At 39.1% G+C, this 71293-nt stretch overlaps 1 protein-coding gene across 2 annotated transcripts; it reads left to right on the top strand.

The window, feature by feature from the left end:
* The first annotated feature begins 31161 nt into the window (after positions 1-31161).
* On the top strand, positions 31162-37979 carry LOC144673045 (tubulin alpha-1D chain-like). Of its 2 annotated transcripts, none has more exons than XM_078535042.1 (5): positions 31162-31179; positions 35381-35603; positions 35717-35865; positions 36501-37181; positions 37683-37979. In XM_078535042.1, exons 2-5 carry the CDS (start codon positions 35483-35485, stop codon positions 37977-37979), a joined length of 1248 nt encoding a protein of 415 aa, XP_078391168.1. In that variant the 5' UTR covers positions 31162-31179; positions 35381-35482. The 2 variants fall into 2 exon arrangements, with proteins under 2 accessions (XP_078391168.1, XP_078391169.1); XM_078535043.1 differs by lacking the exon at positions 31162-31179 and adding an exon at positions 31559-31573.
* The last annotated feature ends 33314 nt before the right edge of the window (positions 37980-71293 follow it).

The following is a 71293-nucleotide window of genomic DNA, read 5'->3' as shown; positions in this document are numbered from 1 at the left end:
ATCAGAAAGAAGCTGAAATACAAATTAAAGAGGAAAGAGACCTTTATGATAAAAGTGTCCGGTTAATAATGGGAAAATCCAGCTGTGAACATTAAGTGCAGAGGAGAACTAAAAATGGAGAGGTACAAAGAGCAAACTAACAGGAAATGTAAAGAGCATCATTAAAACCGTTCCTAAACATGTACAGAGTGCAAGGATAGTGGAAGGAAAGTTCGGCCCATTAAGGAGTTGAAATGAAATGTATTTGTGATGGCAAAAGGCATAAATACGGGCACTTAATGAGGACGTTGCACCTGTCTTCACTGAGGAAGATGATGCCGCCAATGTCAGAGGAAAAGGACCACTGATAATAGCTGGGAAATGAGGAATGGGTGAACAAGATCTAGCAGACGGAGAAAGAGTGGAATCCTAGCTGTGTAGTTCACGACTACGACATGAAACATGTGAGTAAGAGAGTTCGGCTTTGACAGATGTGTCTATGGCAGGTGGGGGACCTGTTCATTCAGGTCTGATAGATTCGCTTCTGGAAAGTTTCTGTCTAACAAATGGGGTTTGAATGATATGGGATGCCATATGTGGCTGACCAGATTGTGGCTGATTAATGGTGCCTGAGCGATTCGGGCCCAATGGATAGGATCCTGATAGAGAGTGTCTGACAGCTGACTGTATATTAGATATATATTGGCAGATGTCCTTATTCTAGATCGGTGTCTGATATGTTGGATATATGTGTCTGAAATATATCGTACAGATAGTTAGGGGTTAGACAAATGGGTTTCACAGATGAGGTTCTGAAAGATGTAACAATGAAAACTGTGGAAAACAAAAACAGAAATACCTGGGAAAACTCAGCAGGTCTGGCAGCATCGGCGGAGAAGAATAAAGTTGACGTTTCGAGTCCTCATGACCCTTCAGCAGAACTGAATGAAAACTGTGGTTCTGATGCCAAGAGATAAGAGATGGGTGAGTGACTGGTGTGGACCTGAGAGGTGGAATGTGATACTCACAGGGCTGCTGGACGTGGAGCTAATAGATAGAGTCCTGTTCAAAGGGGATATGTTAGACGATAATTATAAAAATAGAATTTGATGGAGATGGGTATTTGATCGGATCAGGTGGCTGCGGGTCTGAGATATGAAGCCTGACAGTTGTTTTTCTGATTTAAAGGGATCTGATGGATGATGTTTAACGTGATCGTTTCCTGATTGTTGACCATCAGAAAGATCTGTTTCTGTTTCATTGGGTCTGATAGATGTGGGTTTATGGGATGTGGGTCTGATAGGTGGAGGTCTGATTGATTGTCGGGTGATACATGGGAGACAGTTTGGGGTCCGATGGAAGCGGGTCTGATTGGTGGGGATCTGACAGAAACTGTGTGGTACTAACATGTCTCACAGATGTAGTTATGAGACACGAAATCTGATAGATGGAGTCTGATAGATTGTGACCGTCTTTCATTGATGAGATTCTGAGAAATGAGTGCCTAGTAGATGTGGATCTGATAAAAGAGGAGAGATGGATGTGTGTCTGGTAAATGAGGTTCTGATACATGGGTCCTGATGAATGTAGTTTTGATGTGGATTTACCTGAGAGATGTGGGTCTGAGAGATATGGATGTACCAGTTATGGGTTTGTTGGAATTGGATTAATTAGACACCTATATTGCGGATCGGGCTCACTAATGTGGCTCTGGTAGGCTGCTGCCTGATAGCTGAGGTCTGGTAGATGTGAGCAGATAGATGTTGGTCTAGTAGAGGGAGCAGGTCAGGCGGGTGTCTGATACATGGGGAATTGTATAGTTGGGGCCTGATGGAAATGGGCAGAATTGATGGGATCTATCAGAACATGTGTAAAGGTTGTGATCTGAGAGATTGTTATCAGACAAGTGGGGAGATGACATCTGGGGATCATTTATATCGTTTCTGAAATATGTGAATGGGGAGATGGGGTCAGGCAGATGTGTAACTGATGACAAATATCGTCTGGCTGGTGTATGTCTGGCTTTTAGGATTGTGACAGTTGTGGGTCTTAGGATGGGGATCTGATACGTGTTCTGACAATGTGAAGCTGATAAATGGGAATCCGGCGAATGGTTTTTTGCAGGCGACCTGATAGACCAAACTCGGATAGAAGAGAATTGGTTAGATGGGGAAAGGATAGATGACTGTACCATACATGGAGGACGGAGTGTGATTGATGAGGACTTGAATGATTCGGGTCAGATAGATGTGGGTCTGAAGGGTGGAACCTGACCCATATGGGACAGGTACATGGGTATCGGATACATGGTGCACTGTTAGAGAGATTTCTGTTGATGTGCCTTTGACAGATGGGAGCTGATAGAGCGGATCTGATAGATATGGGTCTAACGGAAATGTGTAATGGTGGAGTCTTGATTGTTTGGTACCTCATGGATAGTGAATCAATGATAAAGTTTTGATAGAAGGTGGCCTGATCGACGAAGCTCTGCTGGATGGAAACCTGATAGATGAGAGTCAGGCACATGTCAATTAGAAAGACAGAGCTCTCAGAATGTGGGATGGCGGAGATTTAGAGGCTGATGTATGCAGCTCTGGTAGATAGTGTTCCATTAATGATGCCTGATACATAGAGACAGGAAGGTGTGGAGTCCTGGTGGAATGGTATCTAACAGACCGACTCTGACAATGTGAGTTTGGTTAAATGAGTCTCTGATGGATTGCCGTTAATGGATAGAGTCTAACAGGGTATGAGCAATGGCAATCTGATCACTAGTGTCTGACAGGTGTGGGTACGAAGCATCGACAGTGAAGAGATGAAATATGATAGACAGGGAGAGGACGATTGGATGTGGAGAGTTGTGAATCTGATAGATGGTCTTCTGATACATGAGATCTGCATTATATTAAACGGGATCTGATTAATGCGGGCTGAGATAGGTGGATATGGTTCCGAGGAAATTAATTATGGGGTCTGACAAATTCTGATTGAATGGATTGTGCGTAATGGAAGGAATCTGATGGATTCAGACTCAATGGATTGTGTTCGAAGGGTGGGGACTAATAGATTCTGATTGAATGGATTGTGTCTGATGGATGGGATTAGTTAGATTCTGATTGAATGGATTGTGTCCGATGGATGGGGTTAGTTAGTTTCTGATTGAATTGATTGTGCCTGATGGATGGGGTTAGTTAGATTCTGATTGAAAGGATTGTGTCTGATGCATGGGGTTAGTTAAATTCTGATTGAATGGATTGTGTCTGATGGATGCGGTTAGTTAGATCTTAATTGAATGGATTGTGTCTGATGGATGGGGTTAGTTAGATTCTGATTGAATGGATCGTGTCTGATGGATGGGGTTAGTTAGATTCTGATTGAATGGATTGTGTCTGATGGATGGGGTTTGATAGATTCTGATTGAATAGATTGTGTCTGATGGATGGGGTTAGTTAGATTCTGATTGAATGGATTGTGTCAGACGGATGGGGTCTCATAGATGCTGATTGGATGGACTGTGTCTGATGGATGGGATTAGTTAGATTCTGATTGAATGGATTGTGTCTGATGGATGGGTTTAGTTAGATACTGATTGAGTGGATTGTGTCTGATGGATGGGGTTAGTTAGATTCTGATTGAATGGATTGTGTCTGATGGATGGGGTTAGTTAGATTCTGATTGAATGGATTGTATCTGATGGATGGGGTTTGATAGATTCTGATTGAATAGATTGTGTCTGAAGGATGGGGTTTGATAGATTCTGATTGAATGGATTCTGTCTGATGGATAGGGTTTGATAGATTCTGATTGAATGGATTGTGTTTGATGGATGGGGTTAGTTAGATTATGAATGAATGTATTGCCTCTAATGATTGGGGTCTGATAGATTCTGATTGAATAGAGTTTTAAAATTAATTCACGGGATGTAGGCTTCGCTGGCTGGGCCAGCATTTAATGCCCATCCATAGTTGCCCTTGGAAGGTGGTGGTGAGCTGCCTACTTGAACTGCTGCAGTCCATGTGGTGTAGGTACTATCACTGTACAGTTAGGGAGGGAGTTGCAGGATTTTGAAACCGTGACAGTTAAGGAACGGTGATATATTTCCAAATCAGGATGGTGAGTGGCTCGGAGGGCAAGTTCCAGATGGTGGTGTTCCCATCTATCTGCTGCCATTGTCCTTCTAGATGGTAGGAATCGTGGTTTTGGAAATGCCGTACAATGCGCCTTGGCGAATTCCTTGTGTCAAATGGATGTGGCCTAATAGATTCACATTTAATGCATTGCTTCTGATGGATGAGATTTGATAGATTCTGATTGAATGGATTGTGTCTAATGAATGGGATTTGAGAGATTCTGATTGAATGGATTGTTTCTGATAGATGGGATTAGTTAGTTTCTGATTGAATGGATTGGGTCTGATGGATGGGGTTAGTTAGATTCTGAGTGAATGGATTGGGTCTGATGGATGGGGTTAGTTAGATTCTGATTCAATGGATTGGGTCTGGTGGATGGTGTTAGTTAGATTCTGATTGAATGGATTGGGTCTGATGGATAGGGTTTGTTATATTCTGATTGAATGGATTTTTCAATGTTGAGGTTGTTGTTGAAATTGTTGGAGGTTTTCAATGTTGATGTTGTTGTTGAATTTGTTGGTGTTTTTCAATGTTGAGGTTGTTGTTCTATTTGTTGGTGATTTTCAATACTGAGGTTGTTGGTGAATTTGTTGGTGTTATCAATGTTTTTTATGGAACTTTTTTGCATTTTTCAAAGTTGAAGTTGTAGTTGTATTGTTGGTGGTTTTCAAAGTTGAGGTTGTTGTTGAATTTTTTAGAGTTTTTCATTGTTGAGGTTGTTGTTGAATTTGTTGGTTATTTTCAATCTAGAGGTTGTAGTTGAATTTGTTGGTCTTTTTCAATGTTGAGGTTGTTGAATTTGTTGCTGTATTTCAAAGTTGTGGTTGTTGTTGAATACTTTGGTGTTTTTTAATGTTGAGTTTGTTGAATGTTTTGGTGATTTTAAATGTTGGGGTTGTTGTTGAATTTTTTGCTGTTATTCATTGTTGAGGTTGTTGAATTTGTTGGTGTTTTTCAAAGTTGAGTTTGTTGTGGAATTTGTTGGTGTTTTCAATATTGAGTTTGTTGTGGAATTTGTTGGTGTTTTTCAATATTGAGTTTGTTGTGGAATTTGTTGGTGTTTTTCAATGTTGAGGTTGTTGTTACATTTGTTGGTGTTTTTCAATGTTGAGGTTGTTGTAGAATTTCTTGGTGATATTCAATATTGAGGTTGTTGTTGAATTTATTGGTCATTTTCAGTGAATAGTTTGTTGAATTTGTTGGTGATTTTCAATATTGAGGTTGTTGTTGAATTTATTGGTGTTATCAATGAGTTTTTAGAACTTTTTTTGTATTTTTCAAAGTTGAGGTTGTAGTTGAATTTGTTGGTGTTTTTAAATGCTGAGGTTGTTGAATTTGTTGGTGTTTTTGAACGTTGAGGTTGTTGTTGAATTTGTTGGTGTTTTTTAATGTTGGGTTGTTCTTGAATTTTTTGTGATTTTCAATATTGAGGTTGTAGTTGACGTTGTTGGTGTGTTTCAAAGTTGAGGTTGTTGTTGAATTTTTGGTGTTTTTCAATGTTGAGGTTGTTGTTGAATTTATTGGTCATTTTCAGTGAATAGTTTGTTGAATTAGTTGGTGATTTTCAATATTGAATTTGTTGTGGAATTTGTTGGCGTTATCAATGGTTTTTTTGTTGGAACATTTTTTGTATTTTTCAAAGTTGAGGTTGTAGTTAAATTTGCTGATGTTTTTCAAAGTTGACGTTGTAGTTGAATTTGTTGGTGATTTTCAATACTGAGGTTGTTGTTGAATTTGTTGGTGTTATCAATGTTTTTTTTTTAACTTTTTTCCATTTTTCAAAGTTGAGGTTGTTGTTGTATTTGTTGGTGCTTTTGAATGCTGAGGTTGTTGTTGAATTTGTTGGTTATTTTCAATTTAGAGGTTGTAGTTGAATTTGTTGGTCTTTTTCAATCTTGAGGTTGTTGAATTTGTTGCTGTTTTTCAAAGTTGAGGTTGTTGTTGAATACTTTGGTCTTTTTTAATGTTGAGTTTGTTGAATGTTTTGGTGATTTTCAATGTTGGGGTTGTTGTTGAATTTTTTGGTGTTATTCATTGTTGAGGTTGTTGAATTTTTGGTGTTTTTCAATGTTGAGGTTGTTGTGGAAATTGTTGGTGATATTCAATACTGAGGTTGTTGCTGAATTTGTTGGTGATTTTCAATATTGAGGTTGTTGTTGAATTTATTGGTGTTATCAATGTTTTTTTAGAACTTTTTTGTATTTTTCAAAGTTGAGGTTGTAGTTGACGTTGTTGGTGTGTTTCAAAGTTGAGGTTGTTGTTGAATTTATTGGTCATTTTCAGTGGATAGTTTGTTGAATTTGTTGGTGATTTTCAATATTGAGCTTGTTGTGGAATTTGTTGGCGTTATCAATGGTTTTTTTGGAACTTTTTTGTATTTTTCAAAGTTGAGGTTGTAGTTAAATTTGCTGATGTTTTTGAAAGTTGACGTTATAGTTGAATTTGCTGGTGATTTTCAATATTGAGTTTGTTGTGGAATTTGTTGGTGTTATCAATGTTTTTTTTGGAACTTTTTTGTATTTTTCAAAATTGAGGTTGTAGTTAAATTTGCAGATGTTTTTGAAAGTTGACGTTGTAGTTGAATTTGCTGGTGATTTTCAATATTGAGTTTGTTGTGGAATTTGTTGGTGTTATCAATGTTTTTTTTGGAACTTTTTTGTATTTTTCAAAATTGAGGTTGTAGCTGAATTTGCTGTTTTTCAATGTCGAGTTTGTTGAATTTTTTGGTGATTTTCAATGTTGGGGTTGTTGTTGAATTTGTTGGTGTTTTTCAATGTTGAGGTTGTTGTTGAATTTGTTGGTGTTTTTGATTGTTGATGTTGTTGTTGAATTTGTTGGTGTTATCAATGGTTATTTTGTTGAATTTTTTGTACTTTTAAAAGTTGAGGTTGTTGTTGAATTTGTTGGTGTTTTTCAATGTTGACGTTGTTGAATTTGTTGGCGTTTTTCCATGTTGAGGTTTTGTTGAATTTGTTGGTGATTTTCGGTGAATTGTTTGTTGAATTAGTTGGTGATTTTCAAAATTGAGTATGTTGTGGAATTTGTTGGCGTTATCAATGGTTTTTTTTGGAACTTTTTTGTATTTTTCAAAGTTGAGTTTGTAGTTAAATTTGTTGATGTTTTTCAAAGTTGAGGTTGTTGTTGAATTTGTTGGTGTTTTTCATTGTTGAGGTTGTTGTTGAATTTGTTGGTGTTTTTCAATGTTGGGTTGTTGTTGAATTTTTTGTGATTTTCAATATTGAGGTTGTAGTTGACGTTTTTCGTGAGTTTCAAAGTTGAGGTTGTTGTTGAATTTTGTTGGCGATTTTCAGTGATGAGTTTGTTGAATTTGTTGGTGATTTTCAATATTGAGTTTGTTGTGGAATTTGTTGGTGTTATCAATGGTTTTTTTTGGAACATTTTTTGTATTTTTCAAAGTTGAGGTTGTAGCTGAATTTATTAGTGTTTTTCAATGTCGATGTTGTTGAATTTTTTGGTGTTTTTCAATGTTGAGGTTGTTGTTGAATTTGTTGGTGATATTCAGTATTGAGGTTGTTGTTGAATTTGTTGGTGATTTTCAATATTGAGGTTGTTGTTGAATTTATTGGTATTATCAATGTTTTTTTTAAACTTTTTTGTATTTTTCAAAGTTGAGGTTGTAGTTGAATTTGTTGGTGTTTTTCAATGCTGAGGTTGTTGATGAATTTGTAGGTGCTTTTAAATGTTGAGGTGTTGTTGAATTTGTTGCTGTTTTTCAATGTTGGGTTGTTGTTGAATTTTTTGTGAAATTCAATATTGAGGTTGTAGTTGAATTTGTTGGTGTTTTTCAATGTTGAGGTTATTGTTGAATTTTTTGGTAATATTCAATATTGAGGTTGTTGTTGAATTTGTTGATTGTATCAATGTTTTTCTTTTGAACTTTTTTGCATTTTTCAATGTTGAGGTTGTAGTTGAATTTGTTGGTTTTTTTCAATGTTGAGGTTGTTGTTGCATTTGTTGGTGTTTTTCAATTTTGAGGTTGTTGAATTTGTTGGTGATTTTCAGTGATGAATTAGTTGAATTTGTTGGTGATTTTCAATATTGAGTTTGTAGTGGAATTCGTTGGTGTTTTTCAATGCTGAGATTGTTGTTGCATTTGTTGGTGTTTTTCAATGTTGAGGTTGTTGTAGAAATTGTTGGTGATATTCAATATTGAGGTTGTTATTGAATTTGTTGGTGATATTCAATATTGAGGTTGTAGTTGAATTTGTTGGTGTTTTTCAATGTTAAGGTTGTTGAATATGTTGGTGTTTTTGAATGTTGAGGTTGTTCATTTGTTGGTGATTTTCAATCTAGAGGTTGTTGTTGAATTTGTTGGTGATTTTCAATATTGGGGTTGTAGTTGAATTTGTTGGTGTTTTTCAATGTCGAGGTTGTTGAATTTGTTTATGTTTTTCAATATTGAGTTTGTTGTTGAATTTTTTGATGCTTTTCATTGTTGAGGTTGTTGTTGAATATTTGTTGGTTATATTCAATATTGAGTTTGTTGGTGGATTTGTTGGTGTTATCAATTTTTATTTTGTTGAACTTTTTTGTATTTTTAAAAATTGAGGTTGTTGTTGAATTTGTTGGTGTTTTTCAATGTTGATGTTGTTGTTGAATTTGTTGGTGATTTTCAATATTGAGGTTGTTGTTGAATTTGTTGGTGTTTTTCAATGTTGGGTTGTTGAATTTTTTGTGATTTTCATTATTGAGGTTGTAGTTGACGTTGTTGGTAAGTTTTAAAGTTGAGGTTGTTGTTGAACTTGTTGGTGATTTTCAGTGATGAATTTGTTGAATTTGTTGGTGATTTTCAATATTGAGCTTATTGTTGAATTTGTTGGTGTTTTTTTCAATGATGGGGTTGTTTTTGAATTTGCTGGTGTTTTTCAACGTTGAGGTTGTTGTTGAATTTGTTGGTGATTTTAAATATTGAGTTTGTTGAATTTGTTGGTGTTTTTAAATGTTGGGGTTGTGGTTGAATTTGTTGGTGTTTTTGAATGTTGAGGTTGTTGTTGAATTTGTTGGTGATTTTCAATATTGAGGTTGTTGTTGAATTTGTTGATGTTATCAATGTTTATTTTGTTGAACTTTCTTGTATTTTTAAAAGTTGAGGTTGTTTTTGAATTTGCTGGTATTTTTCAACGTTGAGGTTGTTGTTGAATTTGTTGGTGTGTTTCTCAATGTTGGGGTTGTTGAATTTGTTGGTGTATTTGAATGTTGAGGTTGTTGTTGAATTTTTTGATGTTATTCATTGTTGAGCTTGTTGTAGAATTTGTGGGTCTTTTTCAATGTTGAGGTTATTGAATTTATTGGTGTTTTTCATTGTTGAGGTTGTTGTTGAGTTTATTGGTGTTATCAATGTTTTTTTTTGAACTTTTTTGTATTTTTCAAAGTTGAGGTTGTAGCTGAATTTGTCGGTGTTTTTGAATGTTGAGGTTTTTGAATTTGTTGGTGATTTTCAGTGATGACTTTGTTGAATTTGTTGGTGATTTTCAATATTGAGGTTGTTGTTGAATTTGTTGATGTTATCAATGTGGGGTTGTTGTTCAATTTTTTTTCAATTTTCAGCTTGTAGTTGACGTTGTTGGTGTGTTTCAATGTTGAGGTTGTTGTTGGATTTTTTTTTGGTGTTTTTCAGTGTTGAGGTTGTTGAATTTTTTGGTCATATTCTATATTGGGGTTATTGTTGAATTTTTTGGTTTTTTTCATTGTTGAGGTTGTTGTTGAATTTGTCGGTGTTTTTGAATGTTCAGTTTGTTGACTTTGTTGGTGTTTTTCAATATTGGGCTTGTAGTTGAATTTGCTGGTGATTTTCAATGTCAAGGTTGTTGAATTTGTTTGTGTTTTTCAATGCTGAGATTGTTGTTGCATTTGTTGGTGTTTTTCAATGTTGGGGTTGTTGTTGAATTTGTTGGTGTTTTTCAATGTTGAGGTTGTTGAATATGTTGTTGTTTTTTAAAGTTGAGGTTGTTTATTTTTTTGGTATTTTTGATTGATGAGGTTGTTGTTGAATTTGTTGGTGTTTTTGAATGTTGAGGTTGTTGTTGAATTTTTTGGTGATTTTCAATCTAGAGGTTGGTGTTGAATTTGTTGGTGATTTTAAATATCGAGGTTGTTGTTGAATTTGTTAGTGTTTTCAATGTCTTTTTTTGAACTTTTTTGTATTTTTCAAAGTTGAGGTTTTTGTTGAATTTCTCGGTGTTTTTGAAACATTGTTGAATGTTTTGGTGATTTTCAATATTGAGGTTGTTGTTGAAATTGTCGGTGTTTTTCAATATTGGGGTTGTAGTTGAATTTGTTGGTGTTTTTCAATGTCGAGGTTGTTGTTGAATTTGTTGGTGATTTTCAATATTGAGGTTGTTGTTGTATTTGTTGGTATTTTTCAACGTTGAGGATGTTGAATTTTTTGGTGATATTCAATGTTGGGGTTATTGTTGAATTTTGTGGTGTTTTTCATTGTTGAGGTTGTTGTTGAATTTGTCGGTGTTTTTGAATGTTGGTGTTGTTGAATTTTTTGGTGTTTTTCATAGTTGAGATTGTTGTTGAATTTGTTGGTGATTTTCAAAGTAGAGGTTGTTGATTTTTTTGGTGTTTTTCAATGTTGAGGTTGTTGTTGAATTTGTTGATGTTATCAATGTTGGGTTGTTGTTGAATTTTTTTCAATTTTCAGCTTGTAGTTGACGTTGTTGTTGTGTTTCAATGTTGAGGTTGTTGTTGGATTTTTTGGTGTTTTTCAGTGTTGAGGATGTTGAATTTTTTGGTGATATTCTATGTTGGGGTTATTGTTGAATTTTTTGGTTTTTTTCATTGTTGAGGTTGTTGTTGAATTTGTCGGTTTTTTTGAATGTTGAGTTTGTTGAATTTGTTGGTGTTTTTCAATATTGGGCTTGGAGTTGAATTTGCTGGTGATTTTCAATGTCAAGGTTGTTGAATTTGTTTGTGTTTTTCAATGCTGAGATTGTTGTTTTATTTGTTGGTGTTTTTCAATATTGAGGTTGTTGTTGTATTTGTTGGTGTGTTTCAATGTTGAGGTTGTTGTTGAATTTTTTGGTGTGTTTCAATGTTGAGGTTGTTGTTGTATTTGTTGACATTTTTCAATGTTGAGGATGTTGAATTTTTTGGTGATATTCAATGTTGGGGTTATTGTTGAATTTTGTGGTGTTTTTCATTGTTGAGGTTGTTGTTGAATTTGTTGGTAATATTCAATATTGAGGTTGTTGTTGAATTTGTTGGTGTTATCAATGTATATTTTGTTGATCTTTTTTGTATTTTTGAAAGTTGAGGTTGTTGAATTTGTTGGTATTTTTGAATGTTGAGGTTGGTGTTGAATTTGTTGGTGATTTTCAATATTGAGGTTGTTGTTGAATTTGTTGGTGTTTTTTTCAATGTTGGGTTTGTTTTTGAATTTGCTGGTGTTTTTCAACGTTGAGGTTGTTGTTGAATTTGTTGGTCATTTTAAATATTGAGTTTGTTGTTGAATTTGTTGGTGTTTTTAAATGTTGGGGTTGTGCTTGAATTTGTTGGTGTTTTTGAATGTTGAGGTTGTAGTTGTATTTGTTGGTGTTTTTCAATGTTGAGGTTGTTGTTCATTTTGCTGGTGTTTTTGAATGTTGAGGTTGTTGTTGAATTTGTTGGTGATTTTCAATATTGAGGTTGTTGTTGAATTTGTTGATGTTATCAATGTTTATTTTGTTGTTTTTGGTGTTTTTCAAAGTTGAGATTGTTGTTGAATTTGTTGGTGATTTTCAAAGTTGAGGTTGTTGAATTTGTTGGTGATTTTCAATATTGGGGTTGTAGTTGAATTTGCTTGTGTTTTTCAATGTCGAGGTTGTTGAATTTGTTGGTGTTTTTAAATATTGAGGTTGTTGTTGAATTTGTCGGTGTTTTGAAATGTTGAGGTTGTTGTGGAATTTTTTGCTGTTATCAATGGTTTTTTTTGAACTTTTTTGTATTTTTCACAGTTGAGGTTGTAGCTGAATTTGTTGGTGTTTTTCAATGTTGAGGTTTTTGAATTTGTTGGTGATTTTCAGTGATGACTTTGCTGAATTTGTTGGTGATTTTCAATATTGAGGTTGTTGTTGAATTTGTTGGTGTTATCAATGTTTATTTTGTTGAACTTTCTTGTATTTTAAAAAGTTGAGGTTGTTGTTGAATTTGCTGGTGTTTTTCAACGTTGAGGTTGTTGTTGAATATGTTGGTGATTTTAAATATTGAGGTTGTTGTTGAATTTGTTGGTGATTTTCAATGTTGGGGTTGTGGTTGAATTTGTTGGTGTTTTTCATTGTTGAGGTTGTTGTTGAATTTGTTGGTGATTTTCAATGTTGGGGTTGTGGTTAAATTTGTTGGTGTTTTTCATTGTTGAGGTTGTTGTTGAATTTGTTGGTGATTTTCAATATTGAGGTTGTTGTTGAATTTGTTGGTGATTTTCAATGTTGAGGTTGTTGTTGAATTTGTTGCTGATTTTCAATATTGAGGTTGTTGTTGAATTTGTTGGTGATTTTCAATGTTGGGGTTGTGGTTGAATTTGTTGGTGTTTTTGAATGTTGAGGTTGTTGTTGAATTTGTTGGTGTTTTTCAATGTTGGGTTATTGTTGAATTTTTTGGTATTTTTCATTGTTGAGGTTTCCTTTGAATTTGTTGGTAATATTCAATATTGAGGTTGTTGTTGAATTTGTTGGTGTTTTTCAATGTTGGTTGTTCAATGTTTTGGTGATTTTCAATATTGAGGTTGCTGTGGAATTTGTTGGTTTTCAATGTTGAGATTGTTGTTGAATTTGTTGGTGTTTTTCAAAGTTGTTGTTGTTGAATTTTTTGGTGTTTTTCATTGTTGCGGTTGTTGTTGAATTTGTTGGTGTTTTTGAATGTTGGGGTTGTTAAATTTGTTGGTAATATTCAATATTGAGGTTGTTGTTGAATTTGTTGGTGTTATCAATGTTTATTTTGTTGAACTTTGTATTTTTAAAAGTTGAGGTTGTTGTTGAATTTGCTGGTGTTTTTCAATGTTGAGGATGTTGTTGAATTTGTTGGTGTTTTTGAATGTTGAGGTTGTTGTTGAATTTGTTGGCGATATTCAATATTGAGGTTGTTGTTGAATTTGTTGGTGATTTGCAATATTGAGGTTGTTGAGTTTATTGGTGTTATTAATGTTTTTTATTAGAACTTTTTCGTATTTTTCAAAGTTGAGGTTGTTGTTGAGTTTGTTGGTGTTTTTCAATGTTGGGTTATTGTTGAATCTTTGGTGTTTTTCATTGTTGAGGTTGTTGTTGAATTTGTTGGTGTTATCAATGTTTATTTTTTTGAACTTTTTTGTATTTTCAAAAGTTGAGGTGGTTGTTGAATTTGTTGGTATTTTTGAATATTGAGGTTGGTGTTGAATTTGTTGGTATTTTTGAAACTTGAGGTTGGTGTTGAATTTGTTGGTCTTTTACAATGTTGGTTGTTCAATTTTTTGTTGGTTTTCAATATTGAGGTTGTTGTGGAATTTGTTGGTTTTCAATGTTGATATTGTTGTTGAATTTGTTGGTGTTTTTCAAAGTTGTTGTTGTTGAATTTTTTGCTGTTTTTCATTCTTGCGGTTGTTGTTGAATTTGTTGATGTTATGAATTTTTATTTTGTTAAACTTTGTATTTTTCAAAGTTGAGGTTGTTGTTGAATTTGCTGGTGTTTTTCAAAGTTAAGGAGGTTGTTGAATTTGTTGGTGTTTTTCAATGTTGAGGTTGTAGTTGAATTTGTTGGTGTGTTTCAATGTTGAGGTTGTTGAATTTGTTGGTGCTTTTCAATTTTGAGGTTGTTGTTGAATTTGTTGATGTTATCAATGTTTATTTTGTTGAACTTTCTTGTATTTTTAAAAGTTGAGGTTGTTTTTGAATTTGCTGGTATTTTTCAACGTTGAGGTTGTTGTTGAATTTGTTGGTGTGTTTCTCAATGTTGGGGTTGTTGAATTTGTTGGTGTATTTGAATGTTGAGGTTGTTGTTGAATTTTTTGATGTTATTCATTGTTGAGCTTGTTGTAGAATTTGTGGGTCTTTTTCAATGTTGAGGTTATTGAATTTATTGGTGTTTTTCATTGTTGAGGTTGTTGTTGAATTTGTTGGTGTTATCAATGTTTATTTTTTTGAACTTTTTTGTATTTTCAAAAGTTGAGGTGGTTGTTGAATTTGTTGGTATTTTTGAATATTGAGGTTGGTGTTGAATTTGTTGGTATTTTTGAAACTTGAGGTTGGTGTTGAATTTGTTGGTCTTTTACAATGTTGGTTGTTCAATTTTTTGTTGGTTTTCAATATTGAGGTTGTTGTGGAATTTGTTGGTTTTCAATGTTGATATTGTTGTTGAATTTGTTGGTGTTTTTCAAAGTTGTTGTTGTTGAATTTTTTGCTGTTTTTCATTCTTGCGGTTGTTGTTGAATTTGTTGATGTTATGAATTTTTATTTTGTTAAACTTTGTATTTTTCAAAGTTGAGGTTGTTGTTGAATTTGCTGGTGTTTTTCAAAGTTAAGGAGGTTGTTGAATTTGTTGGTGTTTTTCAATGTTGAGGTTGTAGTTGAATTTGTTGGTGTGTTTCAATGTTGAGGTTGTTGAATTTGTTGGTGCTTTTCAATTTTGAGGTTGTTGTGGAATTTGTTGATGTTATCAATGTTTGTTTTAAACTTTTTTGTATTTTTCAAAGTTGAGGTTGTAGCTGAATTAGCTGTTTTTCAATGTTGAGTTTGTTGAATTTTTTGGTGATTTTCAATGCTGTGGTTGTTGTTGAATTTTTGGATGTTTTTCATTGTTGAGGTTGTTGTTGAATTTGTTGGTGTTTTTCAATGTTGAGGTTGTTGAATATGTTGGTGTTTTTCAAAGTTGAGGTTGTTGATTTTTTTGGTGTTTTTCAATTTTGAGGTTGTTGAATTTGTTGGTGTTTTTCAAAGTTGTGGTAGTTGTTGAATATTTTGGTGTTTTTCAATATTGAGGTTGTTGTTGAATTTATTGATATCATTGTATTTTTTTAATCTCTTTGTATATTTCAAAGTTGAGGTTGTAGTTGAATTTATTGGTGTTTTTCAAAGTTGAGTTTGTTGTTGAATTTTTTGGTGTTTTTCATTTTTGAGGTTGTTGTTGAATTTATTGGTGTTATCAATATTTATTTTGTTGAACTTTTTTGTATTTTTAAAAGTTGAGGTTGTTGTTGAATTTGTTGGTGATTTTCAATGTTGAGGTTGTTGAATTTGTTGGTGTTTTTGAATGTTGAGGTTGTTGTTGAATTTCTTGGTGATTTTCAATATTGAGGTTGTTGTTGAATTTGTTGGTGTGTTTCTCAATGTTGGGGTTGTTGAATTTGTTGGTGTTTTTGAATGTTGAGGTTGTTGTTGAATTTTTTGACGTTTTTCATTGTTGAGCTTGTTGTAGAATTTGTGGGTCTTTTTCAATGTTGAGGTTATTGAATTTATTGGTGTTTTTCATTGTTGAGGTTGTTGTTGAGTTTATTGGTGTTATCAATGTTTTTTTTTGAACTTTTTTGTATTTTTCAACGTTGAGGTTGTTGTTGAATTTTTTTGTGTTTTTCATTGCTGAGGTTTTTGTTGAATTTGTCGGTGTTTTTGAATGTTGGTGATGTTGAATTTTTTGGTGTTTTTCAAAGTTGAGATTGTTGTTGAATTTGTTGGTGATTTTCAATGTTGAGGTTGTTGAATTTGTTGGTGTTTTTCAATGTTGAGGTTGTTGTTGAATTTCTTGGGGTTTTTGAATGTTGAGGTTGTTGTTGGATTTGTTGGTGATTTTCAATATTGAGGTTGTTGAATTTGTTGGTTTTTTTCAATATTGAGTTTGTTGTGGAATTTGTTGGTGTTATCAATGTTTATTTAGTTGAACTTTTTTGTATTTTTAAAAGTTGAGGTTGTTGTTGAATTTGTTGGTGATTTTCAATATTGAGGTTGTTATTGAATTTGTTGGTGATTTTCAATATTGAGGTTGTTGTTGAATTTGTTGATGTTATCAATGTTTATTTTGTTGAACTTTTTTGTATTTTTACTAGTTGAGGTTGTGGAATTTGTTGGTGTTTTTGAATGTTGTTGTTTGTTGAATTTGTTGGTGATTTTAAATATTGAGGTTGTTGTTGAATTTGTTGGTGTGTTTCTCAATGTTGAGGTTGTTGAATTTGTTGGTTTTTTTCAATATTGAGTTTGTTGTGGAATTTGTTGGTGTTATCAATGTTTATTTTGTTGAACTTTTTTGTATTTTTAAAAGTTGAGGTTGTTGTTGAATTTGTTGGTGATTTTCAATATTGAGGTTGTTGTTGAATTTGTTGGTGTGTTTCTCAATGTTGGGGTTGTTGTTGAATTTGTTGATGTTATCAATGTTTATTTTGTTGAACTTTTTTGTATTTTTAAAAGTTGAGGTTGTTGAATTTGTTGGTGTTTTTGAATGTTGTTGTTGTTGAATTTGTTGGTGTGTTTTTCAATGTTGGTAGTTGTTGAATTTGTTGGTGTTTTGCAATGTTGAGTTTGTTGTTGAATTTTTTGATGCTTTTCATTGTTGAGGTTGTTGTTGAATATTTGTTGGTTATATTCAATATTGAGTTTGTTGGTGGATTTGTTGGTGTTATCAATTTTTATTTTGTTGAACTTTTTTGTATTTTTAAAAATTGAGGTTGTTGTTGAATTTGTTGGTGTTTTTCAATGTTGATGTTGTTGTTGAATTTGTTGGTGATTTTCAATATTGAGGTTGTTGTTGAATTTGTTGGTGTTTTTCAATGTTGGGTTGTTGAATTTTTTGTGATTTTCATTATTGAGGTTGTAGTTGACGTTGTTGGTAAGTTTTAAAGTTGAGGTTGTTGTTGAACTTGTTGGTGATTTTCAGTGATGAATTTGTTGAATTTGTTGGTGATTTTCAATATTGAGGTTGTTGTTGAATTTGTTGGTGTTTTTTTTCAATGTTGGGTTTGTTTTTGAATTTGCTGGTGTTTTTCAACGTTGAGGTTGTTGTTGAATTTGTTGGTCATTTTAAATATTGAGTTTGTTGTTGAATTTGTTGGTGTTTTTAAATGTTGGGGTTGTGCTTGAATTTGTTGGTGTTTTTGAATGTTGAGGTTGTAGTTGTATTTGTTGGTGTTTTTCAATGTTGAGGTTGTTGTTCATTTTGCTGGTGTTTTTGAATGTTGAGGTTGTTGTTGAATTTGTTGGTGATTTTCAATATTGAGGTTGTTGTTGAATTTGTTGATGTTATCAATGTTTATTTTGTTGTTTTTGGTGTTTTTCAAAGTTGAGATTGTTGTTGAATTTGTTGGTGATTTTCAAAGTTGAGGTTGTTGAATTTGTTGGTGATTTTCAATATTGGGGTTGTAGTTGAATTTGCTTGTGTTTTTCAATGTCGAGGTTGTTGAATTTGTTGGTGTTTTTAAATATTGAGGTTGTTGTTGAATTTGTCGGTGTTTTGAAATGTTGAGGTTGTTGTGGAATTTTTTGCTGTTATCAATGGTTTTTTTTGAACTTTTTTGTATTTTTCACAGTTGAGGTTGTAGCTGAATTTGTTGGTGTTTTTCAATGTTGAGGTTTTTGAATTTGTTGGTGATTTTCAGTGATGACTTTGCTGAATTTGTTGGTGATTTTCAATATTGAGGTTGTTGTTGAATTTGTTGGTGTTATCAATGTTTATTTTGTTGAACTTTCTTGTATTTTAAAAAGTTGAGGTTGTTGTTGAATTTGCTAGTGTTTTTCAACGTTGAGGTTGTTGTTGAATATGTTGGTGATTTTAAATATTGAGGTTGTTGTTGAATTTGTTGGTGATTTTCAAAGTTGAGGTTGTTGAATTTGTTGGTGATTTTCAATATTGGGGTTGTAGTTGAATTTGCTTGTGTTTTTCAATGTCGAGGTTGTTGAATTTGTTGGTGTTTTTAAATATTGAGGTTGTTGTTGAATTTGTCGGTGTTTTGAAATGTTGAGGTTGTTGTGGAATTTTTTGCTGTTATCAATGGTTTTTTTTGAACTTTTTTGTATTTTTCACAGTTGAGGTTGTAGCTGAATTTGTTGGTGTTTTTCAATGTTGAGGTTTTTGAATTTGTTGGTGATTTTCAGTGATGACTTTGCTGAATTTGTTGGTGATTTTCAATATTGAGGTTGTTGTTGAATTTGTTGGTGTTATCAATGTTTATTTTGTTGAACTTTCTTGTATTTTAAAAAGTTGAGGTTGTTGTTGAATTTGCTAGTGTTTTTCAACGTTGAGGTTGTTGTTGAATATGTTGGTGATTTTAAATATTGAGGTTGTTGTTGAATTTGTTGGTGATTTTCAATGTTGGGGTTGTGGTTGAATTTGTTGGTGTTTTTCATTGTTGAGGTTGTTGTTGAATTTGTTGGTGATTTTCAATGTTGGGGTTGTGGTTAAATTTGTTGGTGTTTTTCATTGTTGAGGTTGTTGTTGAATTTGTTGGTGATTTTCAATATTGAGGTTGTTGTTGAATTTGTTGGTGATTTTCAATGTTGAGGTTGTTGTTGAATTTGTTGCTGATTTTCAATATTGAGGTTGTTGTTGAATTTGTTGGTGATTTTCAATGTTGGGGTTGTGGTTGAATTTGTTGGTGTTTCTGAATGTTGAGGTTGTTGTTGGATTTGTTGGTGATTTTCAATATTGAGGTTGTTGAATTTGTTGGTTTTTTTCAATATTGAGTTTGTTGTGGAATTTGTTGGTGTTATCAATGTTTATTTAGTTGAACTTTTTTGTATTTTTAAAAGTTGAGGTTGTTGTTGAATTTGTTGGTGATTTTCAATATTGAGGTTGTTATTGAATTTGTTGGTGATTTTCAATATTGAGGTTGTTGTTGAATTTGTTGATGTTATCAATGTTTATTTTGTTGAACTTTTTTGTATTTTTACTAGTTGAGGTTGTGGAATTTGTTGGTGTTTTTGAATGTTGTTGTTTGTTGAATTTGTTGGTGATTTTAAATATTGAGGTTGTTGTTGAATTTGTTGGTGTGTTTCTCAATGTTGAGGTTGTTGAATTTGTTGGTTTTTTTCAATATTGAGTTTGTTGTGGAATTTGTTGGTGTTATCAATGTTTATTTTGTTGAACTTTTTTGTATTTTTAAAAGTTGAGGTTGTTGAATTTGTTGGTGTTTTTGAATGTTGTTGTTGTTGAATTTGTTGGTGATTTTAAATATTGAGGTTGTTGTTGAATTTGTTGGTGATTTTCAATATTGAGGTTGTTGTTGAATTTGTTGGTGTGTTTCTCAATGTTGGGGTTGTTGTTGAATTTGTTGATGTTATCAATGTTTATTTTGTTGAACTTTTTTGTATTTTTAAAAGTTGAGGTTGTTGAATTTGTTGGTGTTTTTGAATGTTGTTGTTGTTGAATTTGTTGGTGTGTTTTTCAATGTTGGTAGTTGTTGAATTTGTTGGTGTTTTGCAATGTTGAGTTTGTTGTTGAATTTTTTGATGCTTTTCATTGTTGAGGTTGTTGTTGAATATTTGTTGGTTATATTCAATATTGAGTTTGTTGGTGGATTTGTTGGTGTTATCAATTTTTATTTTGTTGAACTTTTTTGTATTTTTAAAAATTGAGGTTGTTGTTGAATTTGTTGGTGTTTTTCAATGTTGATGTTGTTGTTGAATTTGTTGGTGATTTTCAATATTGAGGTTGTTGTTGAATTTGTTGGTGTTTTTCAATGTTGGGTTGTTGAATTTTTTGTGATTTTCATTATTGAGGTTGTAGTTGACGTTGTTGGTAAGTTTTAAAGTTGAGGTTGTTGTTGAACTTGTTGGTGATTTTCAGTGATGAATTTGTTGAATTTGTTGGTGATTTTCAATATTGAGCTTATTGTTGAATTTGTTGGTGTTTTTTTCAATGATGGGGTTGTTTTTGAATTTGCTGGTGTTTTTCAACGTTGAGGTTGTTGTTGAATTTGTTGGTGATTTTAAATATTGAGTTTGTTGAATTTGTTGGTGTTTTTAAATGTTGGGGTTGTGGTTGAATTTGTTGGTGTTTTTGAATGTTGAGGTTGTTGTTGAATTTGTTGGTGATTTTCAATATTGAGGTTGTTGTTGAATTTGTTGATGTTATCAATGTTTATTTTGTTGAACTTTCTTGTATTTTTAAAAGTTGAGGTTGTTTTTGAATTTGCTGGTATTTTTCAACGTTGAGGTTGTTGTTGAATTTGTTGGTGTGTTTCTCAATGTTGGGGTTGTTGAATTTGTTGGTGTATTTGAATGTTGAGGTTGTTGTTGAATTTTTTGATGTTATTCATTGTTGAGCTTGTTGTAGAATTTGTGGGTCTTTTTCAATGTTGAGGTTATTGAATTTATTGGTGTTTTTCATTGTTGAGGTTGTTGTTGAGTTTATTGGTGTTATCAATGTTTTTTTTTGAACTTTTTTGTATTTTTCAAAGTTGAGGTTGTAGCTGAATTTGTCGGTGTTTTTGAATGTTGAGGTTTTTGAATTTGTTGGTGATTTTCAGTGATGACTTTGTTGAATTTGTTGGTGATTTTCAATATTGAGGTTGTTGTTGAATTTGTTGATGTTATCAATGTGGGGTTGTTGTTCAATTTTTTTTCAATTTTCAGCTTGTAGTTGACGTTGTTGGTGTGTTTCAATGTTGAGGTTGTTGTTGGATTTTTTTTTGGTGTTTTTCAGTGTTGAGGTTGTTGAATTTTTTGGTCATATTCTATATTGGGGTTATTGTTGAATTTTTTGGTTTTTTTCATTGTTGAGGTTGTTGTTGAATTTGTCGGTGTTTTTGAATGTTCAGTTTGTTGACTTTGTTGGTGTTTTTCAATATTGGGCTTGTAGTTGAATTTGCTGGTGATTTTCAATGTCAAGGTTGTTGAATTTGTTTGTGTTTTTCAATGCTGAGATTGTTGTTGCATTTGTTGGTGTTTTTCAATGTTGGGGTTGTTGTTGAATTTGTTGGTGTTTTTCAATGTTGAGGTTGTTGAATATGTTGTTGTTTTTTAAAGTTGAGGTTGTTTATTTTTTTGGTATTTTTGATTGATGAGGTTGTTGTTGAATTTGTTGGTGTTTTTGAATGTTGAGGTTGTTGTTGAATTTTTTGGTGATTTTCAATCTAGAGGTTGGTGTTGAATTTGTTGGTGATTTTAAATATCGAGGTTGTTGTTGAATTTGTTAGTGTTTTCAATGTCTTTTTTTGAACTTTTTTGTATTTTTCAAAGTTGAGGTTTTTGTTGAATTTCTCGGTGTTTTTGAAACATTGTTGAATGTTTTGGTGATTTTCAATATTGAGGTTGTTGTTGAAATTGTCGGTGTTTTTCAATATTGGGGTTGTAGTTGAATTTGTTGGTGTTTTTCAATGTCGAGGTTGTTGTTGAATTTGTTGGTGATTTTCAATATTGAGGTTGTTGTTGTATTTGTTGGTATTTTTCAACGTTGAGGATGTTGAATTTTTTGGTGATATTCAATGTTGGGGTTATTGTTGAATTTTGTGGTGTTTTTCATTGTTGAGGTTGTTGTTGAATTTGTCGGTGTTTTTGAATGTTGGTGTTGTTGAATTTTTTGGTGTTTTTCATAGTTGAGATTGTTGTTGAATTTGTTGGTGATTTTCAAAGTAGAGGTTGTTGATTTTTTTGGTGTTTTTCAATGTTGAGGTTGTTGTTGAATTTGTTGATGTTATCAATGTTGGGTTGTTGTTGAATTTTTTTCAATTTTCAGCTTGTAGTTGACGTTGTTGTTGTGTTTCAATGTTGAGGTTGTTGTTGGATTTTTTGGTGTTTTTCAGTGTTGAGGATGTTGAATTTTTTGGTGATATTCTATGTTGGGGTTATTGTTGAATTTTTTGGTTTTTTTCATTGTTGAGGTTGTTGTTGAATTTGTCGGTTTTTTTGAATGTTGAGTTTGTTGAATTTGTTGGTGTTTTTCAATATTGGGCTTGGAGTTGAATTTGCTGGTGATTTTCAATGTCAAGGTTGTTGAATTTGTTTGTGTTTTTCAATGCTGAGATTGTTGTTTTATTTGTTGGTGTTTTTCAATATTGAGGTTGTTGTTGTATTTGTTGGTGTGTTTCAATGTTGAGGTTGTTGTTGAATTTTTTGGTGTGTTTCAATGTTGAGGTTGTTGTTGTATTTGTTGACATTTTTCAATGTTGAGGATGTTGAATTTTTTGGTGATATTCAATGTTGGGGTTATTGTTGAATTTTTTGGTGTTTTCAAAGTTGAGATTGTTGTTGAATATGTTGGTGATTTTCAAAGTAGAGGTTGTTGATTTTTTTGGTGTTTTTCAATGTTGAGGTTGTTGTTGAATTTTTTTCAATTTTCAGCATGTAGTTGACGTTGTTGTTGTGTTTCAATGTTGAGGTTGTTGTTGGATTTTTTGGTGTTTTTCAGTGTTGAGGTTGTTGAATTTTTTGGTGATATTCTATGTTGGGGTTATTGTTGAATTTTGTGGTGTTTTTCATTGTTGAGGTTGTTGTTGAATTTGTTGGTAATATTCAACATTGAGGTTGTTGTTGAATTTTTGATGTATTTGATTGTGGAGGTTGTTGTTGTATTTGTTGGTGTGTTTCAATGTTGAGGTTGTTGTTGAATGTTTTGGTGATATTCAATGTCAGGGTTATTGTTGAATTTGTTGGTGTTTTTCATTGTTGAGGTTGTTGTTGAATTTGTTGGTAATATTCAATATTGAGGTTGTTGTTGAATTTGTTGGTGTTATCAATGTATATTTTGTTGAACTTCTTTGTATTTTTGAAAGTTGAGGTTGTTGTTGAATTTGTTGGTATTTTTGAATGTTGAGGTTGGTGTTGAATTTGTTGGTGATTTTCAATATTGAGGTTATTGTTGAATTTGTTGGTGTTTTTTTCAATGTTGTGTTTGTTTTTGAATTTGCTGGTGTTTTTCAACGTTGAGGTTGTTATTGAATTTGTTGGTCATTTTAACTATTGAGTTTGTTGTTGAATTTGTTGGTGTTTTTGAATGTTGAGGTTGTTGTTGAATTTGTTGATGTTATCAATGTTTATTTTGTTGTTTTTGGTGTTTTTCAAAGTTGAGGTTGTTGTTGAATTTGTTGGTGATTTTCAAAGTTGAGGTTGTTGAATTTGTTGGTGGTTTTCAATAGTGGGGTTGTAGTTGAATTTGCTTGTGTTTTTCAATGTCGAGGTTGTTGAATTTGTTGGTGTTTTTAAATATTGAGGTTGTTGTTGAATTTGTCGGTGTTTTTGAATGTTGAGTTTGTTGTTGAGTTTTTTGGTGTTTTTCATTGTTGAGGTTATTGTTGAATTTTTTGGTGTTTTTAATTGTTGAGGTTGTTGTTGAATTTGTTGGTGATTTTCAATGTTAAGGTTGTTGTGGAATTTTTTGCTGTTATCAATGGTTTTTTTTGAACTTTTTTGTATTTTTCAAAGTTGAGGTTGTAGCTGAATTTGTTGGTGTTTTTCAATGTTGAGGTTTTTGAATTTGTTGGTGATTTTCAGTGATGACTTTGTTGAATTTGTTGGTGATTTTCAATATTGAGGTTGTTGTTGAATTTGTTGGTGTTATCAATGTTTATTTTGTTGAACTTTTTGTATTTTAAAATGTTGAGGTTGTTTTTGAAGTTTTTGGTATTTTTCATTGTTGAGGTTGCAGTTGAATTTGTTGGTGTTTTTCAATGTTGAGGTTGTTGAATTTGTAGGTGTTTTTCAATGTCGAGGTTGTTGAATTAGTTGATGTTTTTGAATGTTGAGGTTGTTGTTGAATTTGTTGGTGTTTTTGAATGTTCAGTTTGTTGACTTTGTTGGTGTTTTTCAATATTGGGCTTGTAGTTGAATTTGCTGGTGATTTTCAATGTCAAGGTTGTTGAATTTGTTTGTGTTTTTCAATGCTGAGATTGTTGTTGCATTTGTTGGTGTTTTTCAATGTTGGGGTTGTTGTTGAATTTGTTGGTGTTTTTCAATGTTGAGGTTGTTGAATATGTTGTTGTTTTTTAAAGTTGAGGTTGTTTATTTTTTTGGTATTTTTGATTGATGAGGTTGTTGTTGAATTTGTTGGTGTTTTTGAATGTTGAGGTTGTTGTTGAATTTTTTGGTGATTTTCAATCTAGAGGTTGGTGTTGAATTTGTTGGTGATTTTAAATATCGAGGTTGTTGTTGAATTTGTTAGTGTTTTCAATGTCTTTTTTTGAACTTTTTTGTATTTTTCAAAGTTGAGGTTTTTGTTGAATTTCTCGGTGTTTTTGAAACATTGTTGAATGTTTTGGTGATTTTCAATATTGAGGTTGTTGTTGAAATTGTCGGTGTTTTTCAATATTGGGGTTGTAGTTGAATTTGTTGGTGTTTTTCAATGTCGAGGTTGTTGTTGAATTTGTTGGTGATTTTCAATATTGAGGTTGTTGTTGTATTTGTTGGTATTTTTCAACGTTGAGGATGTTGAATTTTTTGGTGATATTCAATGTTGGGGTTATTGTTGAATTTTGTGGTGTTTTTCATTGTTGAGGTTGTTGTTGAATTTGTCGGTGTTTTTGAATGTTGGTGTTGTTGAATTTTTTGGTGTTTTTCATAGTTGAGATTGTTGTTGAATTTGTTGGTGATTTTCAAAGTAGAGGTTGTTGATTTTTTTGGTGTTTTTCAATGTTGAGGTTGTTGTTGAATTTGTTGATGTTATCAATGTTGGGTTGTTGTTGAATTTTTTTCAATTTTCAGCTTGTAGTTGACGTTGTTGTTGTGTTTCAATGTTGAGGTTGTTGTTGGATTTTTTGGTGTTTTTCAGTGTTGAGGATGTTGAATTTTTTGGTGATATTCTATGTTGGGGTTATTGTTGAATTTTTTGGTTTTTTTCATTGTTGAGGTTGTTGTTGAATTTGTCGGTTTTTTTGAATGTTGAGTTTGTTGAATTTGTTGGTGTTTTTCAATATTGGGCTTGGAGTTGAATTTGCTGGTGATTTTCAATGTCAAGGTTGTTGAATTTGTTTGTGTTTTTCAATGCTGAGATTGTTGTTTTATTTGTTGGTGTTTTTCAATATTGAGGTTGTTGTTGTATTTGTTGGTGTGTTTCAATGTTGAGGTTGTTGTTGTATTTGTTGGTGTGTTTCAATGTTGAGGTTGTTGTTGAATTTTTTGGTGTGTTTCAATGTTGAGGATTCTGTTGAATTTGTTGGTGTATTTGAATGTTGAGGTTGTTGTTGAATTTTTTGATGTTATTCATTGTTGAGCTTGTTGTAGAATTTGTGGGTCTTTTTCAATGTTGAGGTTATTGAATTTATTGGTGTTTTTCATTGTTGAGGATTCTGTTGAATTTGTTGGTGTATTTGAATGTTGAGGTTGTTGTTGAATTTTTTGATGTTATTCATTGTTGAGCTTGTTGTAGAATTTGTGGGTCTTTTTCAATGTTGAGGTTATTGAATTTATTGGTGTTTTTCATTGTTGAGGTTGTTGTTGAGTTTATTGGTGTTATCAATGTTGTTGTTGAATTTTTTGGTGTGTTTCAATGTTGAGGTTGTTGTTGTATTTGTTGACATTTTTCAATGTTGAGGATGTTGAATTTTTTGGTGATATTCAATGTTGGGGTTATTGTTGAATTTTGTGGTGTTTTTCATTGTTGAGGTTGTTGTTGAATTTGTTGGTAATATTCAATATTGAGGTTGTTGTTGAATTTGTTGGTGTTATCAATGTATATTTTGTTGATCTTTTTTGTATTTTTGAAAGTTGAGGTTGTTGAATTTGTTGGTATTTTTGAATGTTGAGGTTGGTGTTGAATTTGTTGGTGATTTTCAATATTGAGGTTGTTGTTGAATTTGTTGGTGTTTTTTTCAATGTTGGGTTTGTTTTTGAATTTGCTGGTGTTTTTCAACGTTGAGGTTGTTGTTGAATTTGTTGGTCATTTTAAATATTGAGTTTGTTGTTGAATTTGTTGGTGTTTTTAAATGTTGGGGTTGTGCTTGAATTTGTTGGTGTTTTTGAATGTTGAGGTTGTAGTTGTATTTGTTGGTGTTTTTCAATGTTGAGGTTGTTGTTCATTTTGCTGGTGTTTTTGAATGTTGAGGTTGTTGTTGAATTTGTTGGTGATTTTCAATATTGAGGTTGTTGTTGAATTTGTTGATGTTATCAATGTTTATTTTGTTGTTTTTGGTGTTTTTCAAAGTTGAGATTGTTGTTGAATTTGTTGGTGATTTTCAAAGTTGAGGTTGTTGAATTTGTTGGTGTTTTTAAATATTGAGGTTGTTGTTGAATTTGTCGGTGTTTTGAAATGTTGAGGTTGTTGTGGAATTTTTTGCTGTTATCAATGGTTTTTTTTGAACTTTTTTGTATTTTTCACAGTTGAGGTTGTAGCTGAATTTGTTGGTGTTTTTCAATGTTGAGGTTTTTGAATTTGTTGGTGATTTTCAGTGATGACTTTGCTGAATTTGTTGGTGATTTTCAATATTGAGGTTGTTGTTGAATTTGTTGGTGTTATCAATGTTTATTTTGTTGAACTTTCTTGTATTTTAAAAAGTTGAGGTTGTTGTTGAATTTGCTGGTGTTTTTCAACGTTGAGGTTGTTGTTGAATATGTTGGTGATTTTAAATATTGAGGTTGTTGTTGAATTTGTTAGTGTTTTCAATGTCTTTTTTTGAACTTTTTTGTATTTTTCAAAGTTGAGGTTGTAGCTCAATTTCTTGGTGTTTTTCAATGTTGAGTTTGTTGAATTTTTTGGTGATTTTCAATATTGAGGTTCTTGTTGAATTTGTTGATGTTATCAATGTTTATTTTGTTGAACTTTCTTGTATTTTAAAAGGTTGAGGTTGTTGTTGAATTTGCTGGTGTTTTTCAACGTTGAGGTTGTTGTTGAATATGTTGGTGATTTTAAATATTGAGGTTGTTGTTGAATTTGTTAGTGTTTTCAATGTCTTTTTTTGAACTTTTTTGTATTTTTCAAAGTTGAGGTTTTTGTTGAATTTCTCGGTGTTTTTGAAACATTGTTGAATGTTTTGGTGATTTTCAATATTGAGGTTGTTGTTGAAATTGTTGGTGTTTTTCAATATTGGGGTTGTAGTTGAATTTGTTGGTGTTTTTCAATGTCGAGGTTGTTGTTGAATTTGTTGGTGATTTTCAATATTGAGGTTGTTGTTGTATTTGTTGGTATTTTTCAATGTTGAGGATGTTGAATTTTTTGGTGATATTCAATGTTGGGGTTATTGTTGAATTTTTTGGTGTTTTTCATTGAGGTTGTTGTTGAATTTGTCGGTGTTTTTGAATGTTGGTGTTGTTGAATTTTTTGGTGTTTTCAAAGTTGAGATTGTTGTTGAATATGTTGGTGATTTTCAAAGTAGAGGTTGTTGATTTTTTTGGTGTTTTTCAATGTTGAGGTTGTTGTTGAATTTGTTGATGTTATCAATGTTGGGTTGTTGTTGAATTTTTTTCAATTTTCAGCATGTAGTTGACGTTGTTGTTGTGTTTCAATGTTGAGGTTGTTGTTGGATTTTTTGGTGTTTTTCAGTGTTGAGGTTGTTGAATTTTTTGGTGATATTCTATGTTGGGGTTATTGTTGAATTTTGTGGTGTTTTTCATTGTTGAGGTTGTTGTTGAATTTGTTGGTAATATTCAACATTGAGGTTGTTGTTGAATTTTTGATGTATTTGATTGTGGAGGTTGTTGTTGTATTTGTTGGTGTGTTTCAATGTTGAGGTTGTTGTTGAATGTTTTGGTGATATTCAATGTCAGGGTTATTGTTGAATTTGTTGGTGTTTTTCATTGTTGAGGTTGTTGTTGAATTTGTTGGTAATATTCAATATTGAGGTTGTTGTTGAATTTGTTGGTGTTATCAATGTATATTTTGTTGAACTTCTTTGTATTTTTGAAAGTTGAGGTTGTTGTTGAATTTGTTGGTATTTTTGAATGTTGAGGTTGGTGTTGAATTTGTTGGTGATTTTCAATATTGAGGTTATTGTTGAATTTGTTGGTGTTTTTTTCAATGTTGTGTTTGTTTTTGAATTTGCTGGTGTTTTTCAACGTTGAGGTTGTTATTGAATTTGTTGGTCATTTTAACTATTGAGTTTGTTGTTGAATTTGTTGGTGTTTTTGAATGTTGAGGTTGTTGTTGAATTTGTTGATGTTATCAATGTTTATTTTGTTGTTTTTGGTGTTTTTCAAAGTTGAGGTTGTTGTTGAATTTGTTGGTGATTTTCAAAGTTGAGGTTGTTGAATTTGTTGGTGGTTTTCAATAGTGGGGTTGTAGTTGAATTTGCTTGTGTTTTTCAATGTCGAGGTTGTTGAATTTGTTGGTGTTTTTAAATATTGAGGTTGTTGTTGAATTTGTCGGTGTTTTTGAATGTTGAGTTTGTTGTTGAGTTTTTTGGTGTTTTTCATTGTTGAGGTTATTGTTGAATTTTTTGGTGTTTTTAATTGTTGAGGTTGTTGTTGAATTTGTTGGTGATTTTCAATGTTAAGGTTGTTGTGGAATTTTTTGCTGTTATCAATGGTTTTTTTTGAACTTTTTTGTATTTTTCAAAGTTGAGGTTGTAGCTGAATTTGTTGGTGTTTTTCAATGTTGAGGTTTTTGAATTTGTTGGTGATTTTCAGTGATGACTTTGTTGAATTTGTTGGTGATTTTCAATATTGAGGTTGTTGTTGAATTTGTTGGTGTTATCAATGTTTATTTTGTTGAACTTTTTGTATTTTAAAATGTTGAGGTTGTTTTTGAAGTTTTTGGTATTTTTCATTGTTGAGGTTGCAGTTGAATTTGTTGGTGTTTTTCAATGTTGAGGTTGTTGAATTTGTAGGTGTTTTTCAATGTCGAGGTTGTTGAATTAGTTGATGTTTTTGAATGTTGAGGTTGTTGTTGAATTTGTTGGTGGTTTTCAATCTAGAGGTTAGTGTTGAATTTGTTGGTGTTTTTGAATGTTGAGGTTGTTGTTGAATTTGTTAGTGTTTTCAACGTCTTTTTTTGAACTTTTTTGTATTTTTCAAAGTTGAGGTTTTTGTTGAATTTCTCGGTGTTTTTGAAACGTTGTTGAATGTTTTGGTGATTTTCAATATTGAGGTTGTTGTTGAAATTGTCGGTGTTTTTCAATACTGGGGTTGTAGTTGAATTTGTTGGTTTTTTTTATTGTTGAGGTTGTTGTTGAATTTGTTGGTGATTTTCAATATTGAGGTTGTTGTTGTATTTGTTGGTGTGTTTCAATGTTGAGGTTGTTGTTGAATTTTTTGGTGTGTTTCAATGTTGAGGTTGTTGTTGAATTTGTTGGTAATATTCAATATTGAGGTTGTTGTTGTATTTGTTGGTATTTTTCAATGTTGAGGATGTTGAATTTTTTGGTGATATTCAATGTTGGGGTTATTGTTGAATTTTGTGGTGTTTTTCATTGTTGAGGTTGTTGTTGAATTTGTTGGTAATATTCAATATTGAGGTTGTTGTTGAATTTTTGGTGTTTTTCAATGTGGAGGTTGTTGTTGTATTTGTTGGTGTTTTTCAATGTTGAGGTTGTTGAATTTGTTGGTGTTTTTCAATGTCGATGTTGTTGAATTTGTTGGTGTTTTTCAATATTGAGGTTGTTGTGGAATTTGTTGGTGTTACCAATGGTTTTTTTTTTAACTTTTTTGTATTTTTAAAAGTTGAGGTTGTAGCTCAATTTGTTGGTGTTTTTCAATGTTGAGTTTGTTGAATTTTTTGGTGATTTTCAATATTGAGGTTGTTGTTGAATTTGTTGATGTTATCAATGTTTATTTTGTTGAACTTTCTTGTATTTTAAAAAGTTGAGGTTGTTTTTGAATTTGCTGGTGTTTTTCAACGTTGAGGTTGTTGTTGAATATGTTGGTGATTTTAAATATTGAGTTTGTTGTTGAATTTGTTGGTGTTTTTCAATGTTGGGGTTGTTGTTGAATTTGATGGAGTTTTTGAATGTTGGTGTTGTTTTTGAATTTGCTCGTGTTTTTCAACGTTGAGGTTGTTGAATTTGTTGGTGATTTTAAATATTGTGTTTGTTGTTGAATTTGTTGGTGTTTTTAAATGTTGAGGTTGTGGTTGAATTTGATGGTGTTTTTGAATGTTAAGGTTGTAGTTGAATTTGTTGGTGTTTTTCAATGTTGAGGTTGTTGTTGAATTTGTTGGTGTTTATCAATGTTGAGGTTGTTGTTGAATTTGTTGATGTTATCAATGTTTATTTTGTTGAACTTTTTTGTATTTTTAAAATTTGAGGTTGTTGTTGAATTTGCTGGTGTTTTTGAATGTTGAGGTTGTTGTTGAATTTGTTGCTGATTTTCAACATTGAGGTTGTTGTTGAATTTGTTGGTGTGTTTTTCAACGTTGAGGTTGTAGTTGAATTTTTTGGTGATTATCAATATTGAGGTTGTTGTTGAATTTGTTGATGTTATCAATGTTTATTTTGTTGAACTTTCTTGTATTTTAAAAAGTTGAGGTTGTTTTTGAATTTGCTGGTGTTTTTCAACGTTGAGGTTGTTGTTGAATATGTTGGTGATTTTAAATATTGTATTTGTTGTTGAATTTGTTGGTGTTTTTAAATGTTGGGGTTGTTGTTGAATTTGTTGGTGTTTTTCAATGTTGAGGTTGTTGAATATGTTGTTGTTTTTTAAAGTTGAGGTTGTTTATTTTTTTGGTATTTTTGATTGATGAGGTTGTTGTTGAATTTGTTGATGTTATCAATGTTTATTTTGTTGAACTTTTTTGTATTTTTAAAAGTTGAGGTTGTTGTTGAATTTGCTGGTGTTTTTGAATGTTGAGGTTGTTGTTGAATTTGTTGCTGATTTTCAACATTGAGGTTGTTGTTGAATTTGTTGGTGTGTTTTTCAACATTGAGGTTGTAGTTGAATTTGTTGGTGATTTTAAATATTGAGGTTGTTGTTGAATTTGTTGGTGATTTTCAATATTGAGGTTGTTGTTGAATTTGTTGGTGTTATCAATGTTTATTTTGTTGAACTTTTTTGTATTTTTAAATGTTGAGGTTGTAGTTGATTTTGGTGTTTTTCAATGTTGGGTTGTTGTTGAATTTTTTTGGTGATTTTCAATATTGAGGTTGTCGTGGAATTTGTTGGTGATTTTCAATATTGAGGTTGTTGTTGGATTTATTGGTGTTATCAATTTTTTTGGGGAATTTTTTTGTATTTTTCAAAGTTGAGGTTGTACTTCAATTTGTTGGTGTTTTTCAATGTTGAGGTTGTTGAATTTGTTGGTGTTTTTCAGTGTTGAGGTTGTTGAATTTGTTGGTGATTTTCAATATTGAGTTTGTTGTGGATTTTGTTGGTGTTATCAATGGTTTTTTTTGAACATTTTTGTATTTTTCAAAGTTGAGGTTGTAGTTGACTTTGTTGGTGATATTCAAAATTGAGGTTGTTGTTGAATTTGTTGGTGATATTCAATATTGAGGTTGTTGTTGAATTCGTTGGTGTTATCAATGGTTATTTTGTTCAACTTTTTTGTATTTTTAAAAGCTGAGCTTGTTGTTGAATTTGTTCGTGATTTTCAATATTGAGGTTGTTGTTGAATTTGTTGGTGTTTTTCAATGTTGAGGTTGTTGTTGAATTTGTTGGTGTTTTTCAATGTTGAGGTTGTTGTTGAATTTTTTGGTGTTTTTCATTGTTGAGGTTGTTGTTGAATTTGTTGGTGATTTTCAATGTTGTGGTTGTTGAATTTGTTGGTGTTTTTCAATGTTGAGGTTGTTGTTGAATTTGTTGGTGATATTCAATATTGCGGTTGTTGTTGAATTTTTTGGTGATTTTCAATATTGAGGTTGTCGTGGAATTTGTGTTTTTTTGATGGATGGGGTCTAATAGATTCTGTTTGGATGGATTGTGTCTAATGGATGGAGTTTGATAGATTCTGTTTGGATGGATTTCCTCTATTGTTGGGATCTGATAGATTCTGATTGAATAGAGTTTTAAAGTTAATTCACGGGATGTGGGCTTCGCTGGCTGGGCCAGCATTTATTGCCCATCCTTAGTTTCCCTTGGAAGGTGATGGTGAGCTGCCTTCTTGAATCGCTGCAGTCCATGTGGTGTAGGTACTACCACTGTACTGTTAGGGAGGGAGTTCCAGGATTTTGAAACAATGACAGTGAAGGAACTGTGATATATTTCCAAATCAAAATGGTGAGTGGCTCGGAGTGCAACTTCCAGATGGTGATGTACCCATCTACCTTCTGCCCTTGTCCTTCTAGATGGTAGTAGTTGTGGGTTTGGAAAAGCTGTATAATGCGCCTTGGCGAATTCCTTGTGTCAAATCGATGGTGCCTAATAGATTCTGATTCAATGCATTGTTTCTGATGTATGAGCTTTGATAGATTCTAATTGAATGGATTGGGTCTGATGGATGGATCAGGTAGATTCTGATTGAATGGATTGTGTCTGATGGATGGGGTTATTTAGATTCTGATTGAAAAGATTGTATCTGATGGATGGGGTTAGTTAGAATCTGATTGAATGGATTGTGTCTGATGGATGGGGTTAGTTAGATTCTGATTGCATGGATTGGGTCTATTGGATGGGATTACTTAGATTCTGATTGAATGGATTGGGGCTGATGGATGGGATTATTTAAATTCTGATTGAATGGATTGGGACTGATGGATGGGATTAGTTAGATTCTGATTGAATGGATTGGGTCTGATGGATGGATCAGGTAGATTCTGATTGAATGGATTATGTCTGATGGATGGGGTTATTTAGATTCTGATTGAAAAGATTGTATCTGATGGATGGGGTTAGTTAGAATCTGATTGAATGGATTGTGTCTGTTGGATGGGGTGAGTTAGATTCTGATTGAATGGATTGTGTCTGGTGGATGAGATTTGATAGATTCTGATTGAATGGATTGTGTCTGATTGATGGGATTAGTTAGATTCTGATTGAATGCATTGTGTCTGATGGCCGGGAATTAGTTAGATTCTCATTGAATGGATTGTATCTGATCGATGGGGTTAGTTAGATTCTGGCTGAATGGATTGTATCTGATGGATGAGGATAGTTAGATTCTGATTGAATGGATTGTGTCTAATGGATGGGATTTGAGAGATTCTGATGGATGGGGTTAGTTAGATTCTGATTGAATGGATTGTGTCTGATGGATGGGATTAGTTAGATTCTGATTGAATGGACTGTGTCTGATGGATGGGATTTGAGAGATTCCGATTGAATGGATTGTGTCTAATGGATGGGATTTGAGAGATTCCGATTGAATGGATTGTGTCTGATGGATGGGATTAGTGAGTTTCTGATTGAATGGATTGGGTCTGATGGATGGGGTTAGTTAGATTCTGGTTGAATGGATTGGGTCTGATGGATGGTGTTAGTTAGATTCTGGTTGAATGGATTGTGTCTGATGGATGGGGTTAGTTAGATTCTGGTTGAATGGATTGGGTCTGATGGATGGTGTTAGTTAGATTCTGGTTGAATGGATTGGGTCTGATGGATGGGGTCTAATAGATTCTGTTTGGACGGATTGTGTCTGATGGATGGGATTAGTTAGATTCTGGTTGAATGGATTGGGTCTGATGGATGGTGTTAGTTAGATTCTGATTGAATGGATTGTGTCTGATGGATGGGGTTAGTTAGATTATGATTGAATGGATTGTGTCTGATGGATGGGATAAGTTAGATTCTGATAGAATGGATTGTGTCTGATGGATGGGGTTTGATTGATTCTGATTGAATGGATTGGGACTGATGGATGGGATTAGGTAGATTCTGGTTGAATGGATTGTGTCTGATGAATGGGGTCTAATAAATTATGATTGGATGGAATGTGCCTGATGGATGGACCCTGGTCGATTCCGAGTGACTGGATTGTGTCAGACGGATGGGGTCTAATAGATTCTGTTTGGACTGATTGTGTCTGATGGATGGGGTTAGTTAAGTTCTGATTGAATGGATTGTGTCTTATGGATGGGGTTAGTTAGATTCTGATTGAATGGATTGTTTCTGATGGATGGGGTTAGTTAGATTCTGATTGAATGGATTGTGTCTGATGGATGGGTTTAGTTAGATTCTGATTGAATGGATCGTGTCTGATCGATGGGTTTAATTAGATTCTGATTTAATGGATCATGTCTGATGAATGCGTTTAGTTAGATTCCGATTGAATGGATTGTGTCTGATGGATGGGGTTAGTTAGATTCTGATTGAATGGATGGTCTGATGGATGGGGTTAGTTAGATTCTGATTGAATGGATTGTGTCTGATGGATGGGGCTGGATAGATTCTGATGGATCGTGTTTGATAGATTCTGATTGAATGGATTGTCTCTGATGGATGGGGTCTGGTTGTTTCAGGTCTGACAGACAGGTTTCTGACGGAAGGCTGCCAAACTGAAAAGGGTTTGATGGACAGTGGACAGATATATCGGGGTTTGACAGACAGCGATCTGCTCCGTTAGAAGGTTAGAATGGGTTGTGTCTGATCGGGTCTGATTGACGGGGGTCGGGTAGATACTGTCTCATTAGGAGGTCTGAATGTAGGGCTCTGATTGATGGCACTTTGAGATGAGAGACTGATAGACGAAGCTCGTCTCTCTCTTTGTCTAAAGCTCCTCCCATCATCAATTGTGACCATCGCCTGGCCCCTCCTTTTCCACAAAGCAACCAATCAGCGCTGTGCACCGAAGTTCCATTTTATGTTGATGTTTCCCCAAGCAACCGGAGCCCTTTGTTCTCACTGACCAATCGGATCTCGAGTTGGCTTCATAGAATTTGGTATAAATAGCGCGAGCGGGAACGTACGCAACACATTGAGAAGAGCTGTGAGAATAAAAGGGCATCATGGTGAGTGAGCATTGAGTAATGGCGAATGGAGCGTGTAGCACAAACAGGGAGTGCTCACTCGGCAGAGGGGGATCTACAGGGAGAGAGCAGGATCTGTAACAGAGTGTGGAATCCAAGATCTAGAGCGAGCCAGAGACCCACAGGAAGAGACGCAATCCCCAAGTAGGGAAGAGGGATCCACAGTGGGACAAGTGAATTCCACATGGAGGGGCGGGATAGAAAGGAGACGAAAAGAAATCCAGAGAGAGGGTGAATATATAGGGAGAAGGAGGATCACACGGAGCACGAATCCCTCGGGAAATGGGGATCAACAGGGACAGGGGGATGTGCGGTGTGGTTACAGGATCCATGGTCATTGTGGGAGGGACGGTTGTGTTTGCTGCTTCCCGTGCTGCCGAAGGAATGGGAAATCACAGAGAGCGGTCACAAGGATCAGGATTGTCCAGGACATGGCCGGATCTCCATGGACAGTAGATCGAGGTAGAATAGAGTTATAGAGGGGATTGGATGGGATCCACAGGATCCAGGAGCGGAATGTTTGCTGCCCTTCAGACCCTTCTCCATCCATCACCAGACTGAATGTATAAAGTATCCCTCTCCATCCTGGGTCAATAATCACCTCTTGTACCCTCTTTAGCGCGAGTGTCTGTCAATCCACGTTGGCCAGGCCGGTGTACAGATCGGGAACGCTTGCTGGGAGCTGTATTGCCTGGAGCATGGGATCCAGCCGGATGGGCAGATGCCCAGTGACAAGACCATCGGAGGTGGTGACGATTCCTTCAACACCTTCTTCAGTGAGACGGGGGCGGGGAAACACGTTCCCCGAGCCGTGTTTATAGACCTGGAGCCCACTGTGATCGGTAAGAGGAGAGATTGTTGATGGGGTTGCTCAGTCAGTGTTCTCACTAAACTCAGTGAAGTGTGGCCTGAATTCTCGTGTCCCTGTTGTTAAATCTCTGTTCCCTGTCTCCAGATGAGGTCCGCACGGGCACCTACCGACAGCTCTTTCACCCCGAGCAGCTCATCACCGGCAAGGAGGATGCGGCTAATAACTACGCCCGGGGCCACTGCTCCGTGGGCAAGGAGATCGTGGATCTGGTCTTGGATCGCATTCGCAAGTTGGTAGGTTCTCTGGGTTTAGTGATCCGGCTTTGTCCGCCCTAGATTCGCCAGGATAGAGATTCTGGGTGGTTCCATCACTCTGCGGTCCCAGTGAGGGAGATGCACCCATGGGTGTCGCTGTTCGGTGACTCGGCGATGTGATGTTTCCTGTCCTTTCTATAACCCGCCTCATTTCAATCGGATGGGATCCATATCAGGAGGAAGATTGTCCTCAAGCAGTGCCCCACCCAGACCGAGAACAAGCTTCTAACTCTGTATTCCGCTCAATCTACTGGCGAGGAGAAACACAAGGGATTCAGGAAGGAATTTTTGGAAGGAATTCTAAATCCTTGCTGGCATCCTATGCACTCGGCAATTCCCGGTGTCTGACTGTCCCCCGCTCCCTCTTCCAAGCCCCACGCCTCTCACATCAATACTCTCCGAGCTGCTTCACCCTGGTTCCCCACTCCCTCCTCCACAATGTCCATGGCTGCATCTCCCAGGCTCCCACTGCTCCAACTCCCCAGCTCCCACTGCGCCATCTCAGCAAGGACCGTGAGGACGTTTGCTCGTGTATCGATTCCACTGTCCTTTTTGAGGATTGATTCCGTTGCCTGTTGCCTGTTTGATGTGTTGTGTGTGCTTTTCCCCCACAGGCTGATCTGTGCACAGGACTGCAGGGGTTCCTCATCTTCCACAGTTTTGGGGGTGGGACCGGCTCGGGTTTTACTTCCCTCCTGATGGAGAGACTCTCCGTTGACTACGGCAAGAAATCCAAGCTAGAGTTTTCCGTTTACCCTGCTCCCCAGATCTCCACCGCGGTGGTCGAGCCGTACAACTCGGTGTTGGTCACCCACTGCACCCTCGAGCACTCTGACTGCGCCTTCATGGTGGACAATGAGGCCATTTACGACGTCTGTCGGCGTAACCTGGACATTGAGAGACCAACATACACCAACCTCAACCGTCTCATTGGACAGGTAGTGTCGTCCATCACGGCCTCACTCCGGTTCGACGGTGCCCTCAATGTGGACCTGACTGAGTTCCAAACCAACCTGGTCCCCTATCCCCGCATCCACTTCCCTCTGGCAACCTTCGCGCCCCTTATTTCAGCCGAGAAGGCTTACCACGAGCAACTCTCGGTGCCGGAGATCACCAACGCCTGCTTTGAACCGGCCAACCAGTTGGTGAAGTGTGACCCTCGCCAGGGCAAGTACATGGCGTGCTGCATGCTGTACCGAGGAGATGTGGTGCCCAAGGATGTCAACGCCGCCATCGCCACCATCAAGAGCAAGCGCTCGATCGCGTTTGTTGACTGGTGCCCAACTGGGTTCAAGGTAAGTGTGGGTTTTGTACTCAATCCAAGAGTCCAGGGAATCATGGATTGTGTCAACCTGATAACAGATGTGAACAATATTGTATTCAATCCGGCTCAGTCATGGAACAGCCTCTTCCCATTCCTGGTGATAGAGGAACCCTCAAAGAGAGGCTTGAGGTGGAATTCTCTTGAGTTCACCCCATTGACTGCTGCCCAGAATGTTCCAGGAGAAATCCTGCCTTGAAACTAGGAAGAGGCTTCTTGACACTCGAGGCCTCTCCCCGGTCACTGTGATAAAGAATGAATTTGCTCTTGAATGCAGTCCCACCCCATCACAAACTGCAGCTTTGAAATGGGGGAAGAGCCGGGGAAATAAGCAGATCTCGGTGTCTGTACAGGGAAAGACACAAATACATTGAGAAACGTGTCTCCCTGAAAAGTAACGGGCGGCTCCGGGGCCTGATTTTTGAAGCTGCGTCGTACGTAACTGAAATTGAACAAATTTGCTTCTCCCCAACAGGTTGGCATCAACTACCAGCCGCCGACGGTGGTGCCAGGGGGTGACCTGGCCAAGGTGCAGCGGGCCCTCTGTATGCTGAGCAACACCACCGCCATTTCCTTGGCTTGGACCCGCCTGAACCTCAAATTCGATAAGATGTACGCCAAGCGGGCCTTTGTCCACTGGTACGTGGGGGAGGGTCTGGAGGAAGGGGAGTTCCAGGATGCCCGGGAGGACATGGCCTCACTCGAGAAGGATTATGAAGAGGTGGGGATCGATTCCTCATCACTGGACAGAAAGGGCGAAGAGGAAGAATAAGATTTATTAATTTAGAAAATTTAACGGTTTTAACTTTACTTCACATGGATATTATACAGTTTATTTAATAAAATAAGGTATTTACAATGATTTTGGAAGTGTGTCTGATTAAATGCCGCAGATGCAGACAAGAGATTGAGAAATTCGGTGTAAAAAGAAGTTTGACGATAGAAGTGGATGAATTGACCCAGAAAGTGGGCCCAAGAGTGAAAGTCCATCAAACCCCACAGCCCAGGATCCACACAGCATTTCACTCATGAAAACACTCGCCTCTGTTACAAGTGGATCGAATAAGTAACGGGTCTAATTGAGACAAACACAGCAAGTGCTGGAAAAGCTCAACAGGTCCGACAGCATCTGTGGAGTTAAAAACAAAGTTAACGTTTCGAGTCGGAATGACCCTTCGTCAGAGCCACAAGGACTCCAAACGTTAGCTCTGTTTTTCTCTCCACAGATGCTGTCAGACCTGCTGAGGTTTTCCAGCATTTTCTGTTTTTGTTTCAGATTTCCAGCACCCGCAGTATTTTGCTTTTATTATACGGGTCTAATTGATTTTGAATCTGATTCACTGGTTTCTGAATGATTGGGTTTCCGGGGGTGCGGTCGGAGTTTGAAGGAACTGAGAACTGGAGATCGGTTTCATTTTAATCAGATTTACAGGGTGTGGTAAATATGGGTCTGAGAGATATTGGTCATTGACTGGAGATGCGGATCAGGAGCTGTTCGTTGGAGCGGGGCTGATTCAAGACGCTCCCATGGACTAGTGGGAATCAGCAGGATTTGGGATCTCATTAATAGAAGTTGATAAGAGTCAGCATGGACATGAGGAGCCGAATGACTTCCTCCTTTGCTCACACTGGTGTCTGATTGACGGGGCGGGCCAGGGAGCCGGTGTGATTGATCGCGCCTGATTGATGACGATGTGATTCTGTCTGTCTGATCATTGCAGCATTATTCCTGGGGATGAGCTGGACTGGAAAGTGATAGATGGGCCGGATTACTGGGGGAATGAATGAAGAGGTGTGTTTGACGGATGCACTTTGCGTCTTTGCCACGACAATTGGGGACAATGTTTGATGCTGTTGAAAAATTGGGATTTTAATTTTTAAGGATCAAGGCTACTTCGCAGGTGCTGGAAAGCGGGATTAAAATGAGCGGCTAGTTTCTTTTTTTTTGCTGCGATGGGCTGAATGGCCTCTCTCTGCGGCACAACTTTTCTCTGCTCAGATTGACAGGGATGTGAGTGATGTGAGTCTGACTGACGGACAGTGTGTTTGATGTGGAGCTATTGCTGTGGTTCTGCAATAGGCACTGCTGAATGATCATGTGTGTATTGGGTCTAGGTAATGGAGCACTGATTGCTGATGGACTGTAGATGATGTCTAAGTGACGAGGGTAACAGTTTCCGATTCTTGGTGGTTTGGCTGCTGGGAGCCTGAGAGAAATTAATCTCAGGAATGGCCGTCCAATTCACGGGCTCTGATAGAGGGGATCTGATGTGGAGGAGTTGGATAGTTAGGGTCTGATTGTCAATCCAGCAGATGGGGGTTGGTGGGCAGGTGTCTATTGGAAGTGAGTCCGATCACTGCGGTATGTATGACTGTAATCTGAATGAAGGGAATCCAATGGGCCTTTTATATGTTTTCCCCTTTGAATGCAAATTCCCCGTGTTTCACTATGTCTTTGGACTTTGCCTCCATAATAATAAAAACCTATCATAGTACCAATTTTACCAGTAATCTTTGGGAAAAATAAACACTGTTTCTTAACTTCTCCTGGTTAAGTGAAACATTCCACCCCTCTTCTGAATTCAAATTATTCTAGTTTATTTAAAAATGCAAATGTTCCCTTTGCACCTCACATTCTGAAACTTCACCCATGTTTACCTACTTAACACTTCAACCCTAGTTTATCTTCTGATCGAAGTCTTCAGAGCAGTTACCTTTAATTCAATTAAGTCACACACACGCACGCACAGGCCCATAGATACAGACCCAATTATTACCCTACTTTACAAGAAATTCCAATAACATTATGAAAATTATAATACCTCCCAGACATCCTCCTCCTCATTAAAAAATGAACCATCATATTTTAAAAAGATGGCTTCATTTTCTAAACCCATCTTACATTAACACCTCCAATACTTATTACACTATTACATTACCAGATGTGTGCAATATCAGAACAACATCTATACAAATCCTTGGTATCAACTGAAATCAATCAAGTCCAGTGTCCAATGTCCAATTGTTTTCAATGTCCAGTTTTCTGTTTAAGCATCTGCAATCAGGTTTTCTCCCCTAGCTAATTGTTTCATTCGTAGATTAAGTGTTTGCAGTAATAAACTCCATCTGAATAGCCTTGAAATTTTATCTCGAAATTTGTTCAGAAACTTTAAAGGTAACTTGCACTTTTGCAAATTCACTTTTAGCCAAGTTCATCACCAAATTAGCTTCTTGTAATCGAGTAAATAATTCTTCCAGATGTTATAAATGCTCCTCCCACGTCTGACTGAAAACTATCAAATCGTCAATGCAAACGTCACAATTTCTCAGACCTGCAATTACATTGTTTGTCAGTCCTTGAAATGTTGCAGGTGCATTTTTCATATCAAATGGCTTGACTGATATAGTCCATCTGATGTCACAAAAGCCGACATCTCCTTTGCCCTCTCTGATAGTGGTACTTGCCAATATCCTTTTTGCAAGTCAATTTTTGTGACATAGTTTGTTGTCCCACTTTCTCAATTCAATCTTCCAACTGTGATGTAGGATATAAATCTGCTTTTGTCACTGCATTTACCTTTTGATAGTCCACACACAATCTTTGTGTTCCATCCGGTTTCAGTACCAGCACAATAGGCAATGTCCAGTTGCTGCAACTATGCTCAATGACATCATTTTGAAACATGAATTGCATTTCTTTCTGTACTTGTGATGACTTTGCCGGATTTAATCTGTAAGGATGTTGCCTTACCAAAGATGAAACTTCTACAGACACATCATGTACGGCTAAATTCGTCCTTCCCAGCTTATTTCCACAAATAGATTTGTGTGACTGCAATAGCTTTTCCAAATCACTTTGACACTTGCCTGAAAGGTAACTCAATGTTACATTTAAATTTTCAAGTACCCCCTCATTATCCAATTCGATTAGAGGAAAATCAATTTCAGAATCCTGTATTTCTTCCTCTTATTGTCTACCATCACTAACACCTCCTTTTGGTCCTCTTCCCTGTCAAAATACTTTTTAAGCCTATTTACACGACACACCCTATGCTTCATCCTTTATTTTAAGTAACTCATTAAATAATTTACTTCACTCAATTTCCTTTCAATCCTGTAAGGTCTATTAAACCTGGCCTTTAACGAGTCAACCAGTACAAGTAACAGAACTAGCACTTTCCCCCCAGCAACTAAACGATGAGTTGTAGCTTTCCTGTCTACCTTTGCTTTCATCATTTACTGTGATATCTTTAAATGTTCCCTACCGAACTCACAACTTTTGTCCAATTTCTCTCTGAAATCTGATACATAATCCAAGAGAGTGTTTTCTGAATTATGACTCACCAATTTCTCATAACTCAATTTCAGTAGCCCCCTTATCTCATAACCATGAACTAAACCAAAATGACTAAACCCAGTTGAAGCATTAGGAGCATCCCTAATAGCAAATAGCAAGAATGGAATTCCCTCATCTCAATCCTGTGGATAATCCTGACTATACGCCCTCATCACAATTTTTGGAGCTTGATGTCATCTTTCCAGAGCACCTTGTGATTCAGGATGGTAAACTGTTGACTTGAACTGTATTATCCCCAAACTGTTCATTATTTCCTTAAACAGCTGTGACATGTAATTTGAACACTAATCTGGTTGCATTTCTTTAGGTAAATCATTTCATATCAAGAAATTTAGTTAACTCTTCCACAATTCTTTCTGTTTTGATATTTCTTAAAAGTAACGCTTCAGGAAGCCTGGTAGGCACCTCCACTATTGCCAGTGGATACAGTGCCATACTGACTTCCACTTTTAGTCTTAGGGAGGGGTCCTACACAATGAATCATGACCCTGGTAAAAGGTTCTTCAAATGCTGGAATGGGAATTAAAGACACCAGCTTAATCACAGTTTGTGTTTTCCCTCTCACCCGACGTTTGTGACATGTTCTACAGAATCTGACTCTATGGCTATGCAATCCAGGCCCATAAAAATGTTTTTGTATTTTTGCCTGTCATTCTAACTCCTGAATGTCCCCCACATTGGAATTTCATGAGCTATCCTCAGAATGTCATTTCTATATCCAAATAGTATTACAATCTGATGCACATCCCTCCAGCTTTCATTTGCTGAAACATGATAAGGCCTCCATTTTCTCATTAGACCATTACCCTTAAGGTAATAACATACTGTAATACATTCTGCCACTGGTTCTGAACAAGCGGTCTTATAACTGTTTTATCTGCGTAACCTTTTTCTGTAAATCTACCAACTGTCTTGAGTTAAACACTTCAGCTGAATTATATTCTAATCCTTCTTCCTGAAAAATCTTATCAAACACAATGCCAGATAATTGGGTTTCCATACCTTCTCACTGCGTTTAAACCTCCTGTTCTTCTTGTTTCAACCTATGAGCCTGTGATCTTGTTATCACACAATCTGGAAACAATCCAGGATGCTCTCTCTGCAATACTTCTGTTGAAAACACTTCTACAGGCTGCCCAACTACCATAGGCATCACCCACATTTGCGATCCAGCTATATCATTAACCAGAATAAATTGACCCCCTGCAATGGACAATTTTCCACTATTCCAACAATCACCTCACCTATATTCCGCTTAATCTTTAAATTTACCTTCCACAATGGAATAGGTTTAGCATTTCCATGAACCCCACTAATTATCATATGTTCCTGCAATACTCTCTCTGAACAACAGACGTCACTATCCCATAACATTAAGGATTGATTAGCCCCTGTGTCTCTTAAAATTTTAACATTTAACAACCTGCTCCACCCTGCCCACATGGAAAGACTTTTCCTTCACATACAAAATCTTTGAACACTTCTGCAACCTGCTCCTCAGAATTCTCTTGGGTAAATTGTGAAGACATTCCCGCTTCTTTATCTATCACTGATTCTTCCAGTTTTAACTCTACACCAAACCATTGGTTTCTCCTGTGCCTGAACCTCAGACCCCACAGTACGTTTACTTCCAGTACTTTTCTGCACTCCTGTAATTCCAACAGATTTTCCCTTTAATTCCCAACACACTGCTTTATTACAATGAAAACACCTCGATTTTCGGGGGCCACCTCTACCCTCAGTACCTTCCTTTTTATTCCCAGAAAAAACTCACAGGGAATTTCCATCTACTCCTTCCCTTCCCTGACTACCCACCTTCATTTCACCTTCCCACTTTCTACCCTTTGCTGATTTAAAAGGGTGATGGAAAAAGGTTCAGCTCAATGAACTAACTGATAATCATCAGCTTTCTCTGCTGCTTGTCCTTACAGAATCAACCCTCTGTTCATCCACACGAGTCCTCACTACTGGAGGAATTGAATCTTTAAATTCTTCCTAAACAATTACTTCTCTAAGAGCTGCATATCTTGTTTCTATCTTTAATACCTTTCAAAATTACTTTGTTTTAATCTCTCAAACTCAATTTAAGTTTCCCTAGGCTATTTTCTCATATTCCTAAATTCCTGCCTCTATGCCTCAGGAACCAACTCATATGCACTTAATATAGCCCTTTCTTTTAACCACATCATAGTTCACCGACATTTCTCCTGACAGTGAAGTATAAACCTCAGGTGCTCTACCCACAAACCTGGATTGTAACAACAATGTCCAGTTTTCCGATTTCATCTGTTTAGCTATCTTCTCAAATTAAATAAAGGATGCTTCAATAACTCTTTCCTCAAAGTCTGGAAGATCTTGAACAAATTTAAACATCTCCCCATTGGGTCCTGGCCTGGAAATAAGTCCTTCCTCACCTTCTGGTGCCTGTTTTCTAACTGCCAGCAGTTTAAGCTGGCAATTCTCTGTCTCTCTCTCTTTTTCTCTCTCCTCCATTTCTTACCATTTCTAATTCCCTTTCCTGTTTCCCTTCTCTCTCCTGCCATCCTGCCTGTCCCTTTGGAATGCCATTCTCTTTTTCTGATGCTTCTAATTCCACTTTTTTTTCATTTGCAACTGAATTTGAGCCCAGTCCATTGAACCACCCCTTGGAGAACTCGGTCTCCCTGGTATTCATTCCAGTTTCAAATGCCCTGTTATACCTTCAATTATGCCTGATTTCCTTACCCCTGCAGGTAATCCCAATTGTAACGTATCTGCCAATTCCATTAACTTAACTTTATTTACCTTTTGTAGACCAGCCAAAGTTAGAACATCAACTCCCAGCCATGTTACAGTCTCATCATTTCAATAAAAACTTCCTGAATTCAAAGTGCTTCTCATACTGGTCACCCTTAGATTCACCAACTCCAAACTAATCCAGGAATTTCAAATCTATCCCGCTAAGAGCCCCCGATTTCTGTTATGGCAAGCAGATGGTAAATGATAAGTTGCCCAATACCCGGAGGGAGACTTGAAGCAGTAGCCACAACTATTTGTAATTTGTGCTTATTTTGAGATGTGGGCTTTAATTCAGTAAAAGGCCACCAAGTCTTATACATGTGAAAAAGCTTCTCCTCGTAACAATTTTGCTCCTTTTACTAATTACTTGAAATGTTTTTCCCCTAGTTCTCGATCCTTTCACGAGTGGGCACAGTTTCTCCCTATCTACTCTGTCCAGACCCCTCATGATTTGGAATAGCTCCATCAAATCCCCTCTCAGCCTTCTTTTCTTTAAGGTAAACAAATTGGGGAAATTAGGACTATCTTCATAACTGAAGTTCCTCATCCCTGGACTATTGTCATGGATCAATTCTGCACCCTCCCCAATGCCTTCACACCCTTCTTAAAATGTGGTGTCCAGAACTGGATGCAATACCCCAGCTGAGGCTAAACTAGGGACTTATAAAAGCTGAACATAACCCCTTTTCGCTTGTACTCTATGCCCCTACTAATAAAGCCCAGGATATTCTATGCTTTATTAACCACTCTCTCAAACTGTCCTGCCACCTTCAATGATTTACATACATAAACACCCAGGCCCCTCTTCATGCACACCCATAAGAATTGTATCCTTTATTTCCTGCTGTCTCTCCATGTTCTTCCTACCGAAATGAATCACTACATATTTCTTTTCATTGAACTTCACTCCACCAACTTGTCTATTTCCCTTTGAAGTTCTGCACTGTTCTCCTCACAGTTCTTAATGCTTCCAAGTTTTGCATCATTCATAAAATTGTGCCCTGAACATCATGGTCTAAGTCATTAACATATATCTGGAAAAGCAAGGGTCCCATACTGAACCCTGGGGAACTCCATTACAAACCTTACTCCAGCACAAAAAACATCCATTAACAGTACTGTTTCCTGTCACTCAACCAATTCCATGTCCATGTTGTTACAATCTCTTTTGTTCCATGAACTACAACTTTTCTCAAGTTTCTTGTGTGGCTCTGTATCAAATGTATTTTTGATGTCTGTATACACCACAACGACAGCATTGCCCCCATCAGGCCTCTCTGTTAGCTCTTCAAAAAACTCCAGCAAGTTAGGTTTTCCCTTAAGAAATTGTTCCGATCCCCAGCTCAGGTTACCCCGCGACAAGCCTGAACCCAGAGTGCAGCCCAGCTTGATAGATCCTAACTTTTATTAGTTTGTTTAGATACGTGGAGAAGGGCTACTGAACAAAGTCACCAGAGTCGGCTAATGAACTTTTAACAAAAACATAAAACATTTGTTAAACATGAAAAGATGAACTATATTATAATGATCCTTTATTCGCAACTATGCCTTTACAGATATATACAGGTTTTTAAGGATAACACAGGTTATAACAACTATCGTTCGAGGTAAGTACACCATCATGTAAACCAATGGGCACCCTGTGGCCAGACACACCACACTCTGAAACCAAGTGACAGATGCCACCTCAGCCAGATGGTATGGATTTCTCCTCAACTCCCCCCAGACCTTTGTCACACCGTGAGCCAACTGGTCTCACTGAACTTGATCCTTCACACGAGGGTTTCTAATCTCCACTCTCGAAGGACTCACTTTGGAATGTTCTCCCAAACTGACACTTTCTTTCAGACACCTTCCACAAGGGTCCACCTCCAGGGTTTTGAACTTTCCTTCCGATGTTCCTCTCTCCTGGGTCACCACATGTGTTCAACCTTTCTTCCACGCATTCTCTCCCACTGACTCTGCCATCACCAGTACACCACTGCTTCACATGCCCATAGCAAAGAGTTACAGCCATCCAGCCGTCTCTTTCGGCCTTCTTGCCCCTTGCAAGCTGTTCTCACTTTAAATCTGCTTTCTGCAGCTTTTTTTCTTTTTAAATCTGAAGCTTGGAGCCCCTCACTCTTAACTTCACTGAACAGGACTTTTCCCAGTCTTCTGTCCTTCCTTTGACTAGACGGCCAGCTTGTGACTTTCCCCTGTTTCTGTCTCACTCCTTTGGCCTTTGAACATTTTGGTTCTTTTAGGAAATCTGCTCTCACTCTGCAGTTCCCTCTCCCAGAGTCCAGTCTCTCTGGAGTCCTGGCTTCAAACTGAGCTCGAAACTGCTGTTTCTTTAGTTTTTCTGAGTGGGAGGGACCTGCCTCTCTGGACCCCTGTTGCTAGGCAACAGCATTGTGTTTTGTCTACTCTTGCTTGTTTAACTTAGCTGCAACTGTCTTAAAACTCTCATTAGAAATGCAGGCGCCTTTAAAAATGAACCTAAAACTCAATTTGACCTTTTCTTAACACACAGATACAGGAATACAAATCAAACTTAAACTTAAAAGCTAAAATTCATTCCTAACACCCACAAATACAAATATTACTTACTTAAACTATCTCTATTTCCTAACACAATCCATGCTATCTTTCCCTAATTAACCCACATTTCTCCATGCAGCTATTAGCTTTGTCGCAGATTATCGGTTCTAGAAGGCTCCCCATCACTGAAGTTAAACTGACTGGCCTGTAGTTGCTGGGCTTATCATTACACCCTATTTTTAACAAGCGGGCAATATTTGCAATTCTCCAGTCCTCTGGGACCTCCCCTGAATCTAAGCCAGACTGAAAAATTATGGCTAGTGCCTCCGAAATTCCCACTCTCACTTCCCTCAGTGTCCTCAGCTGCAGCTCATCCAGTCCCAGTGCCTTATCAACTTAAGTACAGATAACTTATCCAATTCCACCTCATTTTCAAGTTAAAACCCCCTCAAGGACCTGAATGACCTCATCTTTCACCATGACCTGGGTATCATCTTCTTCCTTCGTAAAGGCAGTTGCAAAGTATTCATTTCATTCCTCAGTTATACCCTCTGATCCCATGTGTAAATCCCCTTCTTTGTCCCTAACTGGCTCTAAGCCTCCTCTTACTGCCCTTTTACTATTTATCTACCTATAGGAGACTTTGAAATTCCCTTTTATGTTTCCTGCCAGTCTCTTTTCATACTCCCTCTTTGTATCTCTTATTTACTTCTTTGCATCTCCTCTGAACTTTCTATACCCAGCTTTCAATTGGATTTTCTACCTGATGCCTGTCATAAACACACTTTTTCTTCTTTATCTGAATTTCTACCTCCTTTGTCAACCAGGGAACACTGGATGTGTTTGCTCTACCTTTCCCATTTGAGGGAATATATCTTGACTGTGCCTGAACCATATCTTCCTTAAAGGCAATCCACTGGTCAGTTACCATTTTTCCAGCCAACATTTGACTCCAATTTATTCAGCCCGGACCCATTCTTATCCCATTAAAGTTGGCTTTCTCCCAGTTAATTATTCTTACTCTGGATTTTTCTTCATCCTTTTCCTCAGCCAACCTAAACCTCATGATACAATAATCGCTGTCCCCTAAATGATCCCTCACTGACATTTGATTCTCTTGGCCCACCTAATTCCCAAGAACCAGGTCTAGCAGCACCCCATTTCTCATTGGATTGGAAACATACTGCTGTAGAAAATTCATCAGAACTGTTGCCCTTTACTGCTAGGGTATAAAGGAATAAATAACTGGGGTGCGTAGAAAGGTACCGCAATAATCAGGGGTGATCTTTACCTACAAGTAGATTGGTAGAATCCGTTTGGCAAAGGTAGCTTGGAAAATGAATTTATGGAGTGTATTCGGGACAATTTCTTAGAGCAGCACATTCTAGAGCCAAACAGGGAGCAGGCTATTCTGGGCCTGGTAATGAGAAATGAGACAGGAGTAGCCAATAAGCTCATAGTAAAGGGCCTCTCGGCAACTGTGATCATAACATGATAGCATTTCATGTTCAGTTTCAGGGAGAGAAATGTGGGTCTCAGACAAGTGTCTTAAACCTGAATTAAGGATATGAAAACAGATCTAGCTATAATGAATTGGGAAGCTAGGTTAGAAGGTAGGAGAGTAGATTTGTAGTGGTAAGGAGATATTTAAGGAGGTATTTAATAACTCTCAGCAAAGACTTTTCCCAGTGAAGAAGATGCTTTGAGAAGGATGCATCATCTATGGGTAAAGAAGGAAGTTAAAGATACTATTCAATTGAAATAAACACTGTACAAGCATGCAAAGATTAGTGGTAGGTCAGAAGGTTGGTCAAATTCTGAGAACCAGCATTGAAATATCAAAGTATTCTATAAGCACATCAATAGTAAAAGAGTGGTAAAAGGGGGAGTAGGGCCGATTAGGGACCAAAAAGGCAACGTACATATAGAAGCAAGAGGCACGGCTGAGGTGTTAAATGAATACTTTGCATCTGTCTTTACCTACGAGGCAGATGCTACCCAGGCCATGGTAACAGAGGAGGAAACTCAGTCACTAGAAGGGTGTAAAACTGATAAGGAGGAGGTATTTGATCAGCTGTCGGAATTTGAAGTTGATAAGACACCAGGGCCGGATGAGATGCATTCAAGAATATTGAAGGAAGTGAGAGTGGAAATTGCAGAGGCACTGGCCATAATCTTTCAATGTTCCTTGGATTTGGGGGAGGTGCCAGGGGACGGGAGAATTGCAAAAAAATTGTTCAAAAAAGGTTGTAAAGATCTGCCCTGCGTTTACAGATCAGTCAGTTTAGATTCGGTAGTGGGGAAACTTGCAGAAACAACTATTCGGGAGAGAATTAATAGTCACATGGGAAAGCATGAATTGATTCAGAAGAATCAGCATGGATTTGTTAAAGGAAAATCGTGTCTAATTAACTTGCTGGAGTTTTATGAAGAGTCAGCAGAGATGGTTGATGAGGGCAAGGCCATTGATGTGGTGCACATGGACTTCCAAAAGGCATTCAGTACAGTGCCACACAACAGACTTGTGAGGAAAGTTATAGATCATGGAGTAAAAGGGACAGTAGCAACGTTGATAAAACTTGGCTGAGGGGTAGGAAACAGACAGTAATTTATATAGATTTTTCTTTTCCCACCTATTTCCATTATTTTAAAATGTATTTCCATCCATTGTTTTTTCTCTGCCTTTGAGCCTATTTCGATTCCTTCCCCCCACCCCACCCCCACTAGAACTATCTGTACCTTGCTTGTCCTGCTTTCTACCCTTAATTAGCATATTCCTTAGATAATATCACCACCTTCAACACCTCTTTGTCCTTTTGTCTGTGACATCTTTTGGTTATCTCCACCTATCACTGGCCCTCTATCCAGCTCTACCTGTCCCAGCCCCCTTAAACCAGCTTATATTTCACCTTTCTTCTATTTTTACTTAGTTCTGTTGAAGAGTAATACGGACTCGAAATGTTAACTGTGTTCCTCTCTGCAGATGCTGCCAGACCTGCTGAGTTTTTCCAGGTATTTTTATTTTTGCTTTGGATTTCCAGCATCCGCAGTTTTTTGCTTTTATCTTAGAAATTAATGGTTAATAGGTGTTTATTTGGCTGAAAGAAGGCTTGAGGTGGAGTTCCCCAGGGATCAGTTTTGGGACCCTTGCTTTTCCTGATGGATATAAAGGATCTAGATCTTGGCGAGCGAGAAACAATTTCAAAGTTTGCGGACAAAACAAAACTTGGGAGAATTGTAAACAGTGATGAGGAGAGTGTAGGACTTCAAAAGGACATTGACACATTGGTGGAGTGGGCAGATAGGTGGCAGATGAAGTTCAATACGGAGAAGTGTGAGGTGATGCACTTTGGTACAAAGAACATGGAGAGACAGTATAAAATAAAGGATACTATTCTAAAGGGCATGCATGAGAAGAGAGGTCTGGGTGTTCATGTATATAAGTCATTAAAAGTGGCAGGACTGGAAGAGAGAGCTGTTTCCAAAGCTTACAGTATTCTAGGCTTCATTAATAGGGGCATAGAGTATAAGAGTAGGGGGGTGTGATGAACTTATATAAGACACTGGTTAGAACTCAGCTGGAGTATTGTGCACAGTTCTGGGCACCACACTATAGGAAGGATGTGAATGCACTGGAGAAAGTGCAGAAGAGGTTTACAAGAATGGTTCCAGGATGAGACACATCAGTTATGAGGAAAGATTGGAGAAGTTGGGACTGTTTTCCTTGGAGAGGAGAAGGCTAAGAGGAGGCTTCACGGAAGTTTTAAAAAAGATATTGAGGTCTGGACAGAGTAGATAGGTAGAAACCGTTCCCGCTCGTAAACGGATCGAGAACCAGAGGCCACAGGTTTAAACTGTTTGCAAAAGAAGCAACTGTGAGGTGAGAAAAAAACTTTCACACAGCGAGTAATTCGGGTTTGGAATGCACTGCCTGGTAGTGTGGTGGAGGCTGATTCAACTGAGGCATTCAAGAGGGCATTGGAGGATTATTTTAACAGAAACAATGTGCAGGGTTACAGGGAAAAGGCAGGAGATTGGCACTAAGTTAGAATGCTCAGAGAGCCAATGCAGACACGATGGGCCGAATGGCCTCCTCCTACACCGTAACAATTCTGTGATTCTGTAAAAAACAATAATGTGAGAGACAGCACAGTATTGGAGGGAGCTGATTGATTTATATAGAAGAAGGTAGAGAGAGTTTCTACAACTGCTTAAATATCAAAAGAGGAACTAAAGCCAGTTTGATTTTAGATGGTGAGGGAGAGGTTTGATTCGGTGTGTGAGGGGGGTGGGTTTGATTCAGGGATGAAGGAAAGGGATTGATTTTGAGGTGGGTGTTGGGTGCTATATTTTTGGCTTGGGGGAGTGGGGATACCACTGAGGGTGAGGGGGTGGTGCTAAAACTGAGGGGGTTGTGAGTGGTGCTGATACTGAGTGTGATGTGTGATGGAGTGGTGCTGATTCTCAGAGTGAGGGAGTATGTTGATATTGAGGGTGAGGGAGTGGCATTGATACTGAGGGTGAGGGAGGGGTTCTGATGCTGAGGGTGAGGGAGTGGTGTTAATGCTGAGGATGAGGGAGTGGTGTTGATACTGAGGGTGAGGTAATGGTGTTGATACTGAGGGTGAGGGAGTGGTGTTGATACTGAGGTTGAGGGAGTGGTGTTGATACTGAGGGTGAGGGAGTGGTGCCGTTACTGAGGGTGAGGGGTTGGTTTTGATGCTGAGGGTGAGGGACTGTTCCTGATGCTCCGGGTGATGGAGTGGTGCTCACACTGAGGGTGAGAGAGCGGTGTTGATATTGAGAGTGAAGGACTGGTGTTGATACTGAGGGAAAGGGAACGGGATTGATACTGAGGGTGACGGAGTGGTACTAGCACTGAGGGTCAGGGACTAGAGTTGATACTGAGGGAGAAGGAGTGTGGTTGATACTGAGGGTGAATAAGTGGCATTGATACTGAGGGTGAGGGAGCGGTGGTGATACTGCAGGTGAGGGAGTGGTGTTGATACTGAGGGTGATGGAATTGTGCTGACACTGATGTTAAGGGAGAGCTGTTGATTTTGAGGGTGAGGGAGTGGTGTTGATACAGAGAGTGAGGGAGTGGTGTTCAAGCTGAGTTGAAGGGAGTGGTGTTGATATTCAGGGTGAGGGAGTGATGTTGATACTGAGTTTGAGGAAGTGGGATTGGTACTGAGGCTGTGGGAGTAGCGTTGATACTGAGGGTAATGGATTGTTGTTAATACTGAGAGTGAGGAAGTGGTGCTGATACTAAGGGTGAGGGAGTGGTGTTGATACTGAGGGTGAGGGAGTGGTGTTGATACTGAGGGTGAGGGAGTGGTGTTGATACTGAGGGTGAGGGAGTGGTGTTGATACGAGGGTGAGGGAGTGGTGTTGATACTAAGGGTGAGGGAGTGATGTTGATACTGAGGGTGAGGGAGTGATGTTGATACTGAGGGTGAGGGAGTGATGTTGATACTGAGGGTGAGGGAGTGATGTTGATACTGAGGGTGAGGGAGTGATGTTGATACTGAGGGTGAGGGAGTGATGTTGATACTGAGGGTGAGGGAGTGATGTTGATACTGAGGGTGAGGGAGTGATGTTGATACTGAGGGTGAGGGAGTGATGTTGATACTGAGGGTGAGGGAGTGATGTTGATACTGAGGGTGAGGGAGTGATGTTGATACTGAGGGTGAGGGAGTGATGTTGATACTGAGGGTGAGGGAGTGATGTTGATACTGAGGGTGAGGGAGTGATGTTGATACTGAGGGTGAGGGAGTGATGTTGATACTGAGGGTGAGGGAGTGATGTTGATACTGAGGGTGAGGGAGTGATGTTGATACTGAGGGTGAGGGAGTGATGTTGATACTGAGGGTGAGGGAGTGATGTTGATACTGAGGGTGAGGGAGTGATGTTGACACTGAGGGTGAGGGAGTGATGTTGATACTGAGGGTGAGGGAGTGATGTTGATACTGAGGGTGAGGGAGTGATGTTGATACTGAGGGCGAGGGAGTGATGTTGATACTGAGGGCGAGGGAGTGATGTTGATACTGAGGGTGAGGGAGTGATGTTGATACTGAGGGTGAGGGAGTGATGTTGATACTGAGGGTGAGGGAGTGATCTTGATACTGAGGGTGAGGGAGTGATCTTGATACTGAGGGTGAGGGAGTGATGTTGATACTGAGGGTGAGGGAGTGATGTTGATACTGAGGGTGAGGGAGTGATGTTGATACTGAGGGTGAGGGAGTGATGTTGATACTGAGGGTGAGGGAGTGATGTTGATACTGAGGGTGAGGGAGTGATGTTGATACTGAGGGTGAGGGAGTGATGTTGATACTGAGGGTGAGGGAGTGATGTTGATACTGAGGGTGAGGGAGTGATGTTGATACTGAGGGTGAGGGAGTGATGTTGATACTGAGGGTGAGGGAGTGATGTTGATACTGAGGGTGAGGGAGTGATGTTGATACTGAGGGTGAGGGAGTGATGTTGATACTGAGGGTGAGGGAGTGATGTTGATACTGAGGGTGAGGGAGTGATGTTGATACTGAGGGTGAGGGAGTGATGTTGATACTGAGGGTGAGGGAGTGATGTTGACACTGAGGGTGAGGGAGTGATGTTGATACTGAGGGTGAGGGAGTGATGTTGATACTGAGGGTGAGGGAGTGATGTTGATACTGAGGGCGAGGGAGTGATGTTGATACTGAGGGCGAGGGAGTGATGTTGATACTGAGGGTGAGGGAGTGATGTTGATACTGAGGGTGAGGGAGTGATGTTGATACTGAGGGTGAGGGAGTGATCTTGATACTGAGGGTGAGGGAGTGATCTTGATACTGAGGGTGAGGGAGTGATGTTGATACTGAGGGTGAGGGAGTGATCTTGATACTGAGGGTGACGGAGTGATCTTGATACTGAGGGTGAGGGAGTGATCTTGATACTGAGGGTGAGGGAGTGATCTTGATACTGAGGGTGAGGGAGTGATGTTGATACTGAGGGTGAGGGAGTGATGTTGATACTGAGGGTGAGGGAGTGATGTTGATACTGAGGGTGAGGGAGTGATCTTGATACTGAGGGTGAGGGAGTGATCTTGATACTGAGGGTGAGGGAGTGATCTTGATACTGAGGGTGAGGGAGTATTGTTGATACTGAGGGTGAGGGATTGGTGTTAATACTGAGGGTGATTGATTGGTGTTAATACTGAGGGTGAAAGATTGGTGTTAATACTGAGGGTGAAAGATTGGTGTTAATACTGAGAATGAGGGAGTGGTGCTGATACTAAGGGTAAAGTAGTCGTGTTGATACGGAGGATGAGAAAGTGGTGTCGATACGGAGGGTGAGTGAGTTCTGTTAATACTGCTCCTATGTCTTATGGTCTTATGGTCTTATGATGATACTGAGTGTGAGGAAATGGCATTTATACTGAGGGTGAGGGAATGGTGCTGATACTGCGGGTGAGGGAATGATGTTGTTGCTGAGGGTAGGGAGTGGCGCTGATACTGAGGGTGAGGGAGTGGTGTTGTTGCTAAGGGTAATAATGATACTGAGCATGAGGGAGTGATGTCGATCCTGAGGATGAGGTAATGGTATTGATAGTGAGGTTGAGGGAGTGATGTTGACACTGAGTTTGAGGAAGTGGGATTGGTACTGAGGCAGTGGGAGTAGCGTTGATACTGAGGGTAACGAATTGTTGTTGATACTGAGAGTGAGGAAGTGGTGGTGATACTAAGGATGAGGAAGTAGTATTGATACAGAGGGTGAGGGAGTAGTATTGATACGGAGGGTGAGGGAGTGGTGCTGATACTGAGGGTGAGGGAGTGGTGCTGATACTGAGGGTGGGGGAGTGGTGCTGATACTGAGGGTGAGGGAGTAGTGCTGATACTGAGGGTGAGGGAGTGGTGCTGATACTGAGGGTGGGGGAGTGGTGCTGATACTGAGGGTGAGGGAGTGGTGCTGATACTGAGTGCGAGTGAGTGGTATTGATATTCAGGGTGAGGGAGTGGTGTTGATACTGAGGGTGAGGGATTGGTGTGAATATTGAGTGTGAGGAAGTGGTGCTGATACAGAAAGTGAGGGAGTGGTGCTGATACTGAGGGTGAGGGAATGGTGTTGTCACCTCCAGACCAGGCAGCATCCTGGTAAACCTCCTCTGCACCCTCTCCAAAGCCTCCATATCCTTCTGGTAATGTGGTGACCAGAATTGTACACGATATTCCAAGTGTGGCCTAGCCAAGATTCTATACAGCTGCAGCATGACTTCCCAGCTTTTATACTCAATACCCCTGCCAATGAAGGCAAGCATGCCATATGCCTTCCTGACTACCTTATCCACCTGCGTTGCCACTTTCAGTGACCTGTGGACCTGTACACCCAGATCCCTCTGCCCATCGATGCGCTTAAGGGTTCTGCCATTTACTGTATAATTCCTGCCTGTATTAGACCTTCCAAAATGCATTACCTCGCATTTGTCCGGATTAAACTCCATCTGCCCTTTCTCCGCCCAAGTCTCCAACTGATCTATATCCCGTTGTATCCTTTGACAATCCTCTTCACTATCTGCAACTCCTCCAACCTTAGTGTCGTCTGCAAACTTACTAATTAGCCCAGTTAGAGTGGTGTTGATACTGAGGGTGAGTGAGTGGTGTTCAAGCTGAGTGTGAGGGACTGGTGTTGATATTCAGGATGAGGGAGTGATGTTGAAACTGAGTTTGAGGAAGTGGTATTGGTATTGATGAGTAGCGTTGATACTGAGGGTATGGAATTGTTGTTAATACTGAGAGTGAGAAAGTGGTGCTGATACTAAGGGTGAGGGAGTGGAGTTGATACTGAGGTAAGGGTGCATTGTTGATGCTGAGGAGGAGCGTGTGGTGTTGATACTGAGGGTGAGGGAGTGGTGTTAATACTCAGGGTAAGGAAGTGGTGCTAATGCTGAGGGTGAGGGAATGGTAGTGATACTGAGAATGAGGGAGTCGTGTTGGCACTGAGAGTGAGAGACTGGTGTGATACTGAAGGTAAGGGTGCAGTGATGATACTGAGGGTGAGGAAGTGGTGCCAATGCTGAGGGTGATAGAGTGGTTGTGATACTGAGGGTCAGGGAGCAATGTTGTTACTGAGCATGAGGGAGTGATCTCGATCCTGAGGATGAGGTAGTGGTATTGATACTGAGGGTGAGGGAGTGGTGCTGATACTGAGAATGAGGGAGACGTGTTGATACTGAGGGTAGGGGATGGTTGTTAATATTGAGAGTGAGTGAGTGGCGCTGATACTACGGGTGAGGGAGTAGTATTGATACGGTGGGTGAGGGAGCGTTGTTGATACTGAGGATAAGGGTGCAGTGTTGATGCTGAGTGTGAATGTGTGGTGGTAATACTGAGGGTGAGGGAGTGGTGTTAATACTGAGGGTGAGGAAGTTGTGCTGATGCAGAGGGTGAGGGAGTGCTATTGATACTGAGGGTCAGGGCGCAATGTTGCTAATGAGCATGAGGCAGTGATGTCGATCCTGAGGATGAGGTAGTGGTATTGATACTGAGGATGAGGGAGTGATGTTGATATTGAATTTGAGGAAGTGGTATTGGTACTGAGGCTGTGGGAATAGCGTTGATACTGAGGGTAAGGGATGGTTGTTAATATTGAGAGTGAGGAAGTGGTGCTGATACTAAGGGTGAGGGAGCAGTATTGATACAGAGGGTGAGGGAGTGGTGTTGATACTGAGGGTAAGGGCGCAGTGTTGATGCTGAGTGTGAATGTGTGGTGATAATACTGAGAGTGAGGAAGTGGTGCCAATGCTGAGGGTGAGGGAGTTGTAGTGATACAGAGGGTCAGGGAGCAATGTTGTTACTGAGCATGAGGGAGTGATGTCAATCCTGAGGATGAGGCAGTGGTATTGATAGTGAGGGTGAGGGAGTGGTGCTGATACTGAGAATGAGAGAGTCATGTTGATACGGAGGGTGAGTGAGTGGTGTTGATACGGAGGGTGAGTGAGTGGTGTTGATACGGAGGGTGAGTGAGTGCTGTTGATACGGAGGGTGAGTGAGTGGTGTTGATACGGAGGGTGAGTGAGTGTTGTTGATACGGAGTGTGAGTGAGTGTTGTTGATACGGAGGGTGAGTGAGTGTTGTTGATACGGAGGGTGAGTGAGTGTCGTTGATACGGAGGGTGAGTGAGTGGTGTTGATACGGAGGGTGAGTGAGTGGTGTTGATACGGAGGGTGAGTGAGTGCTGTTGATACGGAGGGTGAGTGAGTGGTGTTGATACGGAGGGTGAGTGAGTGTTGTTGATACGGAGTGTGAGTGAGTGTTGTTGATACGGAGGGTGAGTGAGTGTTGTTGATACGGACGGTGAGTGAGTGGTGTTGATACGGACGGTGAGTGAGTGGTGTTGATACGGAGGGTGAGTGAGTGGTGTTGATACGGAGGGTGAGTGAGTGGTGTTGATACGGAGGGTGAGTGAGTGGTGTTGATACGGAGGGTGAGTGAGTGGTGTTGATACGGAGGGTGAGAGAGTGGTGTTGATACGGAGTGTGAGAGAGTGGTGTTGATACGGAGTGTGAGAGAGTGGTGTTGATACGGAGGGTGAGTGAGTGGTGTTGATACGGAGGGTGAGTGAGTGGTGTTGATACGGAGGGTGAGTGAGTGGTGTTGATACGGAGGGTGAGTGAGTGGTGTTGATACGGAGGGTGAGTGAGTGGTGTTGATACGGAGGGTGAGTGAGTGGTGTTGATACGGAGGGTGAGTGAGTGCTGTTGATACGGAGGGTGAGTGAGTGCTGTTGATACGGAGGGTGAGTGAGTGTTGTTGATACGGAGTGTGAGTGAGTGTTGTTGATACGGAGGGTGAGTGAGTGTTGTTGATACGGACGGTGAGTGAGTGGTGTTGATACGGACGGTGAGTGAGTGGTGTTGATACGGAGGGTGAGTGAGTGGTGTTGATACGGAGGGTGAGTGAGTGGTGTTGATACGGAGGGTGAGTGAGTGGTGTTGATACAGAGGGTGAGTGAGTGGTGTTGATACAGAGGGTGAGAGAGTGGTGTTGATACGGAGTGTGAGAGAGTGGTGTTGATACGGAGGGTGAGAGAGTGGTGTTGATACGGAGGGTGAGTGAGTGGTGTTGATACGGAGGGTGAGTGAGTGGTGTTGATACGGAGGGTGAGTGAGTGGTGTTGATACGGAGGGTGAGTGAGTGGTGTTGATACGGAGGGTGAGTGAGTGGTGTTGATACGGAGGGTGAGTGAGTGGTGTTGATACGGAGGGTGAGTGAGTGGTGTTGATACGGAGGGTGAGTGAGTGCTGTTGATACGGAGGGTGAGTGAGTGCTGTTAATACTGAAGTTGTGGAGGTGGTGCTGATGATGAGGGCGAGGTCCTGCCACTGAGGGTGAGGGAGTGGTGTTGATACTGGTGAGGATAAGAGAGTGATGTTGATACTGAGGGTGAAGGAGTGGCATTGATGCTGAGCGTGAGGAAGTGGTAATGATACAGAGGGCAAGGGGGTGGTACTGATACTGAGGATAAGGGAGCAGAGCTGATACTGAGTTTCAAGGCGTAGTGTTGTTACTGAGTGTGAGGGAATGATGTCAATACGGGGGGTGAGGGTGTGCTATTGATACTGAGGGTAAGGGAGTGGTGTTGATGCTGAGGGTGAGACAGTGGTGTTAAGATAGAGGGTGAGGGAGTGGTGCTGATACAGAGGGTGAGGGCGTGATGTTGATACTGTAGGTGAGGATGTGGCATTGATACTGAGGGGGATCAGGGAGTGGTGTTGCTGCTGAGCGTAATGATGTGGCATTGGTACTGAGGGTGAGGGAGTGGTGTTGATACTGAGGGTGAGTAAGTAGTGTTTGTACTGATGATGAGGGAGTGCTGTTGAAGCTGAATGTTGATATTGAGGTTGAGGGAGTGATTTTGATACTGAGGTTGAGGGAATTGTGTTGATATTGTGGGTGAGGAAGTGGTGCTGATACAGAGGGTGAGGGAGAGGGAGCGGTGTTGATACTGAGGGTAAGGGTGCAGTGTTGATGCTGAGGTGAGGCTGTGGTGCTGATACTGAGATGGAGGGAGTCATAGTGATACGGTGGGCCAGAGAGCAGTGTCAATACTGAGGATGAGGGAGTGGTCTTGATAGTGAGAGTGAGGGAGTGGTATTGTTGCTGAGGGTAAGGATGTGGCATTGATACTGAGGGTGAGGGAGTGGTGCTGATATTGAGGTTGAGACAGTGGCATCGAGAAAGAGTGTGCAGGAGTGGTGTTGAGACAGAGGGTGCGGGAGTGGTGTCGAACATGACTGTGGTGGAGTCGTGTTGATATTGAGGGTGAGGGAGCGATGTTGATACTGAGTTTGAGGAAGTGATGTTGATACTGAGGGTGACGGAGTGTTGTTGATAGTGAAGGTGAGGGAGTAGTGTTGATACTCCGTTTGAGGGATTGGTGTTAATACTGAGAATGAGGAAGTGGTGCTGATACTAAGGGTGAAGGATTAGTATTGATGCTGAGGGTGAGAGAGTGGTGCAGATACTGAGGGTGAGAGAGTGGTGTTAATAATGAGATTGTGGGAGTGGTGCTGATACCGATGGTGAGGGAATGGCATTGATACTAAAGGTGAGGGAGTGGTGCTGATAATGAGAGTGAGTGAGTGGTGTTGATACTGAGGGTGAGGGGATGGTGCCGACATTGAGGGTGAGTGAGTTATGTTGATGCTGAGGGCGAGGGAGTGATGTTGATGCTGAGCGTGAGGAAGTGGCAATGATACTGAGGGTCAGGGAGTGGTGTTGATACTGATGGTGAGGGATTGATGTTGATACTGAGGGTCAGGGAGTGGTGTTGATGCTAAGGGTCAGGGAGCAGTGTTGATACTGAGGGTGCGGATGCAATGTTGATGGTGATGGTGAGGGGATGGTACTGATACTAAGGGTAAGGGAGTGGGTCTGATACTGAGGGTGAGGGAGTGATGTTGTTACTGAGCGTGAGGGAGTGAAGTCAATACTGTGGGTGAGGGATTAGTGCTGATATTTACGGTAAGGTATTGATGTTGATACTGAGGATGAGGGAGTGGTGTTGAAGCTGAGGGTGAGGGAGTGGTGTTGATACAGATGATGAGGGAGTGGTGTTGAAGCTGAGTGTGGGGGAGTGGAGTTCATATTCAAGGTGAGGGAACAATGTTGATACTGAGTTTGAGGGAGTTGGTGTTGAAACTGAGGGTGCGGGAGTGGTCTCGATACTGAGGGTGAATGATTGGTGTGAATATTGAGTGTGAGGGAGCGGTGCTGATACAGAGGGTAAAACGGTGATGTTGATACTGATGGTGAATGTGTGGCGTTGATGCTGAGGGTGAGGGAGTGATGCTGATCGTGACTCTAAGGGGGTGATGCTGATACTGAGGGCGAGGGAGTGGTGCTGATATTGAGGGTGAGGAATGATGTTGATACTGAATTTGAGTGAGTGATGTTGATACTGAGGATGAGGGAGTTGTGTTCATAATGTAGGTGAGGGAGTAATGTTGATACTGAGGGCGAGGGATTGTTGTTAATACTGAGAGTGAGGAAGTGGTGCTGATACTAAGGGTGAAGGAGTAGTATTGATACAGAGGGTGAGTGAGTGGTGTTGATACTGAGGGTGCGAGAGTGGTGCTGATACTGAGGATGAGGGAGTGGTGTTGAAGCTGAGTGGAAGGGAGGGGTGTTGATATTCAGGGTGAGGGAGTGATGTTGATACTGAGTTTGAGGAAGTGGTATTGGTAATGAGGCTGAGGGAGTAGAGTTGATACTGAGGATGAAGGATTGGTGTTAATACTGAGAGTGAGGAAGTGGTGCTGATACTAAGGGTGAGGGAGTACTATTGATACGGAGGGTGAGGGTGTGGTGTTAACACTGAGGGTAAGGGTGCAGTGTTGATGCTGAGGGTGAGGGAGTGGTGCTGATCGTGAGTGTAAGGGGGTGGTGCTGATAGTGAGGATGAGGGAGTGGTGCTGCTATTGAGGGTGAGGGAGTGATGTTGATACTGAATTTGAGTGAGTGATATTGATACTGAGGGTGAGGGAGTGGTGTTGATACTGCAGGTGAGGGAGCAGTGTTGATACTGAGGGTGAGGGATTGGTGTTAATACTGAGAATGAGGAGGTGGTGCTGATACTAAGGGTGAAGGAGTAGTATTATTTCAGAGGGTGAGTGATTGGTGTTGATACTGAGGGTGCGAGAGTGGTGCTGATACTGAGGGTGGGTGAGTGGTGTTGATGCTGAGGATGAGGGAGTGGTGTTGATGCAGAGCGTGAGGAAGTGGTAGTTATACTGAGGGTGAAGGAGTAGTGTTGATGCTAAGGGTGAGCCAGTGTTGCTGATACTTAGAGTAAGGTGGTGGTACTGATACTAAGGGTAAGGGAGCGGAGCTGATACTGAGGATCAGGGAGCAGTGTTGTTACTGAGCGTGATTGAGTGATGTCAATACTGAAGGTGAGGGATTGGTATTGATACTGACGATGAGAGAGTGATTTAGTTGTTGAGGGTAAGTATGTGGCATTGATTCTGAGGGCGAGGGAGTGGTGTTGATATTGAGGATGTGGTAGTGATATTGATACTGAGGGTGAGACTGTGGTGTTGAGATAGAGGGTGAGGGACTGGTGTTGATACTGAGCCTAACGATGTGGCATTGATTCTGAGGGTTATGGAATGGTGCTGATATTGAGGGTGAGGGAATGATGTTGATACTGAGTTTGAGGGAGTGGTGTTGATACTGAGGGTGAGTCAGTGATGTTGATACTGAGGGTGAAGGAGTGGCGTTGATGCTGAGGAGGAGGCAGTGGTGCTGATACTGAGGGTGAGGGAATGGTGTTGATACTGAGGGTGAGGGATTGGTGTTCGTACTGATGATGTGGGAGTGCTGTTGAAGCTGAGTGTTGATATTGAGGTTGAGGGACTGATGTTGATACTGAGTTTGAGGGAGTGGTGATGATATTGCGGGTGAGGGGGTGGTCTCGATACTGACGGTGAGGGAATAGTGTTGATACTGAGGGTGAGGGATTGGTGTGAATACTGAGAGTGAGGAAGTGGGGCTGATACAGAGGGTGAGGAAGTGATGGTGATACCGAAGGTGAAGGAGTGGCATTGATGCTGAGGGTGAAGGAGTGGTGCTAATCGTGACTGTAAGGGGGTGGTGTTTATACAGAGGATAAGGGAGCGATGTTGATACTGAGGGTGAGGAAGTGGTGCTAATACTGAGGGTGAGGCAGTGATGTTGATACTGATGGTGAAGGAGTGGCGTTCATGCTGAGGATGATGGAGTGGTGCTGATACTGAGGGTGAGGGTGTTGTGTTGATACTGAGGCTAATGATGTGGCATTGATTCTGAGTGTGAGGGAATGGTGCAGATATGGAGGGTGAGGGAATGATGTTGAAACTGAGATTGAGGGAGTGGTGCTGATACTGAGGGTGAGAGAGTGGCATTGATACTGAGGGTGAGTCAGTGATGTTGATATTGATGGTGAAAGAGTGGCGTTGATGCTGAGGGTGAGGGAGTGGTGCTGATACTGAGAGTGAGGAAGTGGCATTGATACTGAGGATGAAGGAGTGGTGCTGATACTGAGAGTGAGGGAGTCGTGTTTTTGCTGAGGGTAATGATGTGGCATTGATACTGAGGGTGAGGGAGTGGTGTTGATACTGAGGGCGAGGGAGTGGTGTTGATACTGAGGGTGAGGGAGTGGTGTTGATACTGATGATGAGGGAGTAGCGTTGAAGCTGAGTGTGAGGGGGTGGTGTTGATACTGACGATGAGGGAGTAGCGTTGAAGCTGAGTGTAAGGGAGTGGCGTTGATATTCAGGGTGAGGGAGCAAAGTTGATACTGAGTTTGTGGGAGTGGTGTTGATACTGCGGGTGAGGGAGTGGGATGATACTGAGGGTGTGGGAGTAGTGTTGATGCTAAGGGTGAGGGATTGGTGTGAATATTGAGTGTGAGGAATTGGTGCTGACACAGAGGGTGAGGGAGTGATGTTGATACTGATGGTGAAAGAGTGACATTGATGCTGAGGGTGAGGGAGTGGTGCTGATTGTGAGTGTAAGGGGGTGGTGCTGATACTGAGGGTGAGAGAGTGGTGTGGATACTGAGGATGAGGGTGCAATGTTGATACTGAGAGAGAGGAAGTGGCACTGATACTGAGGGCGAGGGAGTGGTACTAATATTGAGGGTGAGGTAGTGATGTTGATACTGATGGTGAAGGAGTGGCGTTGGTGTCGAGGGTGAGGGAGTGGTGCTTATACTGAGGGTGAGGTCGTTATGTTGATACTGAGGGTGAGGAAGTGGCATTGATACTGAGGATGATGGAGTGGTGCTGATACTGAGTGTGAGGGAGTGGTGTTGATACTGATGGGGAGTGTGCAGTGTTGATGGTGATGGTGAGGGGATGGTACTGATACTGAGGATGAGGTAGTGGTATTGATACTGAGGGTGAGGGAATGGTGCCGATATTGAGGGTGACTGAGTTGTGTTGATGCTGAGGATGAGAGAGTGATGTTGATACTGAGGGTGAAGGAGTGATGTTGATACTGATGGTGAAGGAGTGGCATTGATGCTGAGGGTGAGGGACTCGTGCTGATACTGAGGGTGAGGGAGTGGTGTTGATACTGAAGGTGAGGTGGATATTGACCCTGGGATTCGGGGCGAGGTTTTGATTCTCAGCATGAATGAGGAAGCTTGTTGGTGAGTACATGATGGGGTTTGATCATGGGATTGAGAGAGGGTTTGGTCCTCTGTGATTATCTCTAGCCCTCAAATACAGAGTGGGTCCATCTTCTGCATCGACATCACAGGGCTGGGAATATTTCACAATCAGGAACACACAAGGGCTGATGAAATTGTCAGAGTTGTTTCAAAACTGTAATAATTTCCATAATGTTATTGTGGTTTATTGTAAAGTAGTTTCATGGGGTGAATATGGGTGATTCTCTCTGTGTGTGATTTAATTGAATTGGAGTCCGCTGGACCACAAGCTTGAAATTATTAAAAGGAATTGGGTGTTGAAAGGTAATTAAAATGCTAATCAGTAAACATGGATGAGTTCTTAGCTTATAAAGTGTGAAGGAATTTTTCATTTTTAGATAAGTGAAGGAGTTGTTTGGGTTTCAAAAGGATGGTAGGGTGTTTACAACTGGTAAGATTAGCAAGGCCAAGCAGCTTGTTTACTTTTCCCAAAAGGAAGGAGGTCATATTGGCAACACGAAAGATTTTTATTTTATGGGAAATGAAAATTTGCAAAGAGATAGGGAACAATGGAATTTACAGGTTAGAGAGAGAGAAACATATATAAGGGGGAATAAAGGACCAAGTTGGGAGGGACCAAGTAAGATCTAACAGGAGTGTGTGAAACAGGCTTGGTGAAGCCTCCAGCCATGTTTGCAAAAGTCTGCTAAGTGCAGTAACTAAAGTTGGAAAATAGCCTTTGGAATTCCACTGTCGAGTGGGTGCTGTGGCAACTTTCTGGCTTGCTTTTTAAATTTAAAATCTAGTTTGAACTGTTGCATTGTGTAGTTGGGACTTAAGCTAATTCAGAATTTTAGGATTTGTTGTAGTGTTGAATAACTGTAACCTTGTTTATGTACTTTTTATTTGTTAACAAATATTTTAGCTTAATTTTTAAAATCTCTAAAAGTCTTAGTGGGCTCATTACTTCTGAATTCAATGCATACATCTTCTCGTAATAAATACAAATTGCAAAACCATTGTGATAGCGTGGCCATGTTTCCCCTGTGGATTTGGTCCACCTGGCACACATCACCTGCCACGTCATAACTAAAATTGGGGCTCTTTGTGGGATTTTTGAAATTCCTTGTTGGCTTGGAATTCGTGAATCTTAAGGCTATGAATACGAGAACAGCATTGAACTCAAGAGTTGGCGTTGATGGATTTTAAAGTGGTGAGACTGCAAAAATGGCATTATCCATGGTTAAAACCTTTCTGGGAGGAGAAGGCATAAGTTTGATTGGTTCACAAATAGTACCTAAGGCTAAGTTAACAGAATTGGTTAACATACAAGTTAACAGAACTTGGAGTTGAGGTTAATTGTCGTGGAAAAGAAAACAGATATGATTGAAGTAACAGCACCAAATTAGATACCTGAAACTAGTGAATCACCGCCGGAGGTAGGGAGACCTTCAGTCCCAAATGAAGAAGGTTGAACATGAACAAGTAATGGAAATGTAAAAACTGGAATTGATAAAGGTGAGAGGCAGAGGAAAGGGAAAGAGAAAGGGCATTTCAAAGGAAGCAAATAGCAAGGCAGGAGAGAGAAAGAAAACAGGAAAGTGAATTGGTACTGGAGAAATTAACAAGGGGGGGGAAGAAAGGTGAGGAAGAGGGAATAACAGATTAAAAAGCTGTAAATTAAAATAATAGATCTCACATGCTGAGGAAGGTTCTGTTGTGGAAATGATCACTTCCAGTCCAAAGCCCAGTGGGGAGATGTTTAAATTTGTACAAACTCTTCCAAAGTTTGAAGGCGACTTAGAGGCATTCTTTATTCCATTTGATAAGATAGCGAAGCAGATGAAATAAAAGATCAGGACATTGCTTTAACAGTCTAGGTTCATAGGTAGAGCTCATGGGGCTTATGCTTCAGTTTCGGAAGATGTGTCAGTGGATTATGACGTGATTTTTAAAAAGGGTGCTTTGAGTGCATACAAGTTGGTTCCTTGGGTGTACATGCAGAAATTTAGGAATATAAGGAAACAGCTTGGTCAATCTTACATTGAGTTTGAGAGAGTAAAACAAAGTAATTTTGGATGGATGTGGGCATTAATGGTAGAGACAACATATGCAGCTCTTAGGGAAGTCATTCTTTTGGAAGAATTTAAAGATTCAATCCCTCCGGTAGTGAGAACACATATGGAGGAAAAGAGGGTTAAAACAACAAGACAAACAGTAGAGATAGCTGGTGGTTATAAGTTAGTTCTTGGATCTAAATCTTTTCTCCTCACCTTTTTAAACCGGAGAAGGGTAGAAAGTGGGAAGGTGCAAGGAAGGTGAGTAGGGAGGAGAAGGAGTAGGTGGATATTCCCAGGAAGTTTCTTCTCAGAATGAAAAGGAAGGTGCTGAGGGTAATAGTGACACTCGAAAACTGAGGTGTTTTCATGGTAATAAGACTGGACACACAAAGGCAATGTGATGGACGTTGCAGGGAAACTGTTGAAGTAATTGGAAATCAGAAACGTTCTGGAAATAAGAGTACTGTGGTTCTGATGTCTAGGTACAGGAAAAAAAAAACAGTGGTTTGTGTACAGGAGAAGCAGGAAGAATCAGTGATAGTGATGAGGATACCCTCCACTACCACCGTGCTAAATGGGATAGATTTCGAACAGATTCAGCAACTCATGACTGGGCATCCATGAGGCTCTGTGGGCCATCAGCAGCAGCAGAATTGTACTCAAACACAATCTGTAACCTCATGGCCCGGCACATCCCCCACTCTGCCATTACCATCAAGCCCTGGTTCAATGAAGAGCGCAGGAGGGATTGCCAGGAGCAGCACCAGGCATACCTAAAAATGAGTTGTCGACTTAGAGAAGCTATAAAACAGGACTACTTGCGTGCCAAACAGCAAAAGCAGCAAGTGACAGACAGAGCTAAGTGATCTACAATAAACAGATCAGATCTAATCTCTGCAGTCCTGCCACATCCAGTCGTGAATGGTGGTGGAAAATTAAACAACTCACTGGAGGAGGAGGCTCCACAAATATTCCCATCCTCAATGATGGAGGAGCCCAGCACATCAATACAAAAGATAAGGCTGAAGCATTCGCAACAATCTTCAGCCAGATGTGGTGAGTGAATAATTCATTTCAGCTTCCTCTGGAGGTCCCCAGCATCACAGATGCCAGTCTTCAGCCAATTCGATTCATGACATGTGATATCAAGAAATGGCTGAAGGCACTGGATACTGCAAAAGCTATGAGCCCTGACAATATTCCAGCAGTAGTACTGAAGACTTGTGCTCCAGAACTTGCCGCGCCCCTAGCCAAGCTGTTCCAGTACAGCTACAACACTGGCATCTACCCAGCTATGTGGAAAATTGCCCAGATATATCCTGTACACAAAAAGCAGGATAAATCCAACCCGGCCAATTACCGCCCCATCAGTCTACTCTCGATCATCAGTAAAGTAATGGAAGGGGTCATCAACAGTGCTATCAAGCGGCACTTGCTTAGCAATAACCTGCTCACTGACGCCCAGTTTGGGTTCCGCCAGAGCCACTCAGTTCCTGACTTCATTACAGCTTAGGTTCCAACATGGGCAAAAGAGCTGAACTCCCGAGGTGAGGTGAGAATGACTGCCCCTGACATCAAGGCAGCATCTGACCGAGTGTGGCATCAAGGAGCCCGAGCAAAACTGGAGTCAATGGGAATCAGGGGGAAAACTCTCCGCTGGTTGGAGCACAAAGCAAAATGGTAGTGGTTGTTGGAGGTCAGTCATCTCAGCTCCAGGACATCACTGCAGGAGTTCCTCAGGGTAGTGTCCTCGGCCCAACCATCTTCAGCTGCTTCATCAATGACCTTCCTTCCATCATAAGGTCAGAAGTGGGGATGTTCGCTGATGATGTTCAGCACCATTTGTGACTCCTCAGATATTGAATCAGTCCATGTCCAAATGCAGCAAGACCTGTTCAATATCCAAGCTTGGGCTGACAAGTGGCAAGTAACATTCGCACCACACAAGCATCAGGCAAAGATCATCTCCAACAACAGAGAATCCAACCATTGTCCCTTGATGTTCAATGGCATTACCATCACTGAATCCCCCACTATCAACATCCTGGGGTTACTATTGACCAGAAACTGAACTGGACTAGCCACATAAATACTGTGGTTACAAGAGCAGGTCAGAGGCTAGGAATCGTGTCAAGAGTAACTCCCCAAAGCCTGTCCACCATCTATAAGGCACAAGTCAGGAGTATGATGGAATACTCCCCACTTGCCTGGATGAGTGTAGATCCAACAACACTCAAGGAGCTTGTCACCATCCAGAACAAAGCAGCCTGTTTGATTGGCACCACATCTACAAACAATCACTCCCTAAACCACCGATACACAGTAGCAGCAGTGTGTACCGTCTACAAGATGTGCTGCAGGAATTAACCAGGGCTCCTTCGACAGCACCTTCCAAACCCAGGACACTACCACCTAGAAGGACGAGGGCAGCAGATAGATGGGAATACCACCACCAGGAGATTCCCTTCCAAGTAACTCAGCATCCTGACTTGGAAATATATCATCATTCCTTCGCTGTCGCTGGGTCAAAATCCTAGAATATCCTTCCTAACAGCATTGTGTGTGTACCTACACCACATCGACTGCAACGTTTCAAGAAGGCAGCTCACCACCACCTTCTCAAAGGCAACTAGGGATGGGCAATAAATGCTGGCCCAGCCAACGATGCCCACATCCCATAAATGAATTTTAAAAAAGGAAGTGGGGATGTGTTGAAAACCAACACAAGGAATTTTTGAGGAGCAGGTTGCAGAAATATTTAAAGATTTTGTATGGGAAGGGAAAGTCTTTCCATGTGTACAGGGTGGAGCAGGAAAAGATATTAAAATTTTAAGAGACATGGGGGCTAGTCAATCCTTAATGTTATGGGATAGTGATATTTGTTGTCTAAAGGGAGCCTTGCAGGAAAAGGTATTAATAAGTGGGGTTCATGGAGATGCTAAACCTATTCCATCGTGGGAGATGTATTTAAAGAGTAAGTGGAAGACAGGAAAGGTGATTGTTGGAGTAGTGGAAAAATTACCCATTGCAGGGGTTTAATTTAATTTAGGTAATGAATGTAGCTAGGTCACAGATTTGGTGATGCCTACCGTAGTCTATTAGCATTGGAGCTGCATTCAACAGAGGTGGTGCAGAAAGAGCATCTTGGATTGTTTCCAGATTGTGTAGGAATGGGATCACAAATTCACAGGTAAAACAGGAAGAGGAGGAACTTAAAAGGCAGGGAAAAGGTGCTGATAGTCAATTAGCTGATGCTATCTTTGATAAGATTGTTCAGGGATAGAGAATGGAAGAGAATGAAGCTGAAGTGTTTACATCAAGGCAGTTGGTAGAGTTACAGCAGAAGGATCCATGAATACAGCAGTTATGTCAGACAGCTTACACAGAAACAGAGGCAGAATGCATTCAGAATGTTATTACCTTAAAGGTAAATGTATTGATGTGGAAGTGGAGACTGTCTGATGTTCCAGCAGATGAAAAATGAATAGGAAATGCATCAGATAATTATACCATCTGGATACAGAAATGAGATCTGGCAGTAGCTCATGAAATTCCAATAGGGGGACATTAAGGAATTAAGGAAACTCAGGCAAAAATACAAAAACATTTCGATTGGCCTGGATTATGTGGAGATGTAGTCACATTCTCTGGAACATGTTACACATGTCAGGTGACAGGAAAACCTCAAGCAGTGGTTAAACCGGTACCTTTAATTCCGATTCAAGTGCTTGAGTAACCTTTTACTAGGGTCCTGATCCTCCCTAAGAGTAAAAGGGAAATCAATACTTGCTGATGGTAATATTTGTCTCTACAAGGTTTCTGGAAGTGATGCCTTTGCGAAATATTTCAGTAAAGAGAATTGTGGAAGGGATGTTTTTTTATATTTGTTCATGAGATGTGGGCATTACTGGCTGCATTTATTTCCCATCCATAATTGCCCTTGTGTAGAGGACATTTTAATAGTCAACCACGTTGCTGTAGGTCTGAAGTCACATGTAGGCCAGACCAGATAAGGACGGCAGATTTCCTTCCCTAAAGGACATTAGTGAACCAGATGGGCTTTTACAACCACCTAAAATGGTTTCATAGTTATCATCGGACTTCTAATTCCAGATTTTTATTGAATTCAAATTTTATCATCTGCCGTGGTTGACACAACTCTTTACAAGATATGGTTTACCTAAAGAAATGCAATCAGATCAAAGTTCAAATTTCATGTTTAAGGAAGTAATGAATAGCTTAGGGATAAAACAGTTTAAGTTAACAGCTTACCATCCTAAATCATAAGGTGCTCTGGAAAGATGGCATCAAACTTAAAAACTATGATGAAGACTTATAGTCAAGACTATTCACATGATTGGGATAGGGGAAATCCATTCTTGTTATTTGCCATTAGGTACGTTCCTAATGCAGCGACAGGATTTAGTCCTTTTGAATTAGTCAATGGTCATGAGGTAAGGGGTCCACCTAAGTTGATTCAAGAGAAGCTAATGGATCAGAATTCAGAAACTCCTCCCCTGGATTATGTGACAAGCTTCAGAGAAAATTTGAACAGAACTAAGGAGCATTTAAAGATATCACAGCAGGTGATGAAGGTGAAAGCAGATAAGGGAAGCCAAGCTTGTAGTTTTGTTGCTGGGGGGAAAAGTGTTAGTTTTGTTAACAGTATTGGGTGAACCATTAAAGGCAATGTTTAGTGGGCTTTTCAGGGTTGAAAAGAAACCGAGTGAAGTAAATTATTTAATAAATACTCCAGGTAGAACAAAGCAGAGGTTGTGTCATGTAAATATGCTTAAAACGTACTTTGACAAGGAAGATGACCAAAAAGAGGCATTAGTGGTGGTAGATAAGGAGAAAGAGGTAGAAATGGAGGATTCTGAAATTGATTTTCCAGTAACCAAATTGAACAATGAGGGAGTACTTAAAAAATTAAATGTAATATTGAGCTACTTCCAGACTAGTGTCAAAGTGATTTGGAGAAGCTATTTCAATCACACAAAGATATTTGTGGGAATAAACTAGGGAGAACAAATTTAGCTACACATGATGTAAATGTGAGTGATGCAGTTTCAATAAGGCAACATCCTTATAGATTAAGTCCAGCAAAATTATCACAAGCGCAGAAAGAAATTGAATTCATGCTTCAAAATGACATCATAGAGTCTAGTTGCAGTAGCTGGAGATCACCTATTGTAATGGTACCGAAATTGAATGGAACACAAAGACTGAGTGTGGATCATCGAAGGGTGAATGCGAGGAAGAAAATGGATTCATATCCTGTATCACGGTTTGAAGATTGCATTGACAAAGTGGGACAATCAAAGTTTACCACAAAGATTAACTTGCTGAAAGGATATTGGTAAGCACTGTTATTGGAGAGAGCAAAGGAGACATCAGCTTTTGTAATGCCAGATGAACCATATCACTTTAAACTTATCCCATTTGGTATGAAAAATGCACCCCCAACATTTCAAAGACTAACAAGCAAAGTAATTGCAGAGCTAAGCAATTGTGCTGTTTAAATTGATGACTCGATGGCTTTCAGTCAAATGTGCAAGGAGCATTTACATCTCAAACAAATGTTTAATCGACTTTAATTTGGTGGTGAACTTGGCCAGAAGTGAATTTGCAAAGGCACAAGTAAAATACCTGGTTCATACCACACTGGACGTGGTAAGGTGGTTTTGAGAGATGTGACAG

Source organism: Cetorhinus maximus, unplaced genomic scaffold (assembly GCF_964194155.1).
Source record: "Cetorhinus maximus unplaced genomic scaffold, sCetMax3.hap1.1 HAP1_SCAFFOLD_215, whole genome shotgun sequence".
NCBI classification, from domain to species: Eukaryota; Metazoa; Chordata; class Chondrichthyes; order Lamniformes; family Cetorhinidae; genus Cetorhinus; species Cetorhinus maximus.
This window is presented reverse-complemented; position numbering and strand designations above follow the sequence as displayed.

Bases quoted from the DNA above. Each gene is read 5' to 3' on its own strand.
- LOC144673045 (XM_078535042.1), top strand. From the start codon at position 35,483: ATGCCCAGTGACAAGACCATCGGAGGTGGTGACGATTCCTTCAACACC. The intron at 35,604-35,716 runs GTAAGAGGAGAG...CCCTGTCTCCAG, and splicing joins CCTGGAGCCCACTGTGATCG to ATGAGGTCCGCACGGGCACC. The intron at 35,866-36,500 runs GTAGGTTCTCTG...TTTCCCCCACAG, and splicing joins TGGATCGCATTCGCAAGTTG to GCTGATCTGTGCACAGGACT.